The sequence below is a fragment of the Macaca fascicularis genome, chromosome 5 (genome assembly GCF_037993035.2).
Source record: "Macaca fascicularis isolate 582-1 chromosome 5, T2T-MFA8v1.1".
Taxonomy (NCBI): Eukaryota; Metazoa; Chordata; class Mammalia; order Primates; family Cercopithecidae; genus Macaca; species Macaca fascicularis.
In genome coordinates this window covers 189285829-189354055 of record NC_088379.1, presented here as the reverse complement: position 1 = coordinate 189354055, position 68227 = coordinate 189285829, and the positions used below count along the sequence as shown (strand labels likewise).

At 42.7% G+C, this 68227-nt stretch overlaps 1 long non-coding RNA gene and 1 pseudogene across 2 annotated transcripts; both read left to right on the top strand.

The window, feature by feature from the left end:
- The first annotated feature begins 14952 nt into the window (after positions 1-14952).
- On the top strand, positions 14953-15786 carry LOC102121150 (uncharacterized; annotated as a pseudogene).
- Positions 15787-36476: 20690 nt separating this feature from the next.
- On the top strand, positions 36477-67982 carry LOC102143934 (uncharacterized). 2 transcript variants are annotated; one of them, XR_012435267.1, is made up of 5 exons: positions 36477-37044; positions 40952-41105; positions 42376-42477; positions 66288-66350; positions 66528-67982. It is a non-coding gene; the product is annotated as an uncharacterized lncRNA (long non-coding RNA). The 2 variants fall into 2 exon arrangements; XR_012435266.1 differs by lacking the exon at positions 36477-37044 and adding an exon at positions 40479-40627 and having other exon boundaries at positions 66528-67979.
- Positions 67983-68227: the final 245 nt, after the last annotated feature.

The window sequence follows — 68227 nt, the reverse complement described above, 5'->3', positions numbered from 1 at the left end:
TCTCCTTTATTCAAATGGCAAGTGGAGGGTACTGTAATTGTAATTTAAGTAATAAGTATTCATACACTGTTAAAATCTGGTTGGATTTGTGTCCCTTCACAAAACAGATTGCTGAAATGAAACCGCAGAGTTCACATAATCGAGTACATCTGCTTCTATGAGATGCTGTTCTAAAATCTAATTAGAATCTAATTTGAAATGTCAATAAAAAGTTTAAATATTCGGCCGGGCGCGGTGGCTCAAGCCTGTAATCCCAGCACTTCGGGAGGCCGAGACGGGCGGATCACGAGGTCAGGAGATCGAGACCATCCTGGCCAACACGGTGAAACCCCATCTCTACTAAAAATACAAAAAAATTAGCCGGGCGAGGTGGCGGCGCCTGTAGTCCCAGCTACTGGGGAGGCTGAGGCAGGAGAATGGCGTGAACCCGCGAGGCGGAGCTTGCAGTGAGCTGAGATCCGGCCACTGCACTCCAGCCTGGGCGACAGAGTGAGACTCCGTCTCAAAAAAAAAAAAAGAAAAAAGAAGAAGAAAAAAGAAAAATAGACGAGGAAAGATGGATAGACAAAAATAATTCTGCATAAATGAGACTACTACAGTGCTCATTTGTATAAAAAGCATTAATTTGCATTTGTTTGCATTTTGAAGCTCTGTTGTTGGATGCATACACATTTAGTATCTCTACGTCTTCTTGCTAATTTTTAAATCATTATGTAATGTGTCTCTTTACATAATGATTTTTAAATTATAATGTAATGTTTCTCATTACATTATGTAATGTCCTTATTAACCTTTTTTGGAAATCTATTTTATCTGTTATCAATACAAGCACTCTTGCTTTTTTTTTTTTTTTTTGAGACGGAGTTTCGCTCTTGTTGCCCAGGCTGGAGTGCAGTGGCACAATCTCAGTTCACTGCAACCTCTTCCTCCCGGGTTCAAATGATTCTCCTGCCTCAGCCTCCTGAGTAGCTGGGATTACAGGCATGTGCCACCACCACCGGCTAATTTTTGTATTTTTAGTAGAGACGGGGCTTCGTCTCGTCATGTTGGTCAGCCTGGTCTCGAACTCCCAACCTCAGGTGATCTACCTGCCTTGGCCTCCCAAAGTGCTGCAATTACAGGCGTGAGCCACCGCACCTGGTCAACTCTTGTTTATTACTGATGTTAGCATGATATATCTTTTTTCTTTTCTTTTCTTTCTTTTTTTTCTTTTGTGTGTGTCAACTTAGCTATGCTGTGTTTGAAGTGAGGTTCTTGTAGATGGCACGTAGTTGGGTTATGTTTTATTTTCTTTAAACTGCCATCTCCATCCTTTACATCAAAGGTAAATTGATGTACTTAGGCCATGTACCTTTAAAGTAATTCTTAATGTGTTAGAGCTTAATTCTGCCATTTTACTATTTGTTTTCTGTTTTTATCCTGTTTCACTGTTCTAGTCTCCCATGGGATACTTGATCACTTTTAAAATCCATCTTGTTTAATTTATACTGTATTTGAGCATATCACTTTACATAGTTCTCTTGGTGGTTGCTCTAGGTATTGCAGCATATATCTATAACTTAGCCTATTGCTATCAAGATTTAACTACTTGCAGTGGAGCATTGAAAACTTACTTTCATTTAGGTCTTTATCCTCTGTACTTTTTAGGTATAATTCTTTCAAATATTTCCTTTTTTATATTGAGCATTCCAACATATGCTGTTACAATTTTTGCTTCAGTCATCAAATATGATTTCAGAAATTCGTAAGAAGAAGGCGAGTCTATTATATTTATCTTTATTTTTACTCATTCCATGGTTCTTTCCTCTGAAGTTCTTGGCCTTCTGTTATCATTTCCTTTCTATCTGGAAAAATTACTTCAGCTATTCTTTAGTGGTAGGCATGCTAGTGACAAATGCTCTTTGTTTTCTTTGGTGTGGGTGTGTTTTCATTTATTTCCCCTGCCATTCTGAAGAATATTTTCTTTGAATATAGAATGCACAGTTGATGTTTTCTTTCAGCACTTGCAAATTGTCATGTTACCTCCTCTGGCCTCTATGATTTTGGATGATTTCTGTTGTTATTCGGGTTGCTGTTCCCTTGCAGGAAACGTTTCATTTCTTGCTGATTGCTTTTAAGATTGCTTTCTTGGCCTTTTGCTTTCGGAAGTTTGATTATGATGTCTCGGTAGGGACTGCTTTGGATTTATTTAACTTGGGGTTCACCCAGATTTTCTTGAATCTGAAGACTTATGTCTTTCACTAAATTTGGGATGTTTTCAGCTGTTATTTCTCCAAATGCTTTTTTTTCAGCTTCTCATGATGTCTTTTCTCCTTGTGTGACTCCAGTGAAATGAACGCTAGAACTTTTGTTATTTCAAGGGTTCCTGAGACTCTATTTTTTTCAGCCCATATCTCTCTGTTCAGGTTGAGTCATTTCTGTTTTCCATTCTCATCTTCATCATCTCCATTCTACCGTTGAGCTAATTCAACAAGATTTTTTTTTGTTTTTTTTTACTTGGGTGGTTGTATTTTACTTGAATTTAACAGAAAAAAATGACTTCCGTAAAAGTGAAGTCAATGCTAATCTTTTTTTTTGAGACAGTCTCGCTGTGTCACCCAGATCAGAATGTAGTAGTGCAATCCCAGCTCACTGCGATTTCTGCCTCTGGGTTCAAGTAATTCTTGCGCCTCAGCCTCCTGAGTAGCTGAGATTACAGGTGTGTGCCACCATGCCCGGCTAATTTTTGTGTTTTTGGTAGAGATGGGGTTTCGCCATGTTGCCCAGGCTGGTCTGGAACTTCTGGGCTCAAGCAATCCAGCTGCCTTGGCCTCCCAAAGTGCTGGGATGACAGGTGTAAGTCACTGCGCCCAGCCTAAATATAATTTTCCTATAAAATTTTTGAAAGGGTTTTTATAGTACAGACCTAACATTTTAATTAATTTTTATTCTTATATTTTTTATTTTGGTAGGATAGCATTTTTTTCAGATCTGAAATGTCCTTGGAGGTCCTTATGGCTTTGCGGCCCTAGACACTGTCTGTAGTGTACTGCCCAGTGGCTCCAGACCTCTTTTCTTTGGTGGGAGTGGGTCTGGCACCTGGGTGGGCCTTGCCAACATTTTCTTTCTCTTTTGCTGACCATAGTCTCCTTCTGAAGTTTACAGCCTGACCTGTTTCTGTGTCTGGTTACTCCAGGTGACTTGTGTTTTTCTGCTGTCTTTAGGTGTTAAGAGAGGTGGAGCTTGTTATTTAACTTCATTTTGCCATCTTTACCCCGAAGTCTTGCATTTTTTATAAAAGTAAAAGCCATCATTTTCAGTCCTTTGTCAGTGACAGCTATCTAAACAAAGACATCAGCAGTTTTTTAGATGTTTAAGGAAGTGTCTGTCATTCTTTGGTTATCATTTCTTTAGGAAACATGTTTTCCTAAATTACTCCAAATTAAATTAAATTAATCCTACAGTTGTTGTCATTTAATTTCAGTTACTTTTTTTTTTTTTTTGAGACAGGGTCTCATTCTGTCACCCAGGCTGAAGTGTAGGGGTGCAACCATAGCTTACCGCAGCCTCAAAGTCCTGGGCTCAAGAGATGCTCCCACCTCAGTCTCCCAAGTAGCTGGGACTACAGGTGTGGCCACCATGCCTGGCTAATTTAAAAATTTTTTTGTAGAGGTGGGGGCTCACTACGTTGCCCAAGCTGGTCTCAAATACTTGAGCTCAAGTGATCCTCTTACCTTGGCCTCCCAAAGTGCTGGGATTATGAGCCACCACGCTTGGCCCAATTACTTGCTTTTTAAATAGCTCAAAAGGTTTTTCATCCTTTTAACCAAAGTTACCCAAATCTAAAGCATTATTCCTTTTGGTCATCAAGTAGATGAATGGATGAATATATTTCAGTTCGCTTACTATTAAAATATGTTAGTAATAACATATTTTATTCAGATCACTGCATACTGGCTCTTTCTCATTTTCCATTTTCATGACAAACACACCCAAAACTCAGCTCACTGTATTTATTTTCTTTTCATGATACTGGTTGCTAAGTTTTTTTCTGTTTGCTTCACCGTATTTTGAACAATTTTCTATTAGGATATTTTAAAAGTTTGCCTTTTCAAATGTCTTATTTAGACAAACTCTATAGTTTCAAAGTTATTTTTTCTGCCTGATATTTTTGATGTTTGATGATATTAATTATATATTATTTTCAAAGCCAATTTGTGGTTTCTACACTGGTGGAAAAAGAATAAAGTGATGAAGTCACAGGTGTTTTTAAAAATGTGAATAACAGGAAAATGTTTTTTTGTTTGTTTGTTTTGTTTTGTCTTTGAAACCTGTCACAGGCTAGATTTGAAGGTTTATGAAGGATGGGGCAAAATTATCTGGGGAAAGTTGCATCCTACGACCTCAGGCTGACTTCAAGTAAGAGAGAGTGGATTTGATAAAGGCGTTGTCTTTCTTGGAGTACCTGCATCTTGGCAGGGGAACCCGGAGAGGCAGCATAGAAGAATTGTTTTAGATGTTGGATCTCTGTGACCTCCAGTTACATTTTGTTGAGCCATTGTCAGTTGGGGGAAAATACAAAAAAGAAAAGATCGTTATAATGCTACTATAATGCACATCACCTAGAATTGCAATGATTTGTTGGTTGTTCATTCCAGGCCAAGAACTGTGAGTTTCTCTAGCCAAAGGCCTCGTATTTATTGATCTTTCTGTCCCACAGGCCTAAAACAGTGGTTGGCCCACGGACAGTTTAATAAATGTTTGCTGAATAATATGTAGCATATTTAAAACCTTTTCCATGGCCTTGTATCTGGAGATTAAAATTCCCAACACTTGTACATAAAAGATGTTTATGCATAACTGTAGGGAAGACATTGTAATTTCTGAAGAGGAGGACCAAACCTACAAGGTTATTGTAGCATTGATTATAACGAATGGTAGCAGTCTGTTCTCAGATCTGTAGATGCCTATTTACCTGAGGCACTGGCACCAATGCCCCCATTTTGGTGTCCCATCTTCCCTTCACAACTGGGGACAACACAGATAATAAAATCAGCTCCAAAAGCTTACACGTGGTGGATCCCTTCACACCAGTTCGCAGTACAAAGTAACCCCTTGCTTGTGGAAAACATTATTATTATCATTATTATTTTGAGATAGAATTTCACTTTTGTAGCCCAGGCTGGAGTGCAATGGCGCTATCTCAGCTCACTACAACCTCCATCTCCCGGGTTCAAACGATTCTCCTGCCTCAGCCTCCTGAGTAGCTGGGATTACAGGTGTGCACCACCATGCCTGGCTAATTTTTTGTATTTTTAGTAGATACGGGGTTTCACCATGTAGGCTAGACTGGTCTTGAACTCCTGACCTCAGGTGATCCGCTCACCTCAGCCTCCCAAGGTGCTGGGATTACAGGTGTGAACCACCACGCCTGGCTTAGAAAACATTAGATAGCAAACAGTAGCAGTATGCTTGGGGGTTTCAGGATTGATTATTTTCAAATCTCTAGAGAAGCTCAATGCATTGCGTTAGGCTATAGTCCCAGGGGAGAGTCTCATCTGTTAATGAGGGGCTGGTCTAAGGTTCCTTCCAGCTCTCAGATTAATGGTTTCCCAGGTTAATCTGCTCCCTGCCACCCACCCATCCTCCATTTTGTTTTTTTGTTTGTTTTTATAAAGACAAGGTCTCACTATGCTGCCCAGGCTGGTCTTGAACTCCTGGCCTCAAGTGATTCTCCTGCCTTGGCCTCTCAAAGTGCCGGAGTTACAGGTGTGAACCACTGTGCTCAGCCCGTCCTTGGCTGTTAAAGTGTGGAGGTAAATAGCAGATGCCAACTTACCTCCAGGGCAGAAGCGGCAGATGCCCCAGGGCAGAATCATGACCCTCACCAGGCCTCCCGCTGGATGAAGAGCTTATTTTCTCAAGCTTAAACCTGGACAAAGGTCTGCCCAGTAGCACTGTGTTCAGGAATATCAGGTCAAAAATTTAAAATAGGGACTGTTCAGAAGAATCTGGTAGATGCAGGTGCAGTCCGCAGTCCGATGGTCAGTTATGAAAACAGGCTACTTGTGCTTTCTCTTTTTCGTGGAGTGTTTGATGTAAACATTGATGACGCTTTCTTGCTTCCGGTGTGCTTCCCTTCCTTGCTCATTTTCCATAAGGAGCTTCCTCCATCCCACCTCCCAACAGGCCACAGTCAATTCAGGACATTTTAGCCATGAAAATGGGGCTCCATAAAAGGAATTTAGAGGCCGAGCACTGTAGCTCACGCCTGTAATCCCAGCACTCTGGGAGGCTGATGCGGGCAGATCACCTGAGGTCAGGAGTTCAAGACCAGCCTGACCAACATGGTAAAACCCTGTCTCTACTAAAAATACAAAATTAGACATGGTGGCAGGTGCCTATAGTCCCAGCTACTTGAGAGACTGAGGCAGGAGAATCACTTGAACCTGGGAGGTGGAGGTTGCAGTGAGCCAAGATCATGCCACTGCACTCCAGCCTGGGCAATAAGAGCAAAATTTCATATCGGGTGTGGGTGGGGGAAGGAATTTAGAAATCAAAATACAGGAAAGAACAAAGGGGCCATCCCCTTAAAAAATCCCCCAAACCAACCAGCCGCGGTGGCTCACACCTGTAATCCCAGCACTTTGGGAGGCTGAGGTGGGCAGATCACGAGGTCAGGAGATCAAGATCAGCCTGGCTAACACGGTGAAACCCCGTCTCTACTAAAAATACAAAAAAAAAAAAAATTAGCCAGGTGTGGTGACAGGCGCCTGTAGTCCCAGCTACTCAGGAGACTGAGGCAGGAGAATGGCGGGAACCCGGGAGGGGGAGCTTGCAGTGAGCCGAGATCCGGCCACTGCACTCCAGCCTGGGCGACAGAGCGAGACTCCGTCTCAAAAAAAACCCCCCACCCCTTTACCAGGAGTGTAGGTTCTAATATAAATGTGTGGAGGATACTTTTTGCCTTCGTCGATGAAGGACTCCAGCGAGATTATGCTAATGATATTGTTGTACTTGGAAAGGACCGGTCCTTCCTTCCATTTCCTGGATCTGTCCCTTCATTCTTTTGAGTGCAGGCATAACTCATGTTATTACACTTTGCAGATACTGTGTTTTTCACAAGTCAGGTTTGGCAACCATGCCTGGAGCGTCTATCTGTGCCAAAGTTTGGCAACTGTGCGTGGAGCGTCTATCTGTGCCACGTTTCTATCGTCACGTGCTCACTTTGTGACTCTGTGTCACATTTTGGTAATTCTTACTTCAAACTTTTCCATTACTATTATCTGTGTTTTGGTGATCTGTGATAGGTGATCTTTGATGTAACTGTTGTAACTATTTTGGGGTGCCATGAACCAGGCCCCTATACGGTAGCAAAGTTAATTGATAAACGTTGTGTGTGTTCTGACTGTTCTCCTGATCAGCCATTTCTCCATCTCTCTCTCTCCTTAGCCCTCCCTATTCCTTGAGACTCAACAATATTATAATTATGCCAACGAGTAATCCTACAGTGGCCTCTTAGTGTTCCAATTAAAGGAAGAGATACATGTCTTTCCCTTTCAGTCAAAAGCAAGAAATGATTAGGCTTAATGAGGAAGTCCATGCTGAAAACCCAGACAGGCTGAAAGCTATACTTCTTGTGCCAAAGTTAGCCAAGTTGTAAATGCAGAGAAAAAGTTCTCAAAGGAAATTGAAAGTGCTACTCCAGTGAAAACACATGATAAGAAAACAAAGCCCTAATTACTATGGATAGTGCCTGGGGGAGTACTCCACGCCCTCTGGGCACACCATAGTTATTATCTGATTATCTGAGGAATTGGAAAGGAGCAAACCAGAAGTGACTTTATTTTCCCCCATGGACTCCGTTGGACTAATTTTTAAGTCTTGGTTGGAAATCACTGAGTAGGTTCATACTGTGCGTGACAGAAATAAGCTTTATAGTGGTTTACCTTCATTTAGTTTTGGAAGTTTACCTTTGCCTTAGTTTTGGAAGTTACTTCTAGTTTGTCGTTCTTATTTGTGATGAACACGTTAAAGACTAGATTTAAAAATTGCCTTCAAGGCCGGGCGCGGTGGCTCAAGCCTGTAATCCCAGCACTTTGGGAGGCCGAGACGGGCGGATCACGAGGTCAGGAGATCGAGACCATCCTGGCTAACACAATGAAACCCTGTCTCCACTAAAAATACAAAAAAATTAGCCGGGCGTGCTGGCGGCGCCTGTAGTCCCAGCTACTCGGGAGGCTGAGGCAGGAGAATGGCTGGAACCCGGGAGGCGGAGCTTGCAGTGAGCCGAGATGGCGCCACTGCACTCCAGCCTGGGCGACAGAGCGAGACTCCGCCTCAAAAAAAAAAAAAAAAAAAAAAAAAAATTGCCTTCAAGATCGTTCTTACTTATAAGACTTGCCCCTACTTCTATATGCTGAAAATTCTCTCCACCTGGAGAGAATACTATAAGATCATGAGTTAGCTGGAAAATGATCAGATTAATAAATGTGTATGGGTAGTTGAATTTAGCAAATAAATAGAGATAATCATGATTATACCTTTATTTTTACAGGGAGAGATGATGTAACTAGAGTACGTGCCTATGTGCCTACAGGAGTAATAATGGTTTCCAAAGACTATTTATTTATTTATTTTGAGATGGAGTCTCACTCTGTTGCCCAGGCTGGAGTGCAGTGGTGCAATCTCGGCTCGTTGCAACCTCTGCCTCCTGGGTTCAAGCAATTCTCCTGCCTCAGCCTCCTGAGTAGCTGGGATTGCAGGCATGTGCCACTACACCCAGCTAATTCTTGTAGTTTTTTTTTTTTTTTTGAGACAGAGTCTTGCTGTGTTGCCCAGGCTGGAGTGCAGTGGCGGGATCTCGGCTCACTGCAAGCTCCACCTCCCAGGTTCACGCCATTCTCCTGCTTCAGCTTCACAAGCTGCTGGGACTACAGGCGCCTGCCACCACATCCGGCTAATTTTTTTGTAATTTTCCGTAGAGACGGAGTTTCACTGTGTTAGCCAGGATGGTCTTGATCTCCTGACCTCGTGATCCGTCTGCCTCAGCCTCCCAAAGTGCTGGGATTACAGACGTGAGCCACCGCGCCTGGCCTATAGAGTTTGTTTTTTTTTGAGACAGAGTTTCACTCTTTTTTTTTTTTTTTTTTTTTTTGAGATGGAGTCTGGCTCTGTCGCCCAGGCTGGAGTGCGGTGGCCGGATCTCAGCTCAAGCTCCGCCTCCCGGGTTCCCGCCATTCTCCTGCCTCAGCCTCCCGAGTAGCTGGGACTACAGGCGCTCGCCACCTCGCCCGGCTAGTTTTTTTTGTATTTTTTAGTAGAGACGGGGTTTCACCGTGTCAGCCAGGATGGTCTCGATCTCCTGACCTTGTGATCCGCCCGTCTCGGCCTCCCAAAGTGCTGGGATTACAGGCTTGAGCCACGGCGCCCGGCCCAGAGTTTCACTCTTGCTGCCCAGGCTGGAGTGCAATGGTGTGATCTCAGCTCACTGCAACCTCCATCTCCTGGGTTCAAGTGATGCTCCTGCCTCAGCCTCACAAGTAGCTGGGATTACAGGCATGTGCCACTGTGCCTGGCTAATTTTGTATTTTTAGTAGAGATGGGGTTTCTCCATGTTGGTCAGGCTGGTCTTGAACTCCCAACCTCAGGTGATCCTCCCGCCTCAGCCTCCCAGAGTGTTGGGATTACAGGCATGAGCCACCGTTCCCAGCTAAGGAGTATTTTTTAAAGGAACAAAATGAGCATAGATTTTTTTCCCTCCAATTACAAAATCTATGTATTTTGGCCCTTCATTTTGGAGGAGTGCAAAAGTTGGAAGTAAGAAGTTTTATTTTAAATACTTTCAGTGCTCAAAAAAGTGCAATCACGGTGTTGTGTATAATAGTTCATAGGTCGATCACTCGTAATAATTGACTCTAAGGTTTTTATTAAGAAAACAGCAGAAAGATTAAATCGTGAACTAAGTCTGGGAGGGAAATGGCCACTGTGCAGCTGGAGTTTTAGAGTAATAACGAAATTCTACCTAGAATGCAAAATTGGGTCTATGAATTACATAGCATGTGGTTGGGATTTTTTTTTTTTTTTTTTTTTTTTTTTGGACAGAATCTCGCTCTGTTACCCAGGCTGGAGTGCAGTGGTGTGATCTCGGCTCGCTGCAGCTCCCAGCTCCCAGGTTCAAGTGATTCTCCTGCCTCAGGAGAATCCCTGAATAGTTGGGATTACAGGCACGTGCCACTATGTCTGGCTAATTTTTGTATTTTTAGTAGAGATGGGGTTTTGCCATGTTGGCCAGGCTGGTCTCATACTCCTGACCTCAGGTGATCCTCGTGCCTTGGCCTCCCAAAGTTCTGGGATTACAGACGTGACCCACTGCAAGCGACCAGGATTTTTTTTTTTTTTTAAATGTACAGAAGATCAAAGCTACTCGGAAGGAGTGCCCGTAATTTGTCAGTAAGCCACAGATTAAGATTGCATCTTATATACCAGCAGAGTAGCCTTAGCTTAGGGGGAGGGTAGGAAGTTTGAGGGGCTTTGAAGATTTAGGGGGACCTTGATAGAGAATTTTATAAGCTTCTTTCTCTTTAATTAAGACTTGTCTTATATATTGCTGTCATTAAAGGCAGTTGTTTCTAGAATTTCAATCACTTAAGTACACCCACAAGAGTAGGGAGATCTTCTTTTCCCTTCGACTTTAATTTGCCCAGTTATACCTCGGTGTTGTAACAGTACTATGATACCTGGCACAGAGATTTAATCTCGTGATACCCTCTGTACTGACCGGAAAGAGACCTGAGTCCTTTCTCTTTTTGAGTTTGAATCATAGGCTTGATGCGGTCTCTTGTTTTATGTCCTTGTTCCTAATGTAAAAGTGCTTAACTGCTTCTTGCTTGTATTGGGTAGCACTGGGAGCAGATTTTAACTGGGTATTCTTGAATTGCTTTTACAATAAACCAAGTCTATAATATTAAAAAAAAAAAGAAAAAGAAAAAGAAAACAAAGCCTTATTGCTGGTCTGGAGAAAGTTTAAGTGGTCTGGAGAGAAGACCAAGCCAACCACAACATTCCCTTAAGCCAAAGCCTAATCCATAGCAAGACCCTAATTCTCTTCAATTTTATGAAGGCCGAGAGAGGTGAGGAAGCTACAGAAGAAAAGTCTGAAGTTAGCATAGGTTGGTTCATGAGGTTTAAGGAAGGAAATCACGTCTATGATACAACAGCGCAAGATGAAGCTGCAAGTTCTGATGTAGAAGCTTCAGCAAGTTATCCAGAAGATCTGGCTAAGATCATCGATGAAAGTGGCTATACTGAATAACGGATTGTCAAGGTAGGTGAAACAGCCTTCTATTGGAAGAAGATGCCATCTAGGACTTTGGATAGAGAGGATAAGTCCATGCCTGGCTTCAAAGCTTCAAAGGGGCCAGCCACAGTGGCTCATGCCTATAATCCCAGCACTCTGGAAGGCTGAGGTGGGAGAATTGCTTGAGCTTAGGAGTTTGAGACCAGCCTGGGCTGGTAGGAAGGCACTAGACTCAAAATATCTATGAGCCAATGGACATGAATGACTGAAAGCGGGAGGATTATTACCTGAAGGGGTGGAGGGTTGGACCTCAGGATATGACCTGTGAGATCCTTCCTGCTGGCTCAGTGCTGGCTGAACGTGGGGTCAGAGAGTGCCAGGAACAACATATATCTGGGACAGAAGGAAATTCGGGGAGGAAGGCAAAGAGAAACAGGCCCTTTTTTGTTTTCATTGATACATGACAATTGTACATATTTCTAGGGTACACATGATATTTTGATACATGCATAAAATGTGTAGTGATCAAATCAGGATAATTTGCATATCCATTACCTCAAATATTTATCATTTATTTGTGTTGGGAACATTCCAAATCTTTCTTCTAGCCATTTTGAAATATATAATAAGTTATTGTTAACGATCGTTGCCCTCCTGTGCTGTTGAACACCAGAACTTCTTCTGTTCTTTCCATCTAACTGTATTTTTGTGCCCATTAACCAACTTCTGGGAAGGGTAAGGGGGTAGGGGGATGAAAAGGGCCGTTTTTAAGGCAGAGATAATCTTACCAGAAGGGAAGAAAGTTTAGGAGAAAGAAAAAAGGTGGACCATGAACTTAAAGTGGGGACTACAGAAATTGAATGGCAAAGAGAAAAAAACAACTTAGCAATGTGAAACTACATCTCAGTGTCATTCCTTTCACAGGTCCAATGTCTGATATTCTTTTGAGAAGCTGGATATGAAGTAGGAATCTTTCTTTGAGTCAATGTATTTTTATGATTATGATTATGATTATTGAATGGTAGCTGACAATTATTGAGGACAACAGCGCTTTGACGAGCTCTCTTCAAAGGCCTTTACATATGTTTTCTCCACTTCTCATTGTTAGTTATTCTTATCGTTCCCATTTTGTAGATGAGGGATGCACAGGCGTCAAGCCTATGTAGCAGGCAGAGAGCAGCTAGGTAACCTGACCATGGCCCAACAGCAAACAAATGATGGGGCCCACGTGCAAATCCAGGCAGAGCCCTTCTATTATGTGAAGCTCAATGTTTTCTTGTTTTCATCTTGTTGTGAATACACCTATTTGCAAATGGGTTTTGAAGCTACTTTAAAACTTTCTGTGGCCAGGCGCCATGGCTGACCCCTGTAATCCCAGCATTTTGGGAGGCTGAGGTGGGCGGACCACCTGAGCTCAGGAGTTTGAGACCAGCCTGGCCAACATGGTGAAACTCTGTCTCTACTGAAAACACAAAAAATTAGCCAGGCATGGTGGCATGCACCTGTAATCCCAGCTACCCAGGAGGCTGAGGCAGGAGAATCGCTTGAACCCGGGAGAGGAAGGTTGCTGTGAGCCGAGATCGCGTCACTGCACTCCAGCCTGGGCAACAGAGTGAGACTCTGTCTCTAAATAAATAAATAAATAAACTTTTGGTCTACTTTTAAGATTTCAGAGCTTAGCTGTTGAAAAAGGGGTGAGAGAATTCAGCAAGCATTTGGTGAGGACCCACAGTCTGTTGGCACTGGGGGACACTTAAGGACAACACAAGGAACAGGCAGGAGTTTATGTATATCTAAGTCACTGGACAGATTATAACGTAAGGCAGAGAGTGACAAGGGATTTAAGAGAAGAGGTACAAAGTGCTGTGGAAACTCTAAAGTGGGGAAGATTATATCCTGGGGTTGTGGGAGGATCAGAGGAGTTCCAGGGGAAAATGTTGCATTGCACTATGGGTCTTGAAAGATGGATATGGTTTTAAATGTTGAAGACTGGATTTTGAGCTCTGATCATGTCTGTAGATTGGATTCATACGTATTTTTATGTCTACTATGATTTATTCTTAGTGCATTTTTTTTTCGAGATAGAGTCTCGCTTTGTTGCCCAGGCTGGAGTGCAGTGGTGCGATCTTGGTTCACTGCAACCTCTGCCTCCCAGGTTCAAGCGATTCTCCTGCCTCAGCCCCTGAGTAGCTGGGATTACAGGCACCTGCCACCATGCCTGACTAATTTTTTGTATTTTTAATACAGATGGGGTTTCACCATGTTAGCCAGGATGGTCTCGATCTCCTGATCTCATGATCCGCCCACCTTGGCCTCCCAAAGTGCTTGGATTACAGGCCTAAGCTACTGCATCTGGCCCGGGCATTTTTTAAGGTAAAGTATTTATTGAGCATCTTCTGTGTATCATGTGCTGAGATAGGCACCAGGGGTGCAGGGAACATATGGCACAGTCTCTGCCCTCAATAACTTTCACTTTCACACATATGTATTAGGAAATCAGTATGTATGTGGATATAAGATAGTATGATAGACATTGCAGTATGGTAGACATTGCAACAAATAATTATATGCTGTAAACTTATTTCATAGGATTTTAGACTTAAAGTACTTTCATCCTATTTCCAAAAAATCCTACTGCATAACCTTAAAGGGATTCTCAGTTTGAAATCATCATATAAACTGCAGTAGCATCTGCTGGTGAAATACCACTTTGTATCTTTTAGAATAGTCCAAACAATAGGGAGAGAAGTGCATTATAAGAGCTGTAAAAGATATTGTCCAGAAATCTTTGAAAAGAAGAGGAAGTTCTATGGCAGGTGAATAAGATGACATCTAAACTGTTCTCTTAAAGCTACTGAAGTTCCACGAATATCTCACAGCACAAAGCTCAAGTGTGTGCCAACAACTCCTCATGCCACAAGATGTGACATCCTTTCAACCCCTTTTTGCAAAAGTTTCCAATTCTGTCTCTTATAAGACTACTTTTCATACCCACATATTCCGGATTTTGTAGTGCAAGCAAAGACAAGATGGGAAGGGGCTTCCATTTGTTGATGCCAGCTGCTGTATGGACCAGGCCCTGCCCGTGCATCCGTACCGGTTCTCTTTTATCCCCATGTCAGCCATAACACGTAAGCATTAACCTCCATTGTACAGATGAGGAAACTGAAACTCTAAGAGAATATGCAATCTACCCAGAGTCACGCAGCTTGCATATGTAAGAGCTGGAATGAAAATCCAATCTGTGTGAGTCCCAAGTCCCCTTCTACCATACGGTTTCCATTTCATTTTGCAATCATCCTGGCTGGGATATGTCTGCCCTAAAAGATAGTAAGGAGGAATACTTGTCTCTGTACCTTAACCTAAATCCATGGGTTTGCTTTTTGTCTTTGGAGGTGTCATAACATTACAATAATTTGATTTTATTTGAATAGTGAGTATTATACTACTCAGTCTAGAGATTTGTGACATTCCAGTCTAAACTGGATGATAGCAATGAGGCTTCTTCAAGGTGACCAGTATGATTAATAAAAGTAGAAATAAGTGGAATTGCTATGGAGTTGCTACTCCTGAATTTAAAGCTAGTTGAGATTAAGCACATGTTCAACAAGATCTCTAGGGGTGTGTGTTCAAGACCAGGGCCAGAGGTGCATGTGGGATCGGGAAGAGAGAGAATGTCTTTTCAGGGCAGGGATCGTGGAGGCTTTGATCCAGGTGGTGGAAGTGGCGGTTTCCACCGCGGTGGCAGCAGCAACCGCTTCTGAGGTGGAGGCGGCGGAAATATCAGAGGTGGCGACAGGGGAGGATTTGGACGAGGGGGTGGCCGCAGAGGCTTTACCAGAGGCCAAGACCAAGGACCGCCAGAACGTGTAGTCTTATTAGGAGAGTTCCTGCATCCCTGGGGAGATGACATAGTTTGTAAACGTACTACAGAAGAAAATAAGGTGCCTTATTTCAATGCTCCTTTTTACTTAGAAAAGAAAGAACAAATTGGAAAAGTGGATGAAATATTTGGACAACTTAGAGATTTTTATTTTTCAGTTAAAATGTCAGAAAATGGGAAGGCGTCATCCTTTAAGAAACTATAGAAGTTTTATGTAGACCCATATAAGCTGCTGCCACTGCAGAGGTTTTTACCTCGACCTCCAGGTGAGAAAGGACCTCCAAGATGTGGTGGCAGGGGAGGCCGAGGACGAAGAAGGGGAGGTGGCAGAGGTGGTGGCAGAAGTGGTGGTTTTAGAGGAGGAAGAGGAGGCGGAGGTGGGGGCTTCAGAGGTGGAGGAGGAGGCGGAGGTGGGGGCTTCAGAGGAGGAGGAGGAGGCGGAGGTGGGGTCTTCAGAGGAGGAGGAGGCGGAGGTGGGGGCTTCAGAGGAGGAGGAGGAGGCGGAGGTGGGGGCTTCAGAGGTGGAGGAGGAGGCGGAGGTGGGGGCTTCAGAGGTGGAGGAGGAGGCGGAGGTTTCAGAGGGAGAGGACATGAAGTGAAACAGTTGACAGACATCACCAGTTGACTTCTGCATGAACCTGCATGATCTGTGTCTACTATGGATTGGAAACTTATTTCTCGAGCAAGTCTTGAAGATCTTGGTCATTTTATGACAATGGATCTAAAATGTCAGCATCATGCAAAGTGCCATGGAATAGTGATTTTTGCTCTAAAAGAGCACTAACAAGTCTTTCTAATATTTTGTACAGTGCCTGGCACTCTGTGGGTGCTTAATAAATGGACAGGAGTTTTCATTAGAAGCATATTTGAATTTTTAAAATAAAGTGTTTTATTACCTTAAAAAAGGATCTCTATAATCTTCACTTGAATAATACAAACTTTTTTTTTTTTACATATTTGTTTATGGAACATAGTTGTAATTTTAAAACAGAATTTTTGCAAATTGTATTAAAATATATTAAAAACATACTACATTATGATCCAATGGAGTTTTTCACAGTAACTCAGTGTTAGTTTGAAATGTGAAATTCAATCAATATAATTCACCATATAATACGGTATGTATGTCAGTATAATGTATATTGAAATTGGAAAGAAGTAAATTTATCTTTGTTTTTTAATAAGATGAAATGAAAATTTTAATTAATTCTAGCCAGGCACAGTGGTTCACGCCTGTAATCCCAGCACTTTGGGAGGCTGAGGCAGGCAGATCACGAGGTCAGGAGTTCAAGACCAGCCTGGCCAATATGGCATACCCTGTCTCTACTGAAAATACAAAAATTAGCCGGGTGTGGTGGCATGAGCCTGTAATTCCAGCTACTCGGGAGGGAGAGGCAGGAGAATCGCTTGAACCTGGGAGGCAGAGGTTGCAGTCAGCCGAGATTGCGCCATTGCACTCTAGCCTGGGCGACAAGAGCAAGACTCTGTCTCAAAAAAAAAAAAAAAAAATTAATTAATTTCAATGTTTATTTTAGATTCGGGAGGGTACCTATGCAGATTTATTACATTGGTGTATTGTGTGATGCTGAGAGTTGGGGTACGAATGACCCCATCGCCCAGGTAGTGGGCATAGCACCCAATAGTTTTTTAATCCCTGTCCCCCTCTCCCTCCCTTCCCCTCTAGTAGTCCCGGGTGTCTATTGTTGCTAACTTTATGTCCATGAGTACCCACTCATAAGTGAGAACAAGCAGTATTTGGTTTTCTTTTCCTGTGTTAGTTCACTTAGGATGGTGTCCTCTAGCTGCACCCATGTTGCCACAAAGGACATGATTCTGTTCTTTTTATGGTTGCATAGCATTCCATGGTGTATACGTACCACATTTTCTTTTCCCAGTCCACTGTTGATGGTATTTAGGTTGATTTCATGCCTTTGCTGTTGTGAATAGTGCTGCAATGAACATACCAGTGCATCTGTCTTTTTGGCAGAATAGTTTATTTTCCTTTGGATATATATGCAGTAACGGGATTGCTGAGTCAAATGGGAGTTCTGTTTTGAGTTCTTTGGAAAGTCTGAAAACAGCTTTCCATAGTGGCTGAACTAATTTACCATTCCTACCAGCAGTGCATAAGCGTTCCCCTTTCTCTTCAGCCTCACCAGCCTCTGTTACTTTTTGAATTTTTTTTTTTTTTTTTTTTTTTTTTTTGAGACGGAGTCTCACTCTGTCACCCAGGCTGGAGTGCAGTGGCATGATCTCGGCTCATTGCAACCTCTGTCTCCCGGGTTCAAGTGATTCTCCTGCCTCAGTCTCCCAAGTTGCTGGGACTACAGGTGCACGCCACCACGCCTGGCTAATTTTTTGAATTTGTAGTAGAGACAGGGTTTCACTGTGTTAGCCAGGATGGTCTTGGTCTTTTGACCTCATGATCCACCCGCCTCCACCTCCCAAAGTGCTGGGATTACAGGTGTGTGAGCCAGCGCGCCCGGCCTATTTTTTGACTTTTTAATAATAGCTGTTGTGACTGGTGTGAGATGGTATCTCACTGTAGTTTGGATTTGCGTGTCTCTGATGGCTGGTGATATGGAGCACTTCCATGTGTTTGTTGGCTTCTTGTATGTCTTCTTTTGAGAAGTGTCTTCGCATGTCTTTCGCCTTTAATGGCGTTTCACTTTTTAATGGCATCGTTTTTTGCTTGTTGAATTTAGTTCCCTATAGATTTAGATATTAGACTTTCATCAGATGCATAGTTTGTGAATATTTTCTCCCATTCTGTAGGTTGTCTGTTTACTCTGTTGATAGTTTCTCTTGCTGTGCAGAAGCTCTTTAGTTAGGTCCTGGCCGGGCATGGTGGCTTATGCCTGTAATCTCAGCACTTTGGAAGGCAGAGGTGAGGGGACTGCTTAAGCCTAGGAGTCTGGGACCTGCCTAGGCAACATAGTGAAACCTTGTCTCTAAAAAGAAAAAAAATTACCCAGGCATGCTGGTGTGCACCTGTAGGGGGGCAAATCACTTGAGCCCAGGAGGCAGAGGTTGCAGTGAGCTAAGATTGTACCATTGCACTTCAGCCTGGGAGACAGCATGAGACTCTACCCTGCCCAAAAAATTTTAATTAGGTCCCACTTATCAATTTTTGTTTTTGTGGCAATTGCTTTTGAGGACTTAGTCATACATTCCTTCCCAAGGCTGATGTCCAGGATGGTATTTCCTAGGTTTTCTTGAATTCTTATAGTTTGAGGTTTACATTTAAATAATTAATCCATTTTGAGTTGATTTTTTAATATAGTGAAAGGTAGCGGTCCTGTTTCATTCTTCTGCATATGACTGGCCAGTTATCCCAGCACCATTTATTGAATAGGGAGTCCTTTCCTCAATGCTTATTTTTGTTGACTTTGTCAAAGATCAGATGGCTGTAGGTGTGTGGATTTATTTCTGGGCTCTTCATTCTGTTCCACTGGTCTCTGTACCAGTACCATGCTGTTTTGGGTACTGTAGGCTTATAGTATAGTTTGAAGTCAAGTAATGTAATGCTTCTAGCTTTGTTCCTTTTGCTTAGGATTGTTTTGGCTAGTTGGGCTCTTTTTTGGTTCCATATGAATTTTAGAATAGCTTATGCTAACTCTGTGAAAAATGACATTGGTAGTTTGATAGAAATAGCACTGAATTTGTAAATTGCTTTGGGCAGTATGACCATTTTAATGATATTGATCTTTCCAATCCATGAGCATGGCATGCTTTTTTGTTTGGCAAACATTTTTTACATCAAACGATGTGTGATATAGATGTTTACATATGAGCAAATAAAACCCACCCTAAAATGCTAAGGTCATTTTCTCTGCTATCTCTTGAGAAAAAAAATGATATTGAATAGCAACTGTAGGTATTAGGCAACCAGTATCATGTTTCAGGGAAACTAACTGACTTAAACAAGTAGATAAGATTTTCAAAGATGAATCAACCATAAACCTGCCTACAGCACAGACTAGCAATTAGTCTATTTAAACTCATCTACTTTTTTTTTTTGAGACAGGGTCTTACTCTGTTGCCCAGGCTGGAGTGTAGTGGCATGATCATGGCTCACTGCAACCTCAACCTCTCAGGCTCTAGTGATCTTCCTGCCTTAGCCTTCCGAGTAGCTGGGACTACAGCTCCAGAGACCAGAATGCCTGACGGTCTAAAATGAGCTGCAGTATCACTTAGGGTTCATGTCTTAAGTAAATTTCAGAAAGGGGTCAAACCCTTGTTTAAAGATAAATGTAAGCTGGATGTGGAGGCACATGTCTGTAGTCCCAGTTACTCAGGAGGCTGAGGCAGGAGGATCCCTTGAGCTCAGGAGTTTAAGACCAGCCTGGCCACCACCATGCCTGGCTAATTAAAAAATTTGTTTTTTTGTAGAGACAGAGTCTTCTTATGTTGCCCAGGCCAGTGCATCTCCATTTTGACACAAAGACTGAGGACTATGTAAAAGGACTAGCGTTTTGAACTGAATCTGATCTGGAAGTCCGAAGACTCAAGTTCCAGGAACAGTTTGTTTATTCTCCATATTCTTCCCCAAAATACCCAATATGATACTGCTCAATTTGTTTTTAACAGTGTAACTTTGGGGAAAAAGTTATACATCTTAGGTTTTCTATCTGTAAAATAAAAATCACAGTCCCGTACTTATTTTTTTCTTTCCTAAAAATATTGTAAATGAAGCAAAAATTCCTGGTAGACTCATTTGCATGCAATATGATTTATTATTTTTTTTGTTGTTTGTTTGCTTTTTGTCGTAACCATACGGCCAACCTTCATGCTTTTCTCCCTTCTCATGCTTTATTATTGCCTTCTCGAGAGGGCTTGACTCTGATTAAAGAAAAACAGACACCAGTTGAATTTGTATAGGATAGAGGAGCTGTGGGAAAGAAACAGGTAGGAGGGATATGGGGTTAAAAGCAGGGTCAGGAGAAGAGAGGTCAGAGGTTTGGATTTTGACTCTCTATAAAGGCTAAAACTCTCAACTAGAAACTTGTATGGTTTACTAGGCTGGTACCACCTCCCTCAGTTCCCATCATGCTGGCTACAAGGAAGTTTTGCTAGAAGGAAAACACAAAAATCAAATTATAAAATTGCAAATCACAGATGATCTGCAACAGATTGATTTTAGTGAAGTTCATGGCTTCCAGGTGTCCTCACTTAAATACCGTGATGAATGCTTTTCATACCAAGCATCTCACTCTCCCTGCCACTCAGTATCCCCACCACCACCACTTCTGCCCAGGTGGCCGCATTGCAGTTCCCGGCTCATCACAGAGCCTGGCGCCCTCCACTGGTGAAGCCGCCTCTCTCCTGGTCTGGGCTTTGGAGCGGAAGCTGTTAGGAGCACCCAACCCATGAGCAGATCTGAGCAGCAGGCAGACGGCCCTTCTGAACCAGGTTGGAGACTTAACTTGCAATAAGCTCACGTCAGGCAGTGCATCCTGTCCTTAGTGGAAACATTTCTCATCTCTCCAGGAGACTGGCCAGGTAATAAAGCCATGAGAGGCAATGATCAACTTATTTAGAGACCCTCAGAGGGGAACAGAAATCACTGATGATTTTCCTGCCATCTCCTATCCCAGGTGAAACTGTGTGATTGTGAAGCAGCAAAAAGTCTAGGCACCTTGGGAGCAGGCTTCACTTCTCCAAGGTCAGCACAGGGAGGGGGTAGTCTGGTCAGCAGAAATGACCAGGAGATATGGAGTGAAGGGACCAGACACTAGGGGAGACATGTCTTTGATGACTGTCTACCCAGCATCCGTGTCTTCACATAGGGAGGGCACAGGGCTGGGAAGAAATTCAGCGATTCAGCCCCAGGAGGAGGCCTTGCTCTGTCCTAGGCCCCAAGAGGGCCAGATTTGCCCTGTTGAATCTCCGGAGAAGTTGGTAGGAAGGTATGAGTGCCTCTCTTGAACTTGTACCCAGAGCAACCTCCCCTGATCAGCAGAGGGTTAACAAACTTGAATTACACTTGAATTTCTTAGGAGATCAGGTCACAAAGGGCAAATAGTGGTCCAGAGACCAAAGTGTCCGATGGTCTAAAATAAGCCTGCAATATCACTAGGATTCATGTCTTAACATAAACAAATTTCAGAAAGAGGTCAAACCCTTGTTTAAAGATAAATGTAAGCTGGGTGTGGAGGCACATGTCTGTAGTCCCAGCTACTCAGGAGGCTGAGACGGGAAGATCCCTTTAGCTCAGGAGTTCAAGACCAGCCTGGGCAACATAGGAAGATCCCATCTCAATTTTTTTTTAAAGGATAAACTTAAGCGTATTAGAATTTTAAAGAGTTTTTTTGAACAAACAGAGATTCATGGATCAGGCAGCTCCAAAGTGAAAGTGGTTGGAGGACGCACTGGAGGTGTTTGTAGGGAAGGCTTTTATAGGGTGAATGTAGAAGTAGAGTAGAGAAACTATTTGGTGAAAATTTGGGCAGTTGCATTATTTGAACTATCCTGGTGGAAGGCCTCTCATTACACAGGTAATACTCAGCTGGACACTTGTGACTGGCTAAGCTTGTTTCATTTTGTCTGTGTAGGAACCCAGGCCATGGGAGCTATCTCAGCCTAACGGTCTTCCATTAAGTTATTTTACACCTTCTCTGTGTGTCAGGACAAGCAGAGGTCTTCCCCGCGAGGGTTCTTACCATCCTGTTTCCCTCAGCAAAGTGAAACTGTCCCTTTTGCCTCTGTAGGCAACCTTCTGAACAAAGGCTTTCCTAATATTCTTATCTCATCTTATTTTATTGTATCCTCTTCTCTGTACCTTGTTTACATGCTTCTGGAACACTTGTGTGTCTTGCACCCATCCCCTGCATTATTTAGGCAATCCTAAAAGAAGACTTCCAGGATGGATTGGTAGAGAACTGGAGCTCCTGTGCGTTGCTGGTGGACTCCACAATGGTATAGTCATGGTGGAAAAGAGTACAGTGGCTCCTTAAAAAAATGGAACATAGAATTACCCTATGAGTCATCAAGTCCACTTCTGGGTTTAAACCCACAAGAATTGAAAGCAGGGACTTTAACAGATATTTACAAATTCATTTGCATAGCAGCATTATTCATGATACCAAAATGGTGGAAGCAGTCACTGACAGAGGAATGGATAAACAAAATGTGATACAGACATACAGTGGAGTATTAGCCTTAAAAAGAGACATTCTGACGCATGCTACGACATGGATGAGCCTTGACATAAGGCTAAGTGAAAGAAGCTGGATACAAAAAACACTGCATGATTCCACTTATACGAGGTCTCTAGAACGTCATTTTCATAGAAACCAAAAGTAGAATGATGGTTCCCAGGTACTGGGAGGAGAGAGTAATGAAGGGCTATTGTTTAAGGGGTACAGAGTTTCAGTTTGGGAAGTTGAATGAGAAAAAGCTCTAGAGATGATGGACGGTGGTGATGGTTGTACAATCACGTGATTGTATTTAGTGACACTGAACTATGCACTTAGAAATGATTAAAATGGCAAATTTTATGCTATGTATATTTTGCCACAATAAAAATTAAAAGCTTTTTTAAAATTAAAAGCTTTAGAAGAATTAAGATAAAAGTGATTAAAGCTATTTTAAAATTAAAGCTAAAATGAATTCTCCCTCAACCCCAATAACTATGTGCCAAAAGTGCTATTTCTGCTCTGATTATTCTACCTACTGTGAATATCCATGTGTGACTTTTGGGCTAGTTCATAAAATAAACTTGAATGAGCATTAATTTTTTCTAATACTCTTCCTCTATCCACAAGCTACATTCTACACCCCACAACTTGCAGACCACACCTGATACAGATGAATCATTTTTCTGCTCCCTCTCCCAATTCCCTCCAGTACTGGTGTTTTATATACTACCTCCTGCTGCTCTAGGTCCAATCTCTGTGCAGTTTGATGTCTTGGTATCGGTAACTCTTGACCTGGATAAGCAAAAAACACAGTGAAATTGATGTTTTGTCTTTGAAGATTACCTTGGAATAGGAGAATCTTTGGGTGGTCCGTCCATCTTCATTCATTCCTATTAACAATGTTAACAAGCATTTACTGGCTTAGGACTTTAAAGAAGGAGAATTGTATTAATTTATCAGCTGAATCGGCATTACAGCGGCTTAGGAAGCATTTGTCATTGTTTGGGGTTACAGTGAGGATAACATGAAACACTTAATGAAAAACTTTCACAAAACTTTGTCTCTTTCCAACAGCTTAGCTATGTGAGAAGAGCTTTTGTAACATGACAACTCTAAAAATAAAACCGTTTTCAAGTTAAACTGTCCTTCCAGTTGCTGTTTCAAACTTTATCCCAAGAACTGAGGTGCCATTCAGTAAAAGGCAACTACAGGCTTCTCAACCATAAGGCTAAGTACTTGTTTTATGTTTTCTGGTGATGAATTTATTTCTTGTCTTTGAGTTTACAATATCAGCTATAAAAGTGATTGTCAGTAATATTTGTATAATTTAATTTCTAATAGAGTGAGTTTTCTATGTATGTGTTAGAGCTACGATAATCTTATTTTTATTTTTTTACTATTGTTATTTTTTTGAGATGGAGTCTCACACACCCTGTCACCTCGGTTCAATGCAACCTCCACCTCCCGGGCTCAAATGGTTCTCCTGGCTCAGCCTCCCAAGTAGCTGGGATTACAGGCACCCACCACCACACCCATCTAATTTGTGTATTTTTAATAGAGACAGAGTTTCACCATGTTGGCCAGGCTGGTCTCGAACTCCTGACTTCGTGATTTGCGTGCCTCAGCCTCCCAAAGTGTTGGGATTACAGGCGTGAGCCACCGCACCTGGCTGTAATTCTTCTGCCTCAGCTTCCTGAGTAGCTGGAATTGCAGGTGTGTACTACCACACCCAGCTAATTTTTGTATTTTTAGTGGAGATGGGGTTTCACCATGTTGAGCAGGATGGTCTCTATCTCTTGATGTCATGATCTGCCTGCCTCGGCCTCCCAAAGTGCTGGGATTACAGGTGTGAGCCACCGCGCCTGGCTGATATTCTTAATACCAGAATTTGTTTTGTGCTGTATGATGATGATACTAGTGAACTGTATTCTCAGCAATATTTTGCAATCTTCACACTGTTACTACACTTATTTGTGTTTTTAGCTGGGTGTGGCGGCTCACACCTGTCATCTCAGCACTTTTGCAGTCTGAGACAGGTGGATCACTCAAGCTCAGGAGATCGAGACCAGCCTGAGCAACATGGTGAAAGCCCATCTCTACTAAAAATACAAAAATTAGCCAGGTGCGGTGGTGCACGCCTGTAGTCCCAGCTACTTGGGAGGCTGAGGTGGGAGGATCGCTTGAGCCTGGAGGTGGAGGCTGCAGTGAACCGAGATTGCGCCACTGCACTCCAGCCTGGGCAACAGAGTTGGACCCTGTCTCAGAAAAGAAAACAAACAAACAAACAAACAAAAAAAAACATCAACGATGTGCCATGCACTGGGAAGACAAAAAGAAACAAAATCACTCCTGCATTTAAGAGGCTCACCTCTCTCCGAGGGAAAAGATAGAAACGATGAGAGGTAATGACTATGGACAATGGGAGTGAGACAGGCCTGTGCACCGGGGTGGACCCTCGGCAAGTTCACGCCCTTCGCACTGGGGAGGGGCTCGGCCCCATCTCTTTCTGGGTGGAATGTGGGATTCAAATTGGCAGACAGGAAGGGCACGAGCAGGGACTCTGGTTTCGCAGAGGGTTCCTTTTCCTCCCTTTTCCCTTTTCACCCATTAAAACCCTGCTTTACTCATCCTTCAAGCCTCCGTTTTCGTGGCTGTGGGCCGGGCAAGGAGCCCGTCGTCAGCTGAACTAAGGGAAAGTTCTGTAACAGGAGCACGGAGGGAGGTCTCTGCTGAGGGTCCGGAGATCTTGCAGCTGAACTAAGGGAAAGTCTCTAACAGGAGCATGGAGGGAGGTCTCTGCTGAGGGTCTGGAGATCTTGCAGCTGAACTGAGGGAGGGTCCTGTAACAGGAGCACGGAGGGAGGTCTCTGCTGAGGGTCCGGAGATCTTGCAGCTGAACTAAGGGAAAGTCTCTAACAGGAGCATGGAGGGAGGTCTCTGCTGAGGGTCTGGAGATCTTGCAGCTGAACTGAGGGAGGGTCCTGTAACAGGAGCACGGAGGGAGGTCTCTGCTGAGGGTCCGGAGATCTTGCAGAAGAGGCAGGGCTTCAGGACAGACCTGTAGCATGAGTAGGTGATGGGCAGGGCGTGGGAGTGGGGAAGGGAGCATTCCAGGAAGTGGAAACAGCCTGGACCCAGGAAAGAGGCAGAGGGCAAATGGTGGGAAAAGGCACATCATTCCCTAGGGCTGGAGGGAGAAGACCAGCACACAAGAGGTGGAGAGTACAAATGGGAGGCGAAACATGTGCTGGATCCTGGTCATAAAGGAACTGCTATTCCCTTCCAAGGAGGGGACACTACCCTGAAAAGCTACTGAGGGATTTCAAGCAGAGAAGAGCTGCAACCTGATGTGTCAATCTGAAGAGCACTCTTTGTCATTTATGAATAAGGAAACGTTGGAACTTTAAGAGACACAGAGTGAGTCTGCATACTTCCTTTTCTATGACAACTTCCTGTATTAAGGGTGAGAAACACCCTTAATACAGATTCTCATGATTATGTGTATTGTGGGGTGGTGTTGGGGTTCTCAAAGGAGATGGTTATTCCTGGTTGTTAGTTGTTTCTTAAATTTTCGTTTCTTTTAACATGATTTGTTTTGGGGCCGGGTGCGGTGACTGTAATCCCAGCACTTTGGGAGGCCGAGGCGGGCGGATCACGAGGTCAGGAGATGGAGACCATCCTGGCTAACACGGTGAAACCCCGTCTCTACTAAAAATACAAAAAATTAGCCGGGCGAGGTGGCGGCGCCTGTAGTCCCAGCTACTCGGGAGGCTGAGGCCGGAGAATGGCGTGAACCCGGGAGGCGGAGCTTGCAGTGAGCCGAGATCCGGCCACTGCACTCCAGCCTGGGTGACAGAGCGAGACTCCGTCTCAAAAAAAAAAAAAAAATTTGTTTTGGTTTTTCTGTTTTTTGTTTGTTGCTGGTTTTTTAGACGTGGGGGTCTCACTGTGTTGCCCAAGCTGGTCTGGAACTCGTGGGCTCAAGCCATCCTCCCCGCTCAGACTCCCGAGTAGCTGGGCCCATAGGCCACACCATCGCTCGTGGTTTTGGTGCTGCTTTTTATTATGGAGATTTTCAAGTGTATACAAAATCAGACAAAATTGAGTAATGTACACTTATGTGCCCCTCACCACTCCCAACAACCAGCATCCTCTGGCCTTTACACTGGAAACTGTAAAGATAAAGTCTCCTCGGCAATGCTTAGAATTATGACAGGTGAAGTCTCTCAGGCAGTTCCCCGGGAATCAGATAGAATAAACTCTGCATTTCCCTCGTAATCAGATGACCACCCCCTGCTACCAACAGCCCCACCCAGGTACTACTTCCTAGAGTGCTATACTTGCCCTGAGATAGGCAAAGCCAGGCTTCCAGAGCCCATCAAAACTTCCTCAGACACCACAGACTTCCTCAGAAATGCTCTGTGTTCTGTCTTGACCTTTCACATTTGTTGTTTCCTCTCAACATGAACATTTGCTTTGGTCAGGGGTGAATAAACCATGGGTGAATTCAGGCCTCAAACTCCTTGGGAGGAAGCAGAGTTCACACCAGACGGAGAGGAGGCAGGAGTTTCCCCAGTTCAAGGTGCACACAGCAGGGACCTGGGGTACAGAGCACCTCCCTGGCTCCTTCTCTGCCGTCTCCGCAGTCGGACCTGGCCAAGAGGCTCTGCCACTGGACTCTGCACTCTGCACTCAGCCTCCTGATTCCAACCTCCACACCAGGGAGTGGCCACCACAGTTTGATTACTGTCTATTGAGTGTTCATCATATGCCAGGTATTGTGTCAATGCTATCAATCCTCATAATTGCCCTTTGAGTTAAGTTTTCTTAACACCTTTACATGGATGAGGAAACTGAGGCTTTAGAGTTTAAGCAGTTTGTACCAAGCTACATAGACTGTAAGTGGCAGAGCTGGAATTTGAACTCAGGTCTGACTGATTTCAAAGCCCAATACCTCTCTGGTGGATGGAAACAAGAGGAGAAGTTCATTGGCCAGGCATGGTGGCTCACGCCTGTATTCCCAGCACTTTGGGAGGCTGAGGCGGGCAGATGATGAGGCCAGGAGATTGAGACCATCCTGGCTAACGTGGCGAAACCCCATCTCTACTAAAAATACAAAAATTAGCCAGGCGTGGTGGCACGCACCTGTAGTCACAGCTACTCGGGAGGCCGAGGCAGGAGAATTGCTTGAACCCGGGAGGTGGAGGTTGCAGTGAGCAGAGATTGTGCCACTGCACTCCAGCCTGGGCAACAGAGCAAGACTGTCTCAACAAAAAAAAAAAAAAAAAAAAAAAAAGGAGGAGTGCAGTCTGTTGCCCAGCCTGGAGTGCAGTGGTGCAATCTTGGCTCACTGCAAGCTCCACCTCCCAGGTTCATGCCATTCTCCTGCTTCAGCCTCCTGAGTAGCTGGGACTACAGGCGCCGCCACCACGCCCGGCTAATTTTGTTTGTATTTTTTTAGTTGAGACAGGGTTTCACCGTGTTAGCCAGGATGGTCTCGATCTCCTGACCTCGTGATCCGCCCGCCTCTGCCTCCCAAAGTGCTGGGATTACAGGCTTGAGCCACCGCACCCGGCGCGTGAAACCAAGTTTTTACAAAATTATTTTACTTTTGTAGATTTGGGGGCTACAACTGTAGTTACCTTACGTGGCTATATAGCATACTGGTGAAGTGTGGGCCCTTAGAGAAACCCTCACTAGAACAGTGCATGTTGTCCCTACAGGTAATTTTTCATCTCTCACCCCCGCCCACCCTCCTACCTTTTTGAGTCTCTGATGTCTATTGTCCCACTCTCTATGTCCATGTGTACATGTTATTTAGCTGGCACTTAGAAGTGAGAAAATGTGATACTTGACTTTCTGTTTCTGTTATATTTCACTTAAGATAGCGGCCTCCAGTTCCATGCATGCTGCTGCAAAAGACATGACTTCATTCTTTTTTATGGCTGACTAGTATTCCATGGAGTATACACATTTTCATCACTCGGTCCTCCACTGATGAACACTTAGGTTGATTCTCCATGTTTGCTGTTGTGCATTGATTGCATTTTGACTGCTACCCATCCCATGAGGGCGGTGTGATTTTCCCCTTGTGTCATGTTGACACTCAAAAAAGGTTTCAGATTCTGGAAGATTTTGGATTTTGGATGTTTGGACTAGAGATACTCAACCTCTATTTACACCATGTGTATTAGTTTCCTAGGCTGCCATGGCAAAGTACCACAAAGTGTGTGGTTTAAAACAATAGAAATGTATTCTCTTCTTGTTCTGGAGGCCAGAAATCTGGAACCAAGGTTAGCCGGGCTATGTTTCCTCTGAGATCCTGGGTAGAAGTCTTCTTTACCTCTTCCTAGCTTCTGGTGGGGGCGTCAATCCCTGCCACTCCCTGGTTCGCAGACGCTGCTCTAATCTCTGCCCCCAGAGTCACATGGCATTCCTGGTGGGTGTGTCAGTCTGCGTCTCTTCTCCTCCTCTTATAAGGACACTAGTTGTATTGAATTAAGGACCCATCCCACTCCAGTGTGACCTCATTTTAACTAATTGTATCTGCAGTGACCCTATTTCCAAATAAGGCCACATTCGGAGCTTCTGGGAGTTAGGATTTCAACATATCTTTTTGAGGACACAATTCAAATTATAACACTATGGAAATCAGCAAATACTACAAATCAGGGCTTTAAAAAAAAAAAAAAGAATTAAAATGTAAAATTTTTTAGAATTGGTTTCTAGCACATCAGTGTGTTGGTCTGTCACATGACATCAGGACAGGGCCACCCACCTGAAATATCACTTTTCCATGGGGATTTTTCATCAGAAATTTCCACATACTCCAAATGGACTATATGCTCTCTGTCAGAGTAAGAATTAAAGGTGACAGCATGCTAGTTAGGATTTACCAGTCATTTTTTAGCCTTTTAAACATTTCTTATATGTATTTCCATTATAGAAAACTTTAAAAATATGGGAGAGTAGAAAGAGAAGTTAAAAAAAAATCATTCATAGTTCCAGCATCCAAAGAGACAGCTCTTAATAATCCCTGAAAATTTTTCTTCAAAAATATTTTTGGAACTTTTTCTCACTTTTTCTTTTGCCATTTATATTTTTTCTCTTGTGTTGAACCTGTTTGAGAACTTTGGTTTTTTTTTCCTAATGCTTTTTATTTTATATATATGTTTTAAATGTGTGAGCAATACATCAATACACTTTCAGTTAAAACAGTAAGATGAGCAAAATCCATCTTGACCACCGCCTCAATCCCAGTCTTTCCCCCTGGACGTAGACACTGTTGTTAGTTTCAGGTGGATCCTTCCAGACCCTTTTCAATGCATTTTATGCATTAATATTTTTGTTCATACATAAACCACATCATATGATATATTTCTATCCCATAGTTTACTCCTTCCCCCACCCAAAAATTGTATGTCCTTGACAGCTTTTCATATTAGATTTAACTTGTTCTCTTTAACTGCTGCAACATATTTCATCCTATAAATAAGTCATATTTTATGTCATTGTTCTCCTGTTGCTGCTTTTTAGATTGGTTTTGATCTTTCATGATTGCAATTATGAAGCAATGAATGTCCTTTTACATGCCTCTTTGTGCCCATGTACAAGCGTTTCTCTAGGATAAATAAGAAGCAGAATTTTTAACTTGAAGAGTATTTATAATTTTAATATCATGCTAAATCTCCTTTAAAAGAATACCAATAAACCTTCCCACTGTATCCATTTCTCCGCATCCCAACCAATACAAATATTCTTTTAAAAGTTTGTTGATCTGATAGGAAAAACATGGCATTTTTCTGTTGTTTTGGTTTGCATTTTTAAGAGATTGCTAGTGAGGTTTATTGGCTACTTAGTATCTCTCTCAGTTTGGTCAATTTCAGTGGGTCTTCATGCTTGTAGAACCCATCAGCCCCTCTTAATGGTCTAATCTGCAGTAGGTTTAAAGCTCAGGCTCTTGAAAGAAAACTTCATATGTTTAATAATGGGTGCATTATGGAAATAAAGCTAGTGTTTCATCTGAATTCAGATGGTCTCTCAGTTTATTAATGAATCCATTTCTATCACTGATGCTCTTTTAAGGAAGTGTGATAATGTCTCAGGATTTGAAAAAGTAGGATTGCATTTTTAAAAAATCTGTTAACTTAGAATTCACCCCGGAAAAAATTTCTGCAAAGTCAACTAGAGAATCAAAAATTGAGCAAATCATCCAATATACTCATCAGCTTCACTGCCTAATCCAGGGGGAATTTCAATCCTAATTTCTAAATTCCTGAAGATTATTTTCAGTTATGTCAAAGAAGACAGCAGAAGCTCTCTTCTGTGATTTACATTAGTAGGTAGTTGTATAATTATAAGAGTTAGTAAAAGCGGAGAGTTGAAAAATAGAAACAAATGTTAAACATTGTAACTGAAAATAAAAATACACTCATTTATCCATCTTTTATAGGCAGGGGCCAAGGTGTTTTCCCTTTGTATAGATCTGCTGACCTCATTTCGATGTAGTCTTTTTTTTTTTTGAGACAGAGTTTTGCTCTTGTTGCCCAGGCTGGAGTGCAGTGGTGTGATCTCGGCTCACTGCCGGCATCTTCTGCCTCCCGGGTTCAAGCGATTCTCCTGCCTCAGCCTCTCGAGTAGCTGGGATTACAGGCATGTGCCACAATGCCCGGTTAATTTTTTTGTGTGTGTGCGCACGGCTAATGTTTTTTTTTTTTTTTTTTTTTTTGGTATTTTTAGTAGAGACGGAGTTTCCCCGTGTTGGCCAGGCTGATCTCGAACTCCTGGCCTCAAGGTGATCCGCCCACTTCGGCTTCCCAAAGTGCTGGATTACAGGCGTGAGCCACCATGCCTGGCCCTATGAAGTCTTTCTTGCGTAAATCACCCCCATATGTATCATCTCCAATTTCCAGGGTCTGTTTCTTTAAAGTGGATCAAAAACTTTAATTTTTTTTTTTTTTTTTTTTTTTTTGAGACGGAGTCTCGCTCTGTCACCCAGGCTGGAGTGAGTGACGCGATCTTGGCTCACTGCAAGCTCCGCCTCCTGGGTTCCTCCTGCCTCAGCCTCCCGAGTAGCTGGGACTACAGGCGCCCGGCTAGTTTTTTGTATTTTTAATAGAGACAGGGTTTCACTGTGTTAGCCAGGATGGTCTCGATCTCCTGACCTCGTGATCCACCCGCCTCGGCCTCCCAAAGTGCTGGGATTACAGGCGTGAGCCACCGTGCCCGGCCACTTTAATGTATTTGAAAAGTATTCTGTGTATAGTCTAATTAAACAGTATTTCTCAGCCACTTAGCTTTCTTGCCTTTCCTCAAAGCACTCAATGATTATCATTGAAATAGCAAGTCACTTTTGTTTTGGACTCATAGCTCCTTACCTCGCACGCAGCTTAATTAAATTACATGTTAACAGTAAGTACAAATGGTGCCAGTGGGTTTGAAGACAACAAGTAACTCTGGAAAACTAACATCTCAACTAATGGAAGAAAAAGGAAGCTGGCCTATTGGAGAAAAGCCTCCGTGCGCCAACAGCACTAGTCAGATACATTATTACTGAGGTTGTGGGTAGTACAGGTCAACTGGGGAGTCCGCGAAATGGAAATCTTTTAAGCAGGGTTCACTCTGTTACAAAACACACTAAAGTAAATGTCTCAGTGCACAATTAGTTTCGAAAAACTCGAACTGAGAAAAGATAAAATTGAACTAGGCACAGAAAAACGGATTGGGTAACGTGGTCAAAGTGCTTTGATTTCTTGGGTAAAAAAGATAACCATGAGGTAAGACATTGAATAGTTTAGCGGGAGAAAGGAAAACTAGACTTAAGTTAGTAGAACTGAGCCTTAGTATGTTATTGGGAGATTATTTAGTTACACTGGAAAAATACAATTATTTAACCTCTTTGTGCCTCGGTTTCCTCTTGTTAAATTTGAAAAATCATTCCTAATTTACTTAATAGCATCATTATGATAATCAGAATATATATTAGTGGATGATGGGCTCCCAAAGGCAGAGACCACGCCCTGTTCATTTTTTGTGATCCATGGCATTTGTGAGGTGATGACCCCTTCAAAAATAAAATGTGAACAAGATAATACTTGTCTTTGAAGTATCCGCTGACTGGGAAAATCAACCCATGCCTAGGAGGGTTCTCAGGGCTCCCTGCAGTGGTGCCTCACCCATGAGGTGTGAGCTACACTGGTTGGGAGTTGCATTTTCTTGGCACTCAGCACACAACCCCTTTCTGTAGTACACATTTCGCAAGTGTTTGCTGCTGAACTTTCAAAGGCAAAGGCACCATAGCAGTAGAAATTTTTTCTTTTTTTTTGAAACCCAGGCTGGAGTGCAGTGGCATGATCTCCGCTCACTGCAACCTCCACCTCCCAGGCTCAAGCAATTCTTGTGCCTCGGCCTTCTAAGAAGCTGGGATTATAGGTCCACACCACCATCCCCAGCTAATTTTTGTATTTTTAGTAGAGATGGAGTTTTGTCATGTTGGCCAGGCTGGTCTCGAGCTCCTGGGCCTCAAGCAGCCTGCCTCGGCCTCCCAAAGTGCTGGGATTACAGACATGAGCTGCCATGCCTGGTTATAGTAGTAATATTTATATTAGACCCAAACTTTGCTGTTGATATACTCAAAACAGAACTGTTTTTATTTGAAGTTTCTTTTTCACTATATATACATATTTTGAGAGGGAGTCTCACTCTATCTCCCAGGCTGGAGTGTGCAGTGGCATGATCTCAGCTCACTGCAACCTCTGCCTCCTCCTGGGTTCAAGTGATTCTCCTGCCTCAGCATCCCAAGTAGCTGGGACTACAGGCGCGTGCCACCACACCCGGCTAATTTTTGTATTTTTAGTAGAGATGGGGTTTCACTACGTTGGTCAGGCTGGTCTCGAACTCCTGACCTCATGATTTGCCCACCTCGGCTTCCCAAAGTGCTGGGATTACAGGTATAAGCCACCGCACCCGGCGTTTCACTAGATATTTTATTTGTGATGGAAACTATCTCAGCAGTTCAGATGCCTGACTGACAGCTGGGTCAGGATTGAGGTGCCATTGCCACTAAAAGCAAGGACCATGACTTTCACCCAGCTAGAGGGATTAAAGCTCTTAATGATTTGTACTCGGCCTTCCCCTCCTTTGGTACAGAAAACTGAGAATTGACTGTTACTATTTTATGTCTTTGTTACCTTTTATGTAGTATTATTTGTTATTTATTACGTAGTATTACATAGTATTATTATCTTAATCAATATAATACTCAAATAAATCCAAATAAAACAAATAATAGTATAAAGATAGTATCAATAATATAAATACTACTAACAGTCAAATCTTAAGTAATTGAAGAAATAAAAATCACAAAAAAAGATGCTGTATGCTGGACTCCATATTTGCTTATTTATACCTAACTTTTAGAAAATTCCAGCTTTCCCTCCTCTGAATTTCCTGGGTTCTATCTAAGTTCTCTGATTAATAACCTCATCTTTTGGCTCCAACTATAGATTCCTTGATTGTAGATTTAAATTCCCAAGTGGTTGTCTCACTCCCCTCCCCTAAAAGGAGCTGATTAATTAGGTTAAAGCACAGTCCCAATAACTAATTTAACTATGTTCTATTTAAGTAGTAGCTCTCTCTCTCTCTCTTTCTCTCTTGTGAGATCCTTCTATTTAATGTAAAGAAAAAAGGCCTTCTTGTCAAAATTTATTAAGATGTTACATATACCATATAATCTTCAACCTCCTAGTTCTGCTCTGATATGTATTATTTCTTTCCTTCTACTATTTCTGGGTTTGATTTATTCTTGCTGTTGTAGTCCTTGAGGTGCATCATTAAGTTGTGTATTTGACATATTTTTCTACTTTTTTGATGTAGGCATTTATTGCTATAAACTTCCCTCTTAGCATTGCTTCTGCTGTATCCCACAGGTTTTTGTATGTTGTTTATATTTTCATTTAAGAAATTAAAAAATTTTTTCTTAATGGTTGTTCAGAAGCAGGTTGTTCGATCTCCACGTATTTGTAGTTTCTGAAGTTTCTCTTTTTATTGATTTCTAGTTTGATTTCATTGTAGTCTGATAAGATACTTGATATGATTTTGATTTAAAAAATTTGTTGAGCTGGGCATGGTGACTCACGCCTGTAATCCCATCACTTTGGGAAGCTGAGGCAAGCAGATTACTTGAGCCCAGAAGTTTGAGACCAGCCTGGGCAACATGGTGAAACCCTGTCCCTACAAAAATATACAAAAAATTAGCCAGCCATGCTGGTGTGTGCCTGTAGTCCCAGCTATTTGGGAGACTGAGATGGGAGGATCACCTTAACCCCGGGGAGGTTGAGGCTGCAGTGAGCCATGAGTGCCACTGCACTCCAGTTCTGAGCGACAGAGTGAGACCCTGTCTCAAAAAACAAAAACACACAGACACATACATAAATACTCTGCAGAATCTGTGTAAGTATGTATGCATTTCCCTGCAGAGGACAAAGGGCTACATAAGGGACACTATTTGTAAAGTGTGTGTGTGTGTGTGTGTGTGTGTGTGTGTGTTTGAGATGGAGATTTTCTGAGACTGGCTATCTGGCCAATTTCAAAATTCCACAAGGATGAAAATTGGGTGGCAGGCATTTGACTTGCATAGTTATGCATTTTATTTGGTTACCCAGGTCTTCCACACAACCCATTTCATTAGTCATTAGTCAAATTCTTTTTTTTTTTTTCTTTTTGAGACAGAGTCTTGCTCTGTCACCCAGGCTGGAGTGCAGTGGCACAATTTCAGCTCACAGCAACCTCTGCCTCCCGGGTTCAAGCTATTCTTCTGCCTCAGCCTCCCGAGTAGCTGGGAACACAGGTGCGTGCCACCACACCCAGCTAATTTTTGTATTTTTAGTAGAGACAGGGTTTCACCATGTTGGCCAGGCTGGTCTTGAACTCCTGAGTTTGTGATCTACCCGCCTCCGCCTCCCAAAGTGCTGGGATTACAGGTATGAGCCACTGTGCATGGCCATAAAGGTTTTTTTCTGTAATTTTTTTGGTTTTATTTTCTTTTCTAGAAAGAAATAGGGAGGAAGGAAGAGAGGAAGGATCTGAAGTAAATCTGATAAAACAGCAGATACCAAGGTGTTTAAAAATTGCTATGTGTTTTTCTTTATACTTAAAATATTTCAAACCAAAAAAGTATTTCATCCTTGTAAACAATGAGGAAAATACACGTAAGTTTTATAAAATGCAACCCTCTCATCCAAAGAAGATTAATTTTAACATTTTGATGTATATGATTCCAGACTGTGCCATACTTTCATTTGCCTACAAGTCCTATATATAATATGGGTTGGTGCTTTTTGTTGTTTTTTTTTGGGGGGGGGGATATTTTTTGAAGAAGCCAACATTTTAAAAAAAATTCTGTTTATAAGTGGATGACTTTGAGGTTTGTTCTTTCTCTGAGTCTGCGTTGGCTGACCTTCCTTGATTTATGACGTTTTGTCACAGTTCCACAGTCCTGTTTGCAGATGTTGTGGGTTATTCTTCACCCCACTCTGTCCACTTGGGGGCTATCTCAGTCCATTTCAGATCTGAGACTGGACGGAGGCCGACACCCGTTTCCAAGCCAAGTCTCCCTGTGCGGCCGACGTTCACCAGATCACCCTCCCTCTGTGAAACGAGGTCTCCTAACGGCACCCCCTGACTTTCTGCCACCCTTCATACATTTGTCCCTTAGTATCCACAGTATTCCCCACCGGTGGATTCAATCAACCAGAAATCGAAAATAGCCTTTAATCAATTGCATCTGTACTGAACACGTACAGACTTTTTTCCTTATCATTATTCCCTAAACAACACAGTATAACAATTATTTACATTGCATTAGGTATTAGAAATAATCCAGAGAAGATTTAAAGTACACGGAGGATGTGCGTAGGCGATATGCAAATATTACGCCATTTTATATTAGGGACTTGAGCATTCCGGATTTGGTATCAGCAGAGGTCCTGGAACCAATTCCCCCAGGCATGTGGAAGGAGGATTGTGTCATTCAGGAAAAAGTACAGTCCTCTGTGGTGCTGCCCCCAGCTCCCCGCCTTCACCACTGCGCCTGCGCCTCCGAGAGTGGACTACAACTCCCAGGATGCACCGCGCCCACCACCGCCCTGGCAGCCCGACTTCCTGCCGGGCGTTTCCTGTGACTTAGGGCTCCGCCCAGTATGGGGAAAGTTTAAGGTGGAAGGGCGGTTGTTTGTCGGCTGCTTGGGAAGGTATTGGGAACAGCTTATGTTTTTCTTTCACAAAAAAGCAGCAGGCACCACAGAGAGAGTCGGCTGTCTGGGTTTTTGATGTGCACAGACCTTGCTTCTCTGAACCGAGAGAGAGATGTTTGCCCCTCACTGCGGGGGCCCAGCACAGGTGGTTCCTGCTGGCTCCTGTCCTCGGTCATCTCGTCCTTGGAGTTGTGGGAATCCCTCCTAGAGTGTGGGCTGACAATCCTGCATGTTATTGTTGTGGTGAATGTTTTCTCTTTAAGGGATTTCAGTGAGAAATTTAGAGGAACGTAGAGGAGGCTGTTGGGTATTTTACCCTGCGTGCTTCCTTTAGAGGCTGTTCTGAGCTATGGACTTTGTAATCCTTGAACCCGGGATTCTTACCATGTCCTTTTCAACTGGTTTTTTGTTACTGTGTTTGTTCTGAAGACAGTGTCCTGGGGGAATGAGACTTCTCCTTAACGCGCCGCTTGACTGACAGACACCCTTAATGTATGTAATTCATGGAAAACTACAGTCCCCACTTCACCCACCCCAAATAAGCAAAACTTCCGAGTTAGGGGTATGTCAGATTGAGATACAACAGGTTGAAGAGTGAATGGTGGCTGGAAGGTGAGCAGTTGGAAATGATTGTGAATTCCTTTCCAGTATATTGTTAAGAAGGATAGGATGGTGGCTTGACACCCATCCCTGCTATTTATTAATTCTGTTATCTCTTACGGGTTAGTTTCCCTCTTTGAGTCTCAGTTTCTTGTCTGTAAAATAAGGGTGATATTGCCTGTCCTCCCTGCTTGACAGTTTTTGTGAAGGCAGTTCAAAATAAAGTATGTCAACATAGTTCTAAATGCCACAGACTCCCAAAAGTCAGTGAGTTGGTAATCAGTAAAGTGTCCAGTGTAATGAAAGGCCAGGGCCGCTAGAAATGCCGTTCAAAAACAGACCACATCTACAAAATACCTTCACAGTAACACCTAGATTAGTGTTTGATTAAATAATTGAATTAATAATAATAATTAATAATAGCCTAGGCAAATTGACACATAAAACTAACCCTCATACCCCAGAAAGTCTTTGCTCAAATATTATGTTTTCATAACATTTAAAATTGCAGTCCTACACACGTGCACACCTTCCCTAATATTCTCTCTCCCCCTTCCCCTATCCTGTTTTCCTTTAGCATTTGTTATCTTTGAGCCATCCCTGTATTTCTTATCTCTGTGTTTATTTTCTCTGCCTTCTCTGGAATGTGAGCTCCACATGGGCAGGGAATTTTTGTCAATGTTGTGGACTGATGAATCCTCAGCACCCAGCACAGTATCTGGCACACAGTGGGCTCTTAAGAAACCTTTGCAGATGACCGAATGAAGCATTAATGTGAGCACTCAGTAAATATTTTTTTGAATGAATTTAGAGCTGGAGTTCATCATGAGATATTCCTGAACAGCCTCAGTAGAAGAGAAGTAGGAAAAGGGTAGAAAGATGGCAGATTATAGGAAAAAAGAGAAAAATTTCAGAGTTTGATATCTAAGAAGTCGAAGAATTAGCAAAGAAGGAGCACAGACTTAGGTGTCAGTTCCCTTTACCCCTTACTTAGCTGTGTAACTTTGGACAGGTTGGCTGATCTCTTTGAACCTCAGTTTCTTCGTCTGTAAACTGGGAATAGTAATACTTAGCATGTGGGGTTGTACCAGTGGTGAAAAATTGATGCATATAATGGGCTTAGCATAGGGCCTGGCCCATAGTGAGTATTTATTTAAAGAGGTGGCTGTTATCATCATCGTCATTATTCAATATCAAAGTGGGGAAATTTATAAGAAATCATAGAAGTGTACTAAAAGTAAAATTTTTGTTTTTGTTTTGTTTTGTTTTTTGTTTTGAGATGGAGTCTCGCTCTGTCACCCAGGCTGGAGTGCAGTGGCGCAGTCTCGGCTCACTGCAAGCTCCACCTCCCGGGTTTACGCCATTCTCCCGCCTCAGCCTCCCGAGTAGCTGGGACTACAGGCCCACACCACCACACCCGGCTAATTTTTTGTATTTTTAGTAGAGACAGGGTTTCACCGTGTTAGCCAGGATGGTCTTGATCTCCTGACCTCGTGATCCGCCTGCCTAGGCCTCCCAAAGTGCTGGGATTACAGGTAAAAGTTAAATTTTTGAATTTAAGTCTAGCCTGTGAAGTTGGGATGTTAAAACCTGAAACAATGTTAATACACAAGTTTGGATTGTACAGCGTCAGGGCATAGTCACTTTCCTGCCGGGTCCTTTTATTTTGTTTCAAAACAGAATGAAAATCTTTTCAGCATATATAGCCCATAAAACAGAGTAATTGACATCAAATCCTTCAGTTTGCCCCAAGCTGCCACTTAAAGTGCAGGGTTAGTTGGTTCCAGGTCAGAGGTGCCATTCATTTGCTTTCAACTGATACATGAGCGAAAAAGTACACTCTTCGCTGCTGATGTTCTGCTCACCAGGATTTTTGAGATTGTTGCTTTGGACAACAAGAGAGATGTTAGGTTCCCGCAAAGTTCCATAAAGACACTGACTCAACTCCACCATAAGTCTAACCTGTCACCATAAGTAAAGCTGAAAGTATAAACCTTCTCACCATACTATATACTATAGTATATACCTTATCACCATAAGTATAGCTCAAAGGTTTCCTAAAAGATCCAAAGGAATATACACTCACACAGAACCCTCGATATGTCATGTTGCTTGCATATCAATACAATTTCTGGTGTTCTAACAGAACTTTTAGGATTGGTCCCCTCTGATAAATGGTAATTTTCCTGATAATGTGGGTTGTGTGTTTATGTGAAAAATGCAAATTCTGAAAAAGTGTGAACCTGGTCATTCTGCACTGCATTATGCCCAATTTTAACTTCTTGCAAGGAGGCATTTGCAGTTAGGAAGAAAAGTAGATTTCATGTAGAGGAAAGATGAAGGACGGATGTTTGAGGTTTTTCTTCTGGTCTTTCTGTTTCCTGTAGTATCTGAATATAGCTAGTTACAATATTTCATGTTTATTTAAGAAGTGGGCAGATTGTGAAAAAATAGCTGCAGTGTTCTGAGTTACGATCTTGTTTCTTGGTTTCTGTTTTGCTCTGTTGTTATGAGAAATAAACGGGAGGGAGAGCCATAGTTTAAGAACGATAGATTCTTCCAGCAGTTCTTTTGTGACTCAAGGCCATTTCCTCACAGAGGGCTGTGGAATGTGTAGTAACATTCTTTGAGTGTCATTCAATCTCAGGATGGATGGACTTTGGTGGAGGACAGCGGTCACCTCAACCTTACTTCAAGAGTACAAGATATTTTCTTACCTAAATGTTACCGATGGAATCATGAAAGTACCACTATTTTGTACTCTGTTTCTCAAATGGAAAAAATACTGATTTAAACTGAATTAGTCCTTGTTCTTCTGTGTATTTAGGTTTAGGCATGCTTATAATAAAGAATTAAAACAATACTTTCACATTTATTATTTATTTATTTATTTATTTTTTGAGGCAGAGTCTCACTTTGTCACCCAGGCTGGAGTGCAATGGTGTGATCATGACTTACTTCAGCCTTGACCTCTGGGCTTAAGTAATCCTCCTGTTTCAACCTCCCAAGTAGCTGGGACCCACAGGTGTGTGCCCCCATGCCTAGCTGATTTTTAATTTTTATCTTTTGTAGAGGTGGAGTCTTGCTATATTGCCCAGGTTAATCTTGAACTCCTGACCTCAAGTGATCCTTCCACCCTGGCCTCCCAAAGTGCTGGGATTGCAGGCATGGGCCACTGTGCTCAGCCCAAATTTATTGTTTTCAAATTAAAGATGTACCTAATTGATGTCCTGTCCAAAGCATTAACATATCTTGATAAATCCTTTCAGGAGCAGTCCAGGATAAAACTGGGTATGACTCTACCCCTCGCTCTTTTTGTTTTGAAGGTAGCATGTCCAAGTCTACGTTCTTTCTGATAATGAATGCGTCTGGCAGAGATGGAAGCCTCATCTTCTGTTATTAACATTGTTTCACTGCACAACTCCAGGGGGACCTACACATCAAATCGTGATTTTTTTCAAGGAAGAGGCCATGAGTATGTATTCTCACCAGGTTCTTTTTTTTTTTGAGACGGAGTCTCCCTCTGTCACCCAGGCTGGAGTGCAGTGGCCGGATCTCAGCTCACTGCAAGCTCTGCCTCCCGGGTTCCCGCCATTCTCCTGCCTCAGCCTCCCGAGTAGCTGGGACTACAGGTGCTCGCCACCTCGCCCGGCTAGTTTTTTTGTATTTTTTAGTAGAGATGGGGTTTCACCGTGTTAGCCAGGATGGTCTCCATCTCCTGACCTCGTCTCACCAGGTTCTTAATAGGAGAGGGGGATAATTCAGGTTCTATTTAAACATTGCTCTTTTTGTTCCTGAGGTATGTCAGCTGAGGTCACTTTGTAAGGAAAATTGAGATTGTGTTCCCAAGATTCCAGCCACTTCCCAGGGACACTGGCTCGGTTCTTGTTCTTACCCAGTTCACTGTCTCAGCTTCCAGAGGACAGAACCTTACCTCACCGGATCCTTAACAGGTATCTTTTTCTCCAACTCTAGCTTCCTCCCACATTGCTTAGTTTCCCCATTTTTTCCCAACTCGTCCGGAGTCCCGATTTTTTTTTTTTTTTCTTTTTTTGAGGCATGGTCTCACTCTTGCCTAGGCTGGAGTGCAGTGGCATGATCTCGACTCACTACAAACTTCGCCTCCTGGGTACCAGCGATTCTCCTGCCTCAGGCTCCCAAGTAGCTGGGTCTACAGGCGTGTGACACCACGCTTGGCTAATTTTTGTATTTTTAGTAGAGATGGGGTTTCACCATGTTACCCAGGCTGGCCTCAAACTCCTGAGCTCAGGTAATCTGCCTGCTTCGACCTCCCAGAGTGCTGGGATTACAGGCATGAGCCATGGCAATCATAGATACAGGTATAGATTGAAGGTCTTTTTTTTCGTTCAGCAAATGGATATCTAATTGTTTCAGAATCATTGGCTGAAAAGATTATTTTTTCTTCAGGATTTCTGCAGGATTTCCTTTGTCAAAAATTAGTCATCCACGTATGTGGAAATAATTCTGTTCTCGCTGTTTCATTAGCCTATTTGCCTACCTCTATGCCAAGATAACACTGTCCTGATTACTATACCTTTATAATAAACCTTCAAATCAGGTAGTGTTAGCTCTTCAACTTCATTCTCCATTTTAGAAGTTGTTTGGGCTGTTCCAAGTCCTTTCATTTCACTGTGAATTTTAGAATTAGCTTTTCAATTTATATTAAAAACCTTGCTAAGATTGTAATTGAGATTCTCTTAAATCTGTAGATCAGTAGATTTAATTGACATATCAACAATATTGAGTCATATACATGCATGCCCATGAATAAAGTGTATTTCTCCATTCATTTAGGTCTTTAATTTCTCTGGTAAAAATTTCTTCACTAGGACATCAAAAGCACTATGCATAAAAAGAGTATTGATAAATTGGACTCACCCAAATTAAAAATTCTGCTGTTAATTTTTTAAATTAACTTTTTATTACTAATATTATTTTTGATGGACAAATCATAATTTTATACATTTATGGGGTGCAATGTGATACCTTGTATGTGTATACAATATGAAATGATTAAATCAAGCTAATTAAACATGTCCATCACCTTGCTTACTGTCATTTTTTTAGGGTGAGACATTTGAAATTTACCGTGTTATTCTGAAAAATATAATACATTATTATGACGATGATTACCTTGCCGTGCAATAGATCTCAAAGTCTATTCCCTATCTCTATCTGAAACTTGTGCGCTTTGATCAACAGCTCCTCATTCCCTGCCTCCTCACCACCCTACCACCTCAGCTGCTGGAAACCATCATTCTATTCTCTATGTCTATGAATTCAACTTATTAGATCCACAAAGAGGTAAGATTATTCAATATTTGTCTTTCTGTGCTTGTTAATTTCACTTAGCATAATGTCCTTCAGATTAATATATTTTGCTGTAAACAACAATATTTTGGGGCTAAATAATATTCCATTGTGTGTATATATATATACACACACACACGTATATATGTATGTATATATGTATATATATGTGTGTATATATACATATATATATCTCACTTAAAGAGACACTCTCAAGAGAATAAAAAGACTGGGAGGTAATATTTGAAAATCATATCTGTTAAAGGATTGGTATCTATGATATTAAGAAAACTCTCAAAAGTCAACAATAAGAAAGCAAACAACTCAATTAAAAAATGAGCAAAAGATTTGAACAGACACTTGTTCAAAGAAAGCTTCTGGATGGCAAATAAGCACATGAAAAGATGCTCAACTTCATTAGTCAGTAGAAAAATGCAAAATTTTTTATGTGTATACAATTACAGGCACAAATGCAATTTTGTTATATGCATTGATTGCATAGCAGTGAAGTAAAGGCTTTTACAGTAACCATCCCCGAATAATGTATATTGTACCTATTAAGTAATTTCTTAGGGAAATGCAAATTAAAACCACAACGAGAAACCACACCTACTGGAATGATGAAAATAAAAAAATCTGACTATATGCCAAGTGTTGTTTGGATATGGAGGATCTGGAACTCATACACTGCTGGTGGGAATATAAAATTGTGCAAATACTCTGCAAAACAGTATTGCAGTTTCTTAAAAATTTAAATGTACACCTGTCATCTGATCTGGATATTCTATTCTCATATTTAGCCCAGACAAATGAAAGCATGTGTCTATACAAAGACGTGTACCTGAATGTTCATAGAAGCTTTATTTGTAATAGCCCCAAGCTGGAAATAACCCAAATGTCCATCAGCAGGTGAATGGATAAACAAACTGTGGTATATTTAAATAGTACTCAGCAATAACAGGGAGGGAACTATTGGGGCATGCTGCAACATGGATGAATCTCAAGATTATTATGCTGTGTGAGATGAGCAAGGCAAATAAAAACATACATATTGTATGATTTCACTTATACAGATTCTACAGAATGCAAATGCATGTATAACAACAGAAAGGTGCTCGGGAAAGGAGGGGCAAGAGGGAGGGATTTCAAAGGGACCCTAGACAGCTTCCAAGGGTGATAGATATGTTCATTATTTTGAATGCGATGATGGTTTTACAAGCATCTTCATGTGCCAATACTTATTAAATTGTACATATGATATACTTTCATCCCTCAGTACCCATGGGGGATTGATTTCAGGACCCTCAAAGATACCATTTGCATATAACCTACACACATCCTCCCATATACTTTAAATCATCTCAAGATTACCGTATTAGTCCATTTTCATGCTACTGATAAAGATATACTCAAGACTGGGTAATTTATAAAGAAAACAAAAAGTTTAATGGACTCACAGTTCCATGTGGCCTGGGAGGCCTCACAATCATGGTGGAAGGTGAAAGGCATGTCTTACATGGTGGCAGACAAGAGAGAATCAGAATCAAGCAGAAGAGGAAACCCCTTATAAAATCGTCAGATCTTGTGAGACTTATTCACTACCACAAGAACAGTATGTGGGAAACTGCCCCCATGATTCAATTAACTCCCACCAGGTCCCTCCCACAACATGTGGGAATTATGGGAGCTACAATTCAATATGAGATTTGGGTGGGGACACAGCCAAACCATATCAATTACTTATAGTACCAAATACAGTGTAAATGCTGTGTTACAATACTGGATTGTTTTGGGAATAATGACAAGGGAAAAAATCTGCACATAATCAGTATAGATGCAACCATCCATTTTTTTTTTCAAATACTTTTGATCTAAATTGGTTGAATCCATGGATACAGAACCTATGGATATGGAGGCCAATTGTATATAGTTTATTGTATGTCAATTACAGCTCAATAGTCTTTCTAAATTAAAAAATGTAGCAAGAATAATATACATCTTCCCGTCACCCAGCTTCAATACTTTTCAGCATCCTGCTATTCTCTTTCAAGGAGTTTTTGTGTAAAGGGGAATGGAGAGATGGTCTGTATCTAGAAAGAGATGTGGAATCACGCAATAATTTTTGTTTTTTATTAAGGTGGGAGACATGACAGCACATCTATATGCTGAGGAAGGGTGAGGACAAACTGATGTAAGAGTAAGAGGAACTTCTGAGAGTCCTTGTGTGGGCAGGACCAGCAGGGATGGTGTCCTGTGTGCAAAGGCAGGAAGGGCCTGGGGGGAGAGGACAGCTCATCCAGACCAGCAGAGAAGACAAAGACATGAATAGCGTTTTCTTAGTATCCCACACAGACTCTTTGTTAATGATGGTGATAATATCAATGACTACAACCATAGAATAGTTAATAGGCCTTTGTATTCATTCACAAGATGAGTCACACAAATCCAGCAGTACTTGAGTTTCTTGGATGAAGTTCTCAACAAGGACACTGGGAGGATCTTGTAGGTACAAATTTCTCTGTATCTCGAGCTAGGAAGGAGTGATGGACCCCCAACCCAACTCTCCTTTGAAGCAATGCTCACTTGGTCTGAATTGGAGTGATCAATTGGTAGAGATGATAGAAAGTCCTCTGTCTGTGTATTCAGTAGAAAATTATACTGCCATTCTATTTTTTTTCAGTGTTAATGGTATTCTCATAAACAAAAGCTTCCATTCCCTGTCCCCTTGTTGGTACCACCACCATCACTCTAATTACCATTACCTATGCAACAAAAATAGCAGTAACTACCATTTAATAAGTGGTGCTGACTGAGGCCAGGAAGTCGAGGCTGCAGTGAGCCACCACAGCACTCCAGCTGGGTGACAGAGTGAGACCCTGTCTCAAAAGAAAAAAAAAAAGGAGAGCTGGGCTCCACCATCTCACTTCTCTTCACAACAGCCCTGTGTGGTAGTGTATGACTGTATCAGCCCCTGTTAACAGTTGTGGAAAATTAGGCTTACAGAATTAGGCTACTTCCTATTGTCACATCTCAGAAGCATCAGAGCCAGAATTGAAATCTAAGTCCAGGTGACTCCAAAGTCCTTGCCCTTAACAATAATTTTCTATCATACCACTTCTCTGAGTGAGAATTTTTCCTGGCAAGAGTGGATATATGCATGTTTTCCTTCCAATTCTCGTTTATTATGAAGACCACGGTTTGACAATAATAAAGGAACTCAGAAGAATGAAAATAATTCACAGTTCCAACATCCTGTTGCAGCGACTGTTTTCATTTTTCTCCCTTTCCTTTTGACCCTTATCAGTTCATACATCGTTTACATAGTTGTAAATGCAATTTTATTTTCTGCTTTTATGCTTAATGTTATACCAAACATTTTTCTTGTTGCTATTTAGTCTTTGATAGATGAACAATATTCCATTTTGTTAATGTGCCACAATTTATACAATCACCCACGATGGACGACATTCGTTTCCAGTTTCTTAGTTTTTAAATGATGCTGCAACGAACCATTTTGTTTTCCTCTCATCTTTTGTCAGTTTTTTCTTAGAATAAATTCCCAGGAGTGAGATTACCAAACAAGAATTTGAACATGTTTATGGATTTAATACTTTAAAAGGCAGTGAAATTAGGAGAGTTTGTATCTTTGATCACAGTGGATAAATTTCGCCGCTGGCAAGAACAGATTAACTACATGAATTATTGTTTAGGTGGACAAAATTAAAGACGAATGGGGAGTGACTGCTAATGGGGACAGGGCTTCTTTTCGAGGTGATGAAATGTTCTGGAATAAGATAGCGATCATGGTTGCACGACTTTGGCAATGTGCTAAGAACACTGAATTGTATGTATACTTTAAAAGGATGGGTTTTGTGGTATGTGAATTATATCTCAATAAGCTGTTATTGAAAATTAAAGAAAAAATTTCAGACACTCCTAGTAATAGTTTTAACCATTGCTATAGGAGAGTTCTAGATTTGTTTATATATTTGGAGGCAGCGTATCAATAGTGTTTAAGAGCATAAAACCATCAGTTTGAATTGTGGGGTTATGACTTATCTGCTGGGTGGCCCTTGGCAAGTGCTATAGGTTGGGTCCTCCCAAAGCCAGTGCTGAGACAAAGTTTTGGGTGCAGGGTGTTTGTTATGGATCAACACAGGGCAGGCCAATGGCAGAAGCAGGACCGGGCAGAGAAATGGGGTGGAAATGAGATGCAGGCCCAATGCAGCTGGGCCAGCCCTGCAGGAGCTCCAGACAGTCAGCGCTCCTGCACTGGACCGAAATGGCCAGACCTTTATACACTGGCCTGGCTCTGAAGCCTGCTGTGGTGTGGCCTGGGAAGGGCGTTAATGAGGGACACTGTATCTAGGACTGACCTGAACAGCTGGCAGCAGAAGGCCCACTGCGTTGGTCCCCTCCCCACAGCCAGGCAACAAGGCCAGGTCTGACCAGGGTCCTGGGTGGCACTTCTTTGTGTCTACCACAGCAAGTTGCTTTCACAGCTTTTGCCTCAGTTTCCTCACCTGCAACATTGAGATGATAACAGTATCTACCACTTAAGATTGTTAGAAAATTAAATGCCATAACACACATGAAGTACTTAGAGCAGTGCTTGTCATATAATAAATATTCAAAACATACTAGCTATTGTTGTTTTACTTTATTCTTATTTATTTATTTTGAGATGGAGTCTTGCTCTGTTCCCCAGGTTGGAGTGCAGTGGCATGATCTTAGCTCACTGCAACCTCCACCTCCTGGGTACAAGCGGTTCTCCTGCCTCAGCCTCCCTAGTAGCTGGGACTACAGGTGCCCACCACCACGCCCGGCTAATTTTTGTAGTTTTAGTAGAGATGGGGTTTCACCATATTGACCAGGCTGGTCTCGCACTCCTGACCTTCTGATCTGCCTGCCTGGGCCTCCCAAAGTGCTGTGATTACAGGCGTGAGCCACCACACCCAGCCTGCTATTATTACTTTATTATTACTCTACTGAATAATATAGTCATCTTTGCCCTGTCTATGCTAAAGAATTACCATGCAGCATATATACTGAGAAGTCTGTGAAGACTTAAACAAAAAGGCTTTATTTTTTGAAGCAGTTTAAATGCACAGCAAAATTGAGCCCTTGCTCCCACATGTGCACAGCCTCCTTCACTCTTCTGAAGACTTTTAAGAAAAGGAGTGACAGCTCTCTGAGATGGCTTATGTGTATGTTGAGGCCAGAATTGGCAGGACCTACAAGGAACGAGGTGAATGATGTTGTGAAAGCTTCCCTTCCTCCAATTCTCCATGATCTGCCTATTCCCGACAGATATTTCTGTCCCATTCAATTATTCTTGGTTATTGACAGCTTTACATGGTGAGGATGAGTTTATTGAACTCTTCCTACTGTCACAATTAACTGAGAGCAGAACCTCATGTTGAGGAAGTGAGTTTTGATAAATAGATTAGGGTTCTAGAATGGGAGGAGCTGCCTAGTGCAGGGATTAGGGGCAGTGGGCCCAGGGGCAGTGGGCCTGGATGTCACAAAGAACAGAGCATGTGCATTTATGGTGAAGGCAGCATGGACCCATGCATGCCCTGTCTGCAGAGCTGTGTGGGAGGATCCAGAGAGGAAGGGGATGCTCAGAAAGGGTGTTGGCAGGTAGTGAGGGGCCTTTACTTAGTCACAGCTTTGCCTAGGGATGACCGAATACAGTTCTAGAGAAGAAAAGATAGCCTAGATTTTTACTTTTAAGTTTTTGGGTCAATTTCAATGTCATCCACATTGGATAGCAGAAAATTTTTCTGTTGAAGCAGCTGTTTTTTAAGAAAATACTGCAAAATGGATTTTTCATGGGGGTGTGCTTTCTATGAATTTTAATACATGTGTAAGTTCATCCCCACAAATGGGATACAGAACAATTCCAGTACCAGAAAAAATTCCCTGTTCCCTATCCTTTTGGACACACTAACCTTTCATAACCATGGATCTCTTCTCCATCACTACAGCTCAAGTCAGCTCTGCTTTTAATAATCTTGCCTTTTATCTTGAGGAGTTTGCAAAAAAGAAATGTGGGCTTTGTCCCCAAACAACAGAATATACATTTTTCTCATTGCCACATGGCACTTACTCTAAAATTGATCATATAATTGGAAGTAAAACACTCCTCAGCAAATGCAAAAGAACTGAAATCATAACAAACAGTCTCTCAGACCGTAGCACAATCAGATTAGAACTCAAGATTAAGAAATTCACTCAAAACCACACAACTGCATGGAAACTGAACAATCTGCTCCTGAATGACTCTTGGGTAAATGGTGAAATTAAGGCAGAAATCAAGTTATTTGAAACTAGTGAGAACAAAGATAGAACATACCAGAATCTCTGGGATGCAGCTAAAGCAGTGTTAAGAGGGAAATTTATAGTACTAAATGCCTACATCAAAAAGCTAGAAAGATCTCAAGTTAACAACATAACATTACAACTAAAAGGACTAGAGAAACAAGAGCAAACAAACCTCAAAGCTAGCAGAAGACAAGAAATAATCAAGATCAGAGCTGAACTGAAGGAGATAGAGACACAAAAATCCCTTCAAAAATTAACAAATCCAGGATCTGATTTTTTGGAAAAATTAATAAAATAGACCACTAGCTAGACTAATAAAGAAGAAAAGAGATAAGATTCAAATACACATAATCAGAAATGATAAAGGGGATATCACCACTGATTCCACAGAAATACAATTATCAGAAAATACTATAAGCACCTTTATGCACATAAACTAGACAATCTAGAAGAAATGGATAAATTCTGGACACATACACCTGCTCAAGACTCAACCAGGAAGAAACTGAATCCCCAAATAGACCAATAACAAGTTCTGAAATTGAGGCAGTAATAAATAGCCTACCAACCAAAAAAAGCCTAGGACCAGACAGATTCACAGCTGAGAATTCTCCCAGAGGTACAAAGAAGAGCTGGCCCATTTCTAGTGAAACTATTCCAAAAAATTGAAAAAGAAGGATTCCTCTTTAACTCATTCTGTGAGACCAGCATCATCCTGATACCAAAACCTGGCCGAGATGTAACACAAAAAGAATACTTCAGGCCAATATCCTTGATGAACATCGATGCAAAAATCCTTAATAAAATACTGGCAAACCAAATCCGGCAGCATGTAAAAAGGCTTACCCACCACAATCAAGTAGGCTTCATCCCTGGAATGCAAGGTTGGTTCAACATATGCAAATCAATAACTGTGATTCATCACATAAACAGAACTAAAGGCAAAAACCACATGATTATCTCAATAGATGCAGAAAAGGCCTTTGATAAAATTCAACATCTCCTCATGTTAAAAACTCTTAATAAGCTAGGTATTGAAGGAACATACCTCAAAATAATAAGAGCCATAGATGACAAAACCACAGCCAATATCATGCTGAATGGGCAAAAACTAGATGCATTCCCCTTGAAAACTGACACAAGATAAGGATGCTCTTTCTCACCACTCCTATTCAACATAGCATTGGAAGTTCTGGATAAGGCATTCAGGCAAGAGAAAGAAATAAAACATATTCAACTAGGAAGAGAGGAAGTCAAACTATCTCTGTTTGCAGATGATATGATTGTGTATTTAGAAAACCGCTTTGTTTCAGCCCAAAACCTCCTTAAACTGATAAGCAACTTCAGCAAACTTTCAGGATACAAAATGTATGTGCAAAAATCACTAGCATTCCTACACACCAACAACAGGCAAGCAGAGAGACAAATCATGAATGAACTCCCATTCACAATTGCCACAAAAAGAATAAAATACCCAGGAATACAGCTAACAAGGGAAGTGAAGGACCTCTTCTAGGAGAACTATAAACCACTGCTCAAAGAAATCAGGGAGGACAGAAACAAAAGGAAAAAATTCCATGCCCATGGATAAGAAGAATCAATATCATGAAAATGGCCATACTGCCCAAAGCAATTTATAGATTCAATGCTATCCCCATTAAACTATCTTTGACATTCTTCACAGAATTAGAAAAAAGCTATTTTAAAATTCACATGGAACCAAAAAAGAGCCTGAATAGCCAGGACAATCCTAAGCAAAAATAACAAAGCTGGAGGCACCATGCTACCTGATTCCAAACTATACTGAAGACTACAGTAACCAAAACAGAATGGTACTGGTATAAGAATAGATACATAGACCAATGGAATAGAGAACCCAGAAATAAAACTGCACACCTACAATCATCTGATCTTCAGCAAACCTGACCAAAACAAGCAGTGGGGAAAGGAATCCCTATTTAATAAGTGGTGCTGGGAGAACTGGCTAGCCGTATGCAGAAAATTGAAACTGGACCCCTTGCTTACACCATATAAAAAATCCACTCAAGATGGATTAAAGATTTAAATGTAAAATTCCAAAACTATAAAAACCCTGGAAAAAATCTAGGTAATACCATTCAGCACATAGGCACAAGCAAAGATTTCATGATGAAGATGTCAAAAGCAATTGTAACAAAAGCAAAAATTGACAAATGGAATCTAATTAAACTAAAGAGCTTCTGCATAGCAAAAGAAACTGTCATCAGAGTCAACAGATAACCTGTGGAATGGGAGAAAATTTTTGAAATCTATCCATTTGCCAAAGGTCTAACATCCAACATATACAAGGTACTTAAATAAATTTACAAGAAAAAAACAACTTAATTAAAAAGTGAGCAAAGAACATGAACAGACATTTCTCAAAAGAAGACATACATGCAGCCAACAAACATATGAAAAAAAGCCCAACATCACTGATCATTAGAGAAATCCAAATCAAAATAAAAAAATCAAATCAAAATTCTCACTGGTGTGAGATGGTATCTCACACCAGTCAGAATGGCTATCATTACAAAGTAAAACAAAACAAAACAAAAAAACCCCACAACAGATGCTGGTAAGGTTGTGGAGAAAAAAGAATGCTTTTTACACTGTTGGTGGGAGTGTAAAATAGTTCATCCATTGTGGAAGACAATGTGGTGATTCCTCAAATACCTAAAGGCAGAAACACCCAGCAATTGACCCGGCAATCTCATTACTAAGTATATACTCAAATAAATATAAATCATTCTATTATAAAGATACATGCCTGTGTATGTTCATTGCAGCACTATTCACAATAGCAAAGACATGGAATCAACCTAAATGCCCATCAATGATAGACTGGATAAAGAAAATGTGGTACATGTATACCATGGTATACTATGCAGTCATAAAGAGCAATGAGATCATGGCCTTTGCAGGGACATGGATGGAGCTGGAAGCCATCATCCTCAGCAAACTAACACAGGAACAGAAAACCAAATACTGCATGTTCTCACTTACAAGTGGGAGCTGAATGATGAGAACACATGGACACATGGGGTAGGGGAAACAACACACACTGGGGCTAATCAGGAAGAATAACTAATGGGTACTGGGCATAATACCTAGGTGATGGGATGATCTGTGCAGGTAATCACCGTGGCACATGTTTACCTATGTAACAAACCTGCACATCCTGCACATGTACCCTTGAACTTAAAAGTTGGAAGAAACAAAAATATGAGCTTTGGAGTTGGAAAAGAAGTACTCCCTCCTCCCCTGCTATGTATGTGTATGTGATTCTGGGAGATTAACTTAATGAGAAGTGGAAAGAAAAGGTAACATATGCATAGGGTCTCCTCTTCTGAGGGTAAGTCTGTCTTCACCATCTTGCTAACTGGGATTTGCTCAGCAGATCATGGTAAGGCTAAGGAGGTGGGAGGCGGTTAGACTAGTGTGCTTTACAATGGAAGGAGCCCAATGTTACTTGGAGAAAGAAAATGAAAAAATTTTACAGGTGAAATGAGAGAGGCAAAGTGAAAAAGAGCCATCATAGGCTGAGTAACTTTCCTAAGGTTATACAGATATGCACTAGCAAATGGAGGCCTGGTGCGGTGGCTCACAGCTGTAATCCCAGCACTTTGGGCCGCTGAGGTGGGCGGATCACGAGGTCAGGAGATCGAGACCATCCTGGCTAACATGGTGAAACCCTGTCTCTACTAAAAATACAAAAAAATTAGCTGGGTGTGGTGGGGCGGGCTTGTAGTCCCAGCTACTCAGGAGGCTGAGGCAGGAGAATGGCATGAACCCAGGAGGCGGCGCTTGCAGTGAGCTGAGATCCCACCACTGTACTCCAGCCTGGGTGACAGAGCTAGACTCTGTCTCAAAAAAAAAAAACCAAAACAACAACAACAACAACAAAACAAATGGATAGCAAATAAGCACATGAAATAGATGTTCCACATGATTAGTAATTAGGGAAATGCAAATAGGAATCGTAGGGGGATACTACTATATACATATTAGCCTGGCTAAAATTAAAAAGACTATCAATACTAAGTGTTGGTAAGGATGTAGAGCAACTAGAACTCTCTTTCGTAGCTGGTTGGTATGCAAACTTATATAGCCACTTGGAAAACAGTTTGACAGATTCTTATAAAGTTAAGCATACACATACATTTTCTATACAACCTATGTCCCATTCGTGTGTATTTATTTACCCAAAAGAAAGAGAAATGTGTTTATATTAAGACTTGTATGTGAATGTTTCTAGTAGCTTTATTCATAGTAGCCCCAAACTGGAAATAACTCATATGTCCTTCATGTGATGGATGGATAAACAAATGGTAATACATCCATGCAAAGGAATACTACTCAGCAATAAAAAGGACCCAACTATTGACACTCACAACAATATGGACAAAATCAAAAGCTCCCTGCTAAGGGACAGTAGCCAGACACCAAAGGTTCTGTATTGTATGATTCATTTACATTTCATTATCTGAAAGGAAAAAGTAGGGAAAGAAAAATAAGATTAGTGATTACCACAGTCAGGAACCAGGGAAGGGGATTGACTGTAAAGGATCATGAAGAACTTTTTGGGGTGATAGAAAAGTTCTATATCTTTTTTTTTTTTTTTTTTTTTTTTTGAGACGGAGTCTCGCTCTGTCGCCCAGGCTGGAGTGCAGTGGCGCGATCTCGGCTCACTGCAAGCTCCGCCTCCCAGGTTCACGCCATTCTCCTGCCTCAGCCTCCCGAGTAGCTGGGACTACAGGCGCCCACAACCGCGCCCGGCTAATTTTTTGTATTTTTTAGTAGAGACGGAGTTTCACCGTGGTCTCGATCTCCTGACCTTGTGATCCGCCCGCCTCGGCCTCCCAAAGTGCTGGGATTACAGGCGTGAGCCACCGCGCCCGGCGAAAAGTTCTATATCTTGATCATTGTGGTAGTTACACAACCATATACATTTGTCAAAACTTGTCGAACTATACTTAAAAGGAGTGAATTTTACTTTTGTATATTATACCCACATAAACTTGACTTTAAAAAACATAATAGGCTGGGCGTGGTGGCTCAAGCCTGTAATCCCAGCACTTTGGGAGGCCGAGACGGGCGGATCATGAGGTCAGGAGATCGAGACCATCCTGGCTAACCCAGTGAAACCCCGTCTCTACTAAAAAATACAAAAAACTAGCCGGGCGAGGTGGCAGGCGCCTGTAGTCCCAGCTACTCCGGAGGCTGAGGCAGGAGAATGGCGTGAACCCGGGAGGCAGAGCTTGCAGTGAGCTGAGATCCAGCCACTGCACTCCAGCCTGGGCGACAGAGTGAGACTCCGTCTCAAAAAAAAAAAAAAAAATAAATAAATAATAATAATAATAAAAAAAAAACATAATAAATGGGCCAGGCGAGGTGGCTCATGCCTGTAATCCCAGCACTTTGGGAGGCCGAGGTGGGCAGATCACAACATCAGGAGATCAAGACCATCCTGGCCAATATAGTGAAACCCATCTCTACTAAAATATAAAAAATTAGCTGGGCATAGTGGCATGTGCCTGTAGTCCCAGCTACTCGGGAGGCTGAGGCAGGAGAATCACTTGAACCTCGGAGGCGGAGCTTGCAGTGAGCCAAGATTGTGCCGCTGCACTCCAGCCTGGCGACAGAGTGAGACTCTGGCTCAAAACAAGAACAAAACATTATAAATGTTGAAAAGCCACTAAAAAAAGTGAAGGCAGCGGACAGAGGAACCAGTAAGGAGACTGGAGAAAGAATGAGGTTTACATTAGGGCAGTGATTGCTGAATTAGAGACGCAGCGCTTCAAAATCCTCCTCTTTAAATTCAGAAAGACTTGAGCTTGATTTTTATTCTTTCTTTCTTTCTTTCTTTCTTTCTTTCTTTCTTTCTTTCTTTCTTTCTTTCTTTCTCTTTCTTTCTTTCTCTCTTTTTCTTTCTCTCTTTCTCTCTCTCTTTCTCTCTCTCTTTCTCTCTCTCTTTCTCTCTCTCTCTTTTTCTCTCTCTCTCTCTTTCTCTTTTTCTCTCTTTCTCTCTCTCTCTCTCTCTCTTTCTTTCTCTCTTTCTCTCTCTCTCTTTCTCTCTCTCTCTCTTTCCTTCTTTCTTTCCTTCTTTCTTTCCTTCTTTCTTTCCTTCTTTCTTCCTTTCTTCCCTCCTTTCTTCCTTTCTTCCTGTCTTCCTGTCTGTCTTCCTGTCTTTCTTTCTTTCCTTCTTTCCTTCTTTCCTTCCTTCCTTCCTTCCTTCTTTCCTTCTTTCCTTCTTTCCTTCCTTCCTTCCTTCTTCCTTTCTTCCTGTCTTCCTGTCTTCCTGTCTTCCTGTCTTCCTGTCTTTCTGTCTGTCTTTCTTTCTTTCTTTTCTTTTCTTTTCTTTTCTTTTCTTTTCTTTTCTTTTCTTTTCTTTTCTTTTCTTTTCTTTTCTTTTCTTTTCTTTTCTTTTCTTTTCTTTTCTTTCTTCTTTCTTTGTTTCCCTCTTGTTGCCCAGGCTGGAGTCTAGTGGTGCAATCTCAGCTCACTGTAATCTCTGCCTCCCTGGTTGAAGCGATTCTCCTGCCTTAACCTCCCTAGTAGCTGGGATTACAGGCATGCACCACCATGCCTGGCTCATTTTTGTATTTTCAGTAGAGATGGGATTTCACTATGTTGGTCAGGCTGGTGTTGAATTCCTGACCTCACGTGATCTACCCACCTCGGCCTCCCAAAGTGCTGGGATTACAGGCATGAGCCACTGTGCCCAGCCAAGCTTGATTTTTAGCTTTGCCATATACAGATTGTGTGATCTTAGGGAAGTTATTTAACCCCTGCAGCCATGTTTATTCGCCTGTAAAATGAGGATGATAGCAATAGTATCCATCTGTGTTGTGCCTACTACAGCGTCTACAGAAGAGACTATTATATTGTTTGAGTTGTGTCTACGGGGTAAAAGTGATATGATGTGCTGATTGATTGGATCTTGAGTGTAACGGAGTAGAAAGGGGCAAGGGTGATTCACAGGTCCTGATTTGGGTGATTGAGTGCCACCAACTGACATATAGATTTGGAGGGAAGACAATGAGTTCATGTGTAAACATGCTGAAGTGAAAGAGCTGCTCTGAGAGTTGCATGGAGATGTCCAGAGCTGAGTTTAAAGTGAAAGGCCTATTATACATTTTAAAAATCACAATATAGAAAATTAGTTGTATTTTTAATTCAGGATCGTGTTGAATATGTCTCTCAGGGGTTCCCAAAGATAGTCCAATGGTTAATTCTATTGGGCTGATATCCATGCCAATTATTAGTGACTGGAATGTGGTAGGCACTGAACAAATATTGGCTGAATGACTCTGTTGAATATTTCCTATTTTCAAAGTTTTGGAAATTCTGGATTCCCTGGACTCTGGCTGGGAATTCAAGACAATATCTTATTGACAATATCTTAGGTGGGCTTAAGATGCAAACTCTGTGAAATGACTGCATGACTGGAGACCACTTTAAATTAATGGTGTCTGATGGGAGGATGGGAGGAGTTGGTGCTACTTGCTTCAGTGACTTTGCACCAGGCTGCTGGTTCTTTGTGTCCATTCTTCAGAAAGTTTCTCCGAAATCCAGCTGCAATCCTCCTTCTGCAGTCATTGCGTTTTTATATCACACAAGTAGTTGGAACCATGCAGGAAAGCTCTAAACCTTCTCTGAAAATTGGTTTCTTGAGCTTCTTTTGTGACTTTGCCACAGGGCCGGGAAGAGTCACGGGGAGAATAAGCTTGAGCTTCTCTGCTTCATGGCAGGAAGCCATTTCAGCTCATTGTTACCAGCTCAATCTGGCCTGGGCACCAAAGTATTATGTTCCTAATCATGCAGAAGCCTGTGCATTCAATTAAAATGTTGTGTGGCTTTCTGAAAACCACCAGTTAGGATGACTGCATTCCCTTAACTCAATTGGGCCTGATGGCACATGTCCTAAAACTTGCTGTTGTCTCTTATTAGCAGTTATTTCTCATCACCCAGCATCCCAGAAAACAGTTCTCACTCTGGCCATTATTCCTTCTGTGAACCCTTAATTCTCACTGTGTGTTTTCACAGCATCCTGTGCATGGAGCATGTTGGGTTTGAATGTCATAGTTATTGAGCAAATTTGAAAATAAGTGGGTTTGTAGGAGTCAGAGCGAGAGGAGTAGGTCTAGTGACAGGAGTGGGAAGTTAACGGACTGTAGGAGGGATGAGTCATAGCTGCTCTGAGCTTCAGAAACAGCTCAGCCTGGCCAGCTGCAGGCACTCACTTCGCCATTTCAGCAAGCGAATCTGTCCACACTCCTTCTAGTGGGGTGGTACAGGAATGACTTGGGAAGTCCTGACTAGAAAATTCCACATTTAGAAAATGTACCTTAATATATCAGTTACACTCAGGGACAATCTTTGAGGACTAGTCATTAGGCTGAGCTCACAGGGGGACCTGGGAAGGAGCTACCAAGACGGCGGAGGCATGCATGCACAAAATCACACCCTTTTTTGGGAGAGTTGCACAGAAGGATGTGCTGATATTGCATATTCAAAACTAGGACATTCCTGATGCTTTGTCATTTTCTCAATTCAAACAAGCAAAAGTTCACATGTACACTTTTGCACCGCCCCCTTAAATGTGTTAGGAGGAAAGGGTTCATAATAAAAAGAAGCTAAAAAAAGAGGCATAAGCAATGTGGTTGGGTTTCATCTGTACCACCCTAAGATGAGTGATGTCACTGGAAAGAAGCTCAGAGACGTCAGAGATGAAGGGAAGGGAAGGGAAGGGAAGGGAAGGGAAGGGAAGGGAAGGGAAGGGAAGGGAAGGGAAGGGAAGGGAAGAAGTGTCAGATTGGAGCAACCATTCAGTATATCAAGGACATCTTTAGGCAGGAGTTGTGCAGAGAGACTCCTGGGTGTCACAGCTGCCTGAAGGACTCTGTGGTCTGTGATTTGGGTGAGGCTGTCTGGTTAGGTTCAAAGGAGGAGAGTGGATGGAGGAATGTTCTCTTCCCCTTCTCCATGGCTGTTCCTGCTTCCTTTATCTTCTTAGTGTACCTTACAAGGGTTTTAAATGATCACTCCCTTCCTGTTTGAAGGGCTTTATTGTAAAACTCCCTTCAGCTCTTGGGCAAATGCAGCGAGATGCGGATTCCCTACAGATGCCTCCAAGTTACAGCTCCGAGTTAAGACATTTACTGTTGGGGTCCTGGCGTCCAACTCTGGGAAACTGCAGGCTTCAATCCCACCTTGTCTCTAAGCTGCTCCACACACCAGAAAGACACGCTATCGAACACCTACGTGACAGTTGGCTTTGTCAGGCATACAGCGTGTTACCTGTAGAAATTCCGCTATGACAAACCACAGAACCTCAGGTTTGGAACAAGGAGAGGAAGGGAGTCAGATGCAGCACCTCTATGCACCAAATCTTCTTGTGTAACCTTGTGTCCTAGACCCCAAAGGTCACCCCTGTCAAGGACCTCTTGGTTCTGTGGAAAGTATTTTGCTGAAAGTTGCCACCTTGCCACCTGAGTCTCATCTGGGAAGGGAAAAATTAAATGACTATATATGACAGCCAACTGGCATAAAGCAAGATCTTGACACTTTGCTTCTAGTCCATCTCTGACAGAAACAAAAGCAAGACAGAAGAGGTTGAATACATAACAGAAGACAATGGCAATCATGCCATGACTACTTTTTCTATAGATTTCCCAAGAACCTAGAATCCCGACTCAAATATTCCTCTGGAACACAACTAAATACCACGATTTGACATTTGGTGTTACAGATAATTGGTGCAAGTATTTGAGATGTGGCTAATTTGCTGTGGTCAATTCCAAATAATTTGAAAAGAAGAAAAAGTGATAGCTGGGCAATAAACCAGTGTTTGGCCAATAACTGTTCCTGAAGTGCATGAATAGAAGAGGTCACGGGATCTAAGGAAAGCCCGCCAGGATCTCTCATCCCATTAAGTGCCAAGTCTCATCCCAGTAAGTGCCAGGTTTGGTGCAGCTAACCTGCCAGGTAGACTTCCAGGTGAGCCTACCCCTTCTCCCTCCATCTGTCTACAGGTGTGAGTTGTGCTACAACTTTGCAGCCATGTAGTTTTAGAATTGTAAAGAACAGCTTGAACTCAGGCTGATGGAGTTTTGTAAAGAAAATCTCCTTTAAAGCTAAAGTGTTATGCATTTTGTGGTATTCATTGACTCATTCCTTCAATAACATTTATTGCCTACTGACCACTTACACTGCTTGTGAGTTAGGCATTCAATTCTTCTGGATGTTCAGCATTAGATAACAACCCTGACAAATCCAAACTATTCTCTCTCCTTTTGCCTAGAGGGAGTGAGGGCTTTGCAGTCCTCCTGAAAGCAGGTGTTTTCTTGTTCAGAAAGAGGACCGAAGGCTGCTCTGAAGAGAGCTTTGTCTTCTCAAGAACAGCTTTTCAAAGAGCAACTCTGCTAACTTGCTGCCCCTTTCTTCTCATATTCAAAGTGGACTCTGTAGGTATGGAGCTTAATTGGAGAAATATTTTAAATTCCTCTGATAGGTGGCCTTCACCAGTTCTTGGAAGCAGAAAATATTTTGCTTTTGGTCTAAAGCAGCTCCAGGGACAATGCACAACATTCAGCCTCTTGCACAGAGTGGCCAAACAGCTGCAGGTTCTTACGGAAGCTGGAGCACATTCTGTATTTAAAATGAAATCCCTACACCTTATAGCAGCTGCAGAAGCATCCTTGCTGTGGAGAAAAGCGGCTCTCATGAGCTCGGGCCTTTGAAATGTTACACACCAGGACAAAGCCCTTCTGCTGCAAGGCAGGGGAAATTTGCCTGCATCTCACAATCATCTCATGTGAGATCGCTAATTAAATTTACTTATTTGGGTTTCCAAATTTCCTTCTCCAGGGACTTGCATGACATCCACATCCTCTTGCTTTTGAGAAGGCCGGTCATGTGATGAGCCATAACTATTAATGAAGATGCTTATGAAATAAAGTACTAGATACTTAGAATTTCATCCTTGCTGAACTTTTCTTCATTAGCATCAAAATGGCTGAAAGAATACAAAGCCATAACAATTCCAGATAAGGCTTTAATTGTAGAGCACAGGAAAACCAAATTAACTATATGCCCAAGGCACTTGAGGGCATATTTTTCTTGCCCAGCAAAAACAAAACCCTGATCCCTAAGAATTCTACACCTGACATTTCTCTTGATTTAATTAGATGCAAGAAAGGAACAAAGGCCGCATTCGAATGAATGAAAGTGAATGCCTAATTATTTTTGTAGGAAATTATCTGCATGTTTTCCTGGCATTTGTGTGGCTTGCCAAGCCTTTCACAGTGTTCTCACCCACATGATCTTATTTGAATCTCATGGTAATTTTGGGAAGAAAACAGGTGACAATAGCGACTGTCGCCATTTTGCAGATGAGGAAACTGAGGCTCCAAGAGGTCACATATCTGAGAACTGACAGTAAGTTCTGCACCAAAAGTAAGGATTTAATCATTGCTGCTTCCCTAAAAGAACTGAAGCAGTTTGTCAGCACAGCTTGTACTTGTGTGAGAGTGCCATGGTATAAGCGTGAGGGGATTTAAAAAGGAGAAAAAGGAACAGGAAATTGAATAAAAGGGTGAAACTGACCCTATAAACTTTATTTTTACTTTATTTTATTTATTTATTTTGAGATGGAGTCACGCTCTATCGCCTAGGCTGGAGTGCAGTGGCGTGATCATGGCTCACTGCAACCTGTGCCTCCCGGGTTCAAGCGATTCTCCTGCCTCAGCCTCCCGAGTAGCTGGAACTACAGGTGCATGCCACCACACCCGGCTAATTTTTTGTATTTTTAGTAGAGATGGGGTTTCACCATGTCAACCAGGATCGTCTTGATTTCTTGACCTTGTGATCCGCCCACCTCGGCCTCCCAAAGTGCTGGAATTACAAGTGTGAGCCACTGCGCCTGGCCCAACCCTATAAACTTTATAAAATTAATCAGATAATATGAAAGAGGGAGACATGAAAATAAACCCAGCTTGCATCACCTTCAGCATTGATCTTGAGGTCAGCCAGCTCAAATCTGCTTCCTCAGAGTTGTTTGAGGAACAACTATTGTTGTCCTAGGATCATGTAGACCCTGTTACAAGATTATACTTCCCCTTAACTACTCTATAGAAAACAACTTGAGAATTATGAAACATTATGTTTTCCCTTTGAGCTATTCCTTCAGTTCCTGCATACTGATGAAACTGCTGACTCAACCCGTCCACAGGACCCCACAAGAGGCTGGCTCACCAAAGAATGCAGTTTTCACATCCTGATGATTTCATCCCCCTACCCTGACCAATCAAGGACCCCAGTTATCCAGCCTCTTCCCCTTCATGATCCCCTTAAAAGCCCCAGCCACGAATTCCTTGGGGAGATGGATTTGAGGGTCTCTTCCCATCTCCTTGCTCGGCACCTTGAGATTCTTAAACTTTCTCTGCTGCAAACCCTGCTGTCTCTGTGGAATGGATCTGTTACTGCACAGTGAGCACATGAACCTGTTGGTCCTATAACAAGGGACTGAGAGTAACCCAAGGGGTTATGCCAAAGCGTGGCTCAGTGCAGCCAATCAGCCCCATGTTCCTCAGAGTGAAAATATTAGATGAACAACTACGTGTGCTAAACTTCATCGTTTCTCAAAATATGGTACATGAGCACCCTTTGTTCGGCACCCAAACAAGTCATTAGGCATTGCTTTCGGTGGATAGGTGGGAGTGACCATGTATATCAGTCCGTGGGATAACACTAAGACAATCACAATTTGGAGATAAGTTAACCTCTCGGACTGCAATGAAGAATAAAAAGGTAATGGGCGAAGTCAGACTAATGAATAATCAGTAAACTACTGACTGAGGAGTGGTGCCCCTCATGAATCAATGTGGTGTTTTTATCAGGACATCTATAGTAACATCTGTGACACTGAACGTAGTAAGTATATTAACCTGGAAGAAGATGAATCTGTTGTGTTTGCTTTACCTGGGAAAGAATGACTATTAATAGCAGGAGATGGTTGGACATAAACCCTCTCCAGCAGGAATGAGAGAGCGAGCATTGGGGGTGGGGGGGGAAGGGAAATGACAGTCACTGGTGGACACAGCTTGGGGCAGAAGCTTCAGTAGGTGTCACCAGGCCTGTGGGTCTCTGCGCTCTATTTTCTTATTCATCCAGTAGCCTCGAAGGGACCTGGATACCTGGAAGGGGCTGCCGAGGATGGAGTAAGTAGTCTTTGGAAAGACCTAATCTTTCTTGTAAAGTAATATATTGGCTTCCTGGTTTACAGTTCGGGTCTTTGGGGATAGTTATATACCTATTCCTTTATAACAAACAATCGCAACTTTAGTGGCATGAAAGAACAAAAATCATTCATTCTTATTATCTCCTACAGTCTGGGGATTACTGGGGCTAGGACTTCAGCTGGGGCTTCACCATGTGGTCTGGGCTTCCTGACAGCATGGCCACTGGGTTCCAGGAGTGAGTATCCTGAGAAAAAGCCGGTAGGAAACAGCATTGCCTTTTATAATCTAGTCTTAGAGTTACAGAGTGTCACTTCTCCTATCCTCTATTGGTTAAAGCAGGCACAAAAGCCCTCCCAGGTTCAAGGGGAAGGGATGTAGACTTCACCTCTTGATGGGAGATGACAAGATCACATTATGAAACCAGCCTGTGGGCCGAGGGGTGCTCCTACACCATCTTTGGATCATGTAGTCCACCAGCCTGTCCTCTGGCAACAATAGCTCACACCCTTCCCACATGCAAAATATACTCATCCCCTCCCCAAAGACCCCTAAGTCTTACTCTTTTATGGCATCAGGACAGGTCGGGATGGAATAAAGCCAGGTTTCCCCGACTCGCTGTGCCATGCAGGGACCCCGTTCCTATTCCATTGATTGCAAAGAGAGAATTTCTCTTGAAATGTTTCCTGTCCCTGCCACTTAAGCAGTTCTGGGTTTGGCCGCCCTGAATCTATGTCAAGAGACATGGAAGGGGAAGAAGAGGAAACTCACCACCTTACTCATTTTTCTTGGAGTTTGGCTCTCCCTCTCCAAGCCACCTGCTATTATTTCCTTGCAGAGTCCCTATTAAGTTGCTTTATGTGTCCACTCTGGGGTTCTTAGAAGTAACCCATTGGGGAGCTCCCATGGCGTCGGCTCCCTCCATCTTAACTGGAACCAGATCCACAAGCCATTTCTTAATTTTTTGAGGTGTTTGCCATTTGGAGAGGCTGGGAATGATAAAACATTTTTCTTTTCTTTTTTCAAATCTTGCAAGTCCTGCCACCATTGGTTCCTTAACTCATCTCCATTCTCTCTTATTTTTTATTTTATTTATTTATTTTTTTGAGATGGAGTCTCACTCTGTGGCCCAGGCTGGAGTGCAGTGGCGCGATCTCAGCTCGCTGCAAGCTCCCCCTCCCAGGTTCACGCCATTCTCCTGCCTCAGCCTCCTGAGTAGCTGGGACTACAGGGGCCGCCACCACTCCCGGCTAATATTTTTTGTATTTTTAGTAGAGACGGGGTTTCACCGTGTTAGCCAGGATGGTCTCAATTTCCTGACCTGGTGATCCACCCGCCTTGGCCTCCCAAAGTGCCGGGATTACAGGTGTGAGCCATTGTGCCTGGCCTATTTATTTTTATTTTTTATTTTAATTTCTTTTTTTTTTTTTTCGAGACGGAGTCTTGCTCTGTCGCCCAGGCTGGAGTGCAGTGGCACGATCTCGGCTCACTGCAAGCTCCGACTCCTGGGTTCAAGCAGTTCTCCTGCCTAAGCCTCCCAAGTAGCTGGGACTACAGGCGTCCGCCACCAGGCCCTGCTAATTTTTGTATTTTTAGTAGAAATGGGGTTTCTCCACATTGGCCAGGTTGGTCTTGAACTCCTGACCTCATGATCTGCCCACCTCAGCCTCCCAAAGCATTGGGATTACAAGTGTGATCGGCCCATTCTCTCTTATTTTATTGTGGCAGCTAGAAGTTAGGTGGCCCGTGTGCCTGTCAGTTCCCTCCACTCTGTCATGTAGTTCATTGAAACATTTTCTATTTTCCAAGTTATCCTGGGTTTCAGTGTTGCTAAACTTCCCACCGCTACACAAACCTGTCTTCCCTCTTCCAGGTTTCAACAATATTTTCGTCATGTTTATTGACGCCCTCACTGACAGACTTCTCAGGGCCCGTCTGCCTTCTATTCCCTGCCTGGCCCCAAAGCCAGTGCCACACAGTTTAGGTTTTTACTGCAGCAGCACCTACAAGGGTTCCAAACTCTGTATCATTAAAGTTTGATCAGAGAAGCGAAACCACCTTGAGCAAAACGAGGCATTTATTGACGATATTAGGATAAACATTGTTATGAGAGCTGCAGCCTGCTGCCCCGTGTCCAGAAGTCAGCAGGGCTGGCAAATGGATGTGAAGTGGGAGAGGGTAAGCGTGAGCTGCACTTGCAGGGAGGAGATGGAACTCCTGTGGATGGACTGAAACTGATGTCTTCCACATCAGCCTCTTGGGTCTCCAACACTCCAGCTCTGATGCTGAAGATGACCTGTAGAAGAGCTGGTGCACTTCACCATGGAATTGCTCACAAACCCAAGGTTCAGTGAAGCTGAAGCAGCAGTTCTGGTGGGAGCTGGAGGAACTGCAGGCACGGCTGCTGCCCTGTACCAATAAATTGAGCCAGTGGGTGCATGGCATTGTGTGTGAGCCACCATAGTGCTGGGCCCTACACAGACTCTGACTGTAAATATTACTGCTGTTTTACTTCTGCCTTCCAGATTTTGCTCCGATTTTCTGAGAAACATAGTTCCAGCTTAGGCACATTGACACAGTACAAAGCCACCGCAATGGCTGGCCAGGGAGGGATTATGAATGCAGGCCGAGAATGCATAGGAAGCGTTTGTCTATTTGTAGAGTAGGTACCATTCAAGGATTTATGTGAATCAGGTGCAAAGAACTCACACAAAGGTGGGGAAAGTTAGTGCTTAGAAATCAGTGATACTAGATAACCAATAAATACAAATAAACACATAGAAAAGCTTTAATAAAATAGAATTGGGCCGGGTGCAGTGGCTCATGCCTGTAATCCTAGCACTTTGGGAGGCTGAGGCGAGCCGATCACCGGAGGTCAGGAGTTCCAGACCAGCCTGGACAACATGGTGAAACTAAAAAAACCACAAAAATTAGCTGGGCATGGTGGTGCATGCCTGTAATCCTAGTTCCTCGGGAAGCTGAGGCAGAATTGCTTGAACCCAGGAGGTGGAGAGTGCAGTGAGCCGAGGTTGCAGTGAGCCGAGATCGCGCCATTGCACCCCAGCCTGGGTGACAGAGCAAGACTCTATCTCAAAAAAATAAAATTAAAAATAAATAAGTAAAATAGTATTGGAATGATGAATAATACTATTTCAGCACATCTTAAACTGATCGTGCAGATAGTCAGAGGTTTTCTGCATGAGTTTGCTAGGGCTGCCATAACAAAATACCATGGACCGGGAGCTTTAACAACAGAAATTGATTTCTCACGGTCCTGGAGGCAGAATGTTCAGGACCAAGGTATTGGTAGGCTTGGTTTCTCTGAATCCTCTCTCCTCGGCTTGCAGGGGGCTCTTTTCTTTTCTTTTCTCTTTCTTTGAGACCAAGTCTTGCTCTGTCACCCAGGCTGGAGTGCAGTGGCACAATCTCAGCTCACTGCAACCTCTGCCTCCCGGGTTCAAGCAATTCTCCTGCCTCCACCTCCTGAGTACCTGGGATTATAGGCGCCTGCCACACCTGGCTAATTTTTGTATTTTTAGTAGAGATGGGGTTTCACCATGTTGATCAGGCTGATCTTGAACTCCGGACTTCGTGATCCACCTGCTTCGGCCTCCCAAAGTGCTGGGATTACAGGTGTGAGTCACCACGCCCGGCAGCTTGCAGGTGGCTGCTTTCTTGCTGTGTGTTCACATGGTCATTCAGGACACCAGTGATACTGGATTAGGGCCCACTTTCATGACCCCATTTTACCTTAATTCCCATTTTCAAAGCCTTATCTTCAAACACAGTCACATTCTAAGGTACTGGGGGTTAGAGCTTCAATATATGAGTTTTAGGGAGACACAGTTGAGCTCATAACACTTTCTATAGAACAATCAAGTTTGAGACATGCCACATGCTATATTTTCTTCTTGGAAATTTGCAAAGTATATATGCATATGAATGACTATGCAAAGTCCTGGAAAACATCCAGTATTCATCTTTCACACTCTCACTGTTTGAGCCATTATTTATTGATAACCTTCCACTGGCTTCCTTTATGCATTGGCTGAGCACATTGAGCTGCCGCGTGGAAATAGGATCTGCCGGCTGCCGCTGGCAGTCAGGAAGGGAAGGTGGACATGGGGAGAGCAAGCAAAAGCTGGAGTCTCAAGAAGATGAAGTGGAACCCGGGGCTGTATCTCATTAGAGCACATGTTGGCCTCTCATCACTTCCAGGCCTCCGGCTTTGAAGATGCTCAGGGAGTTGCTCTGGAGGGCTACGTGGAGAGAATGGGATTGGTAAGTGGGCAAGAGGGTTGGCTCTTGCCAGATGGAATTGCCTCTTCCATCTGTTCCAAGGGGACTTCTGGATTGCCGGGGGCCTGGCCTGTCCTGCCTCACCCATACGTGCTGGCCAGGGTGAGTGGCCTCTCACCTGGCCTAACCTTGCTACCCTCTTTGTTTTGCTCTTTGCAGGCGAGGAAAAGAGCAGAGCTGTAGATACCACTGGAGCGTGGCCAGGCTGGGTGAGGACCCACACAGAAAGGTGTGGGCAGGCATGGTGGGTGGGGGCGGGGGATAAGACATGCGCCCTGCGTAGTCAGCCAGTGCACCCGTCACGCCCTGGCTGCAGGTGTCCAGCATCAGCCGAGTGCACATCCCACCTTGCAGGCCTCTCCTGGCTCATGGCCCACTTTCTGCATGCTACTCCTACCTCTCTGACCTCCTGCTGAGCTCAGCTATCCTAGCTCAGAGTTTCGCCTTTCTTCTTGAATACAATCAGGGTTCTCTCTGTTGACCCTGGACCCCCATTCTGAACAATTCCCATGGTGCTGGCCTTCTCTCAATTATCTGAATTAAACCCCAGACTCACTGCAAGTCTTCAGTCAAGTGAAGACTTCCGGTGGCCTCTGCCACCCTGGCACTCGAGGAAGCAGATGTTTCTCTCTCTTCCTATAGTGCTCTTGTCATGAATCATCTCCAGGTCCTCCCAACAGGAGCAGTCAGCTCCTCATCTCGGCTGTGCTGTAACACTGGTATCTCTGCAGCCTGGGGAAGATGACGGTGTTTTAATGGAGCATACATCTCTACAGTAACTGGCCTGGCACATGAGAGCAGGAACAGCAGCTTCCTTTCCTGCAGGGTATGGTGCAGATTGCTTTCCACGCATTATTTCTGCTCCTCGCACCACCCTCCCCAACCCGAAAGATAGAGCATATTGTCCTAATTTTACGGAGCAGAAAACTGGCTCCCAGAGAGCAGCTCTGCTCAGCTAGGGCATGTCAGAGCACTGCCTGGGACCCACATCTCCTGACCCCAGGGCCAGGGCACCTCCGGGCCCTCACACGGGTCTTAATAGAGATACATTTTATATTTAAACCAGCCCTTGGGCCAAGCATCGTCCTCAGTCTCTCAGAACTTACTGCATTTTTTTCTAAATCCCAATTCAAAATTCCTTTAGCATGGTGGTTCACACCTGTAATCCCAGTGGGAGGCTGAAGTGGGGGGACTGCTTGAAGCCAGGAGTTTGAGACCGGCCTGGGTAACAAAGTGAGACCCCATCTGTAAAAAATAAAAGAAATGAAAAATTAGCTGGGCGTGGAGGTGCACCCCTGTAGTCCCAGCTACTCCAAAGGCTGAGGCAGGAGAATTTTTTAAGCCCAAGAGTTTGAGGCTGCAATAAGTCATGATTGTACCATAGCACTCCAGCCTGGGTGACAGAGAGAGACCCTGTCTCTAAAAAACAAAATAAATAAAAAACTAGCTGAGCATGGTGGCACATACCTGTAGTCCCAGCTCCTTGGGAGGCTGAGGCAGGAGAATTGCTTGAGCCTAGGAGGTCAAGGCTGCAGTGAGCCATGACCGTACCACTGCACTCCAGCCTGGGTGACAGAGCGAGACTGTCTCAAAAAAAAAAAAAAAAAAAAAAAAGTCCCTCAGTGGTCTCTGTCATAATACTCCCCTTGGTATTCACTGCACTCGGTAACCCTGAAACAATTCCTACAGTGAACCCCATTCACTGAATTGCTTTGGGAAACATACACTTTCTAAATTAAAGCTGGCATATCAATGTGAGAGTTATGCTTACCCAGGAGGTCTGGACGCGTTTCTCTCCTGGTTTGGCCTTGATCTGTTATCTTGGCAGCTTCCTTTTTCAGAATTTCCCTCTCTCGTCT